This window comes from Neofelis nebulosa, chromosome 8 (assembly GCF_028018385.1).
Source record: "Neofelis nebulosa isolate mNeoNeb1 chromosome 8, mNeoNeb1.pri, whole genome shotgun sequence".
NCBI classification, from domain to species: Eukaryota; Metazoa; Chordata; class Mammalia; order Carnivora; family Felidae; genus Neofelis; species Neofelis nebulosa.
Window position 1 is genome coordinate 9,741,462 of NC_080789.1, and position 65,209 is coordinate 9,806,670.

The 65,209-nt window shown below is 56.0% G+C and overlaps 2 protein-coding genes across 3 annotated transcripts; both read left to right on the top strand.

Moving 5' to 3' along the window:
- Positions 1-11,824: 11,824 nt before the first annotated feature.
- Positions 11,825-22,829, top strand: CBX6 (chromobox 6). 2 transcript variants are annotated; one of them, XM_058741261.1, is made up of 6 exons: positions 11,825-12,007; positions 12,192-12,235; positions 12,385-12,450; positions 12,601-12,667; positions 16,956-17,897; positions 21,941-22,829. In XM_058741261.1, the coding sequence occupies exons 1-6, from the start codon at positions 11,939-11,941 to the stop codon at positions 21,962-21,964; spliced, it is 1,212 nt and encodes a 403-aa protein (XP_058597244.1). In that variant the 5' UTR covers positions 11,825-11,938; the 3' UTR covers positions 21,965-22,829. The 2 variants fall into 2 exon arrangements, with proteins under 2 accessions (XP_058597244.1, XP_058597243.1); XM_058741260.1 differs by lacking the exon at positions 21,941-22,829 and having other exon boundaries at positions 16,956-19,062.
- A 13,112-nt stretch (positions 22,830-35,941) lies between these two features.
- On the top strand, positions 35,942-59,679 carry NPTXR (neuronal pentraxin receptor). The gene is made up of 5 exons (XM_058741262.1): positions 35,942-36,872; positions 49,389-49,617; positions 52,130-52,377; positions 54,926-55,105; positions 55,446-59,679. The coding sequence occupies exons 1-5, from the start codon at positions 36,261-36,263 to the stop codon at positions 55,668-55,670; spliced, it is 1,494 nt and encodes a 497-aa protein (XP_058597245.1). The 5' UTR covers positions 35,942-36,260; the 3' UTR covers positions 55,671-59,679.
- Positions 59,680-65,209: the final 5,530 nt, after the last annotated feature.

Below are 65,209 nucleotides of genomic sequence, written 5' to 3' on the forward strand. Positions count from 1 at the left end.
TTAAAGTCAGCTGGAAGTTATGTCTGAGATTTGTTTTTGTTTTAATTTTGCTGCTTCCATTCCGGAAATTCTGAACAATTGTATCACACTGCAGTAGTTAAGGCCAGGCGCTGGAGTCAGACCATCTGAATTCGATTTGATTCGTGTCTGCACCAGCTCTGTGATCCTGGCTGGCTTATTTAACTACACTTTGACTCTTATTTATTTAATCAATCGCTTTATCTATCTATCTATCTATCTATCTATCTATTACTTTGACTCATATTTAAAAAAATTTTTTTTGACATTTATTTATTTTTTGAGAGACATAGAGCACAAGTTGGGGAGGGCAGAGAGAGGAGACACAGAATCCGAAGCAGGCTCCGGGCTCTGAGCTGTCAGCACAGAACCTGACGTGGGGCCCGAACCGGTGAGCTGTAAGCTCACGACCTGAGCCCAAATCAGACCCTTAACCAACTGAGCCACCCAGGCGCCCCTTAAAGTATTTTTAAAATTGAAGTATAGTTGACACACAATGTAACATTAGTTTCAGGCGTGCAACACAGAGATTTCACAACTCCATATGTTACACTATGCTCACCACTAATGTAGCTCCCATGAGTTACCCACAAAAACTACTTTTAAGGACATCAAAAACCAGTCACGTTAATGTTTATAGGCGTGTGGGGTTTGAGATTATTTGAGACAGTCTTGCCACATCTCATTTCTGTCTGTGTGGGGCCAAGAATAGGACGAATTCCCAGCAGGCCTCTGGGCTGCTGTAGGAACGAGTGAGGAACTTCACTGGTGACCAAGGTCAGGGGCAGCCTCCAGGAACAGGAGAAATGACTCCAGAGTGCTGGCTTCTACACTAACTACATAATCAGGCCAACATACCCTTGTCCTCTGGCTGTTCACCTGGGAAATCCACACCCCTGGAAAATCTCTCTCAGCGATGTCTGGGAGGCCCAGGTGTGTCCCCAAACCCTGGGGACCCACTCTCCTCCCACAGTATCTGGGATGCTTGGCGGGCACAGCACCTTCTAGGTGCTTTCTCAGCTGCATTTTGGAGGCAGAGCTCAATGCATCTATCAGAAGGATTCTTTGTAATTACCCCCCTGGAAGTTTATCTTTTCAGACAGTCCCCAAACTGCCATGTCACTGTAAGATTTTGATCGTTATCATCACTCACTCTAAGAGCTCCCTCAAGACCCCAGGGAAGGAGACAGAGGTGACGGGACCCAATGAGAGGCGCTCTTCCAGGCAGGACGTGACACAGGTCCTCGCTGTGAGCAGAAGCAGGGGACCAAGGCCAAGATCCGGGAGAGCAGGTGGTCAGCAGCCAGGCTTCTCTGGCCCCCGTGCTGGCCCACTGCCCCCAGGCAGAGACCACACTGCTTGACAGAGGCAGCAGGATGGAACCGAAGGAAACACCAGTCTCTTGCCTCCCCCTCTCTCAGAAGCAGCCTCCCAGCTCCCATGCGCATCAGGCTGCTCCGACCTCGCCTTGCAGGGAAAAAGAATCTGGGAAATTAACAATCCTCCCAATAACTGAAAAGTATTTGAAAAAGTTCTCCAGCATAACTGGAAGGGCAGGACGAGGACAAGTTTGCACAGAGCTGGCTGCAGTCTGCTGGGAGATGAAAGGGAACGTTCTTCTCATCTGTTTTGCATTCTCTGGAAGAGGGAGGGGTCATCAGGGCCCCCGGGGGCCCACAAGAGCCAGAGTCATCCCTGAATTTATTTGTCATTGCTTCGCAGTCCATTCCCCACAACGTGGCCTTGACCCCCAGTTGTGCTGACCTTGCTGGGGCCCACCAGCCTCAACAGGCCAGATGATTATCACACAGAGAAACAAATCATTGCATTTTGGGGTATCTTTGTACAGATGCTTGACATTTGCCCAACCTAACTAGCGGAACAGGGGAATGGCTTCCTCTCTCTTGTCCACCTTTCTGTTGGAGGTTGCCTCAGCTTGGAGATTCTGAAGACAGCTCTTTCCATGTTTATTTATAGCCTCTGCCTCCCTGGATATACACTGAGGAGGCTGGGCCGTGGCAGATCTGAGAAGCAGCAACCACTTGGCCCTCGGGACGTCTCCAACAACCCAAGGCTTTGCCTCTGCCTCGAGCTCACTGTGATGGGCCCTTTTTCCTGTTGCAGTGAGCTCTCTACTGGAGCTTTCCTTACTGCGCTCAGAACAAAGGCCAAGTTCTCCTTCGTGGCCTGTAAGGCCTGCATGTGGGGCCCCTGCCTTCCTCACAAACCTCAGTCTCCCGCCCCCTCCACTCCAGCCCCACTGCCTTCCTTCTACCCCTCAGATAGGCCAAGCGTGTCCCTGCCTCAGAGCCTTTGCACTTGCTGCTTCCTCTGCTTGGAAAGCACTTCTCCCAGATCTCTGCGGCTTCCTCCTTTCCCGCATCAGGTCTCATCTCAGATGTGGCTCCTCAAAAGGCCTGCCCTGACCACTCGAGCTGAGCACCCCATCCACACACACACACACGCGCACACACACACACGCACACATGCGCGCGGTTCCTCTCTATCACGTGACCCTATGCGGTCATTTTATAACACAACTCTGGCCTGAAAATCGTCTCCTTGTCTTGTGTGTTCATTGTCTGTTTGCTACCCTCATAAGAATCTAAGCTTCTTGAGGGCAAGGGTCTGTCTGTCTTTTCTCTGTCACATCCCCAGCACCTAGCTGCTAGGCTCCTGGTTTGTGCCCAGGAAATATCAGCTGATGGACTAGCCGGTGTCAGGAAACTGAGGGGTACAGGAGACCCTGCCCTCAGACAGCTCACGTTGATCAGAGATGACAAGGGACCCAACAGAACTCCCCTGTGTTTCTAGAACTCTGTAAACCCTCAAATGGGGGCAAAGGAGGACTGGCTAATTCTACCTTGGGGGGGGGCCACATATGGCCTCATATAGAAGGACTCCCCAGAACTGAGGGTTTTTTTTTTATTTTTAAAAAGTTTATTTATTTGTTTGTTTGTTTGTTTGTTTATTTTGGGAGAGAGAGCGCGAGTAGGGGAGGGACAGAGAGAGAGAGACACACACACAGAATCCCAAGCAGGCTTTGTGCTCCCAACGCGGAGCCCGACGCGGGGCTCAAACTCATGAAACCTCGAGATCATGACCTGAGCGGAAACCAGGAGTCCCACACTTAACCGACAGAGGCACCCAGGCACCCCTCCCCAGAACTGAGTTTTGAAAGCTTATGTAGGCGCTTCCCCGGTGAACCAAAGGTACAAATATATTAAAATAAAACAACCAGGGGCGCCTGGGTGGCTCAGTCGGTTAAGTGGCTGACTTCGGCTCAGGTCATGATCTCGCAGTCCGTGAGTTCGAGCCCCGCGTCGGGCTCTGTGCTGACAGCTCAGAGCCTGGAGCCTGTTTTGGATTCTGTGTCTCCCTCTCTCTGACCCTCCCCCGTTCATGCTCTGTCTCTCTCTGTCTCAAAAATAAATAAACGTTAAAAATAAAAAATAAAAAAAAAATAATAAAATAAAACAACCAAAAAAACCCAACCAGGGACCATTCAGGAAACGACAGGCAGTTCAATTAGACCAAGGGAAGGATTGTGCAGGATGTGGGGAAGGGAGCAGAGACCTTCAGGAAGGGCCCCTTCACCAAGAGAAAGAGTTCTGGCTTCCTTCTAGAGACAGCGATTAGCCACTGTAAGGGTTCTTTCCCTGGTGATATTTTGGCTCCTTCCAATGTCGAAGAGTCTTTTTTTTTTTTTTAATGTTTATTTATTTTTGAGAGAGAGACAAAGCACAAGCTGGGGAGGGGCAGAGAGAGACAGAAACAGAATCCGAAGCAGGCTCCAGGCTCTAAGCTGTCAGCACAGAGCCCAACATGGGGCTGGAACTCACGAACCATGAAATCATGACCAGAGCCGAAGTCGGATGCTTAACCAACTGAGCCACCCGGGGAACCCCAGTGCTGAAGAGTCTTAAACAGAGGGATGATTTGGTCAGGACTTCATTTCCAAAAGATCCTTCTGCCAAGATTGGAGTTCACTGTGTCCCTTGCCCAATTATGACCGGATTCAGGCATATTTCCAAAAGACTCTGCTGCCTTCTTTCTAAAAATAGTTCATCCTTCTTTGGGGGCACATAAGTTTGCCACACGATCTTCCAGGAGAAAGATGTATCGTCTCCACATGAAATGATACATGTTTCAGTTCTCTGAGACTCATGGTGTCACCTGTCTTCAGCTTTTTTGTCCAGTTTCCTAAGTCAAATTACATCACATGGCAGATCTCACGGGGTAGCAGGAGATGAAGGGCGTCTGATGCACTAGAACTCATGCTTCGTTCAGCTCAGTTTAGCATCTTTCATGTTTGGATGGAGACCCAGTATCCTCTGCAGTCAAGTGGAATAATAATGGTATCTGGTCACTGGATTGTTTTGAGGCTTAAATTAGTCAATGTCATATATCCAGCCCTTGGAAGAGTCCTTGAAACATGATGACTGCTATAGAAACTGTTTGTGTTGGGGCGCCTGGGTGGCTCAGTCGGTTGGGTGGCCGACTTCGGCTCAGGTCATGATCTTACAGTCTGTGAGTTCAAGCCCTGCATCGGGCTCCATGCTGACAGCTTGGAGCCTAGAGCCCGCTTCGAATTCTGTGTCTCCCTCTCTCTCTGCCCCTTCCCCATTCGCACTCTGTCTCTCTCTGTCTTTCAAAAATGAATAAACGTTAAAAAAAAAAATTTAAGAAGCTGTTGGGTGTCCTCTCTGACCAACACAGTTTCAATTTTTAGAGCTGATCAAATAAACGGAGTGTCAGTGGAAGAAAAACATGTTAAGTACATACAGTTACGTGTGTGTGTGTGTGTGTGTGTGTGTGTGTGTGTCCATTTCTCTTTACCTATAAGCCAGCCTGGGGCATAGACATACTTATACCTACATGATCCCAGACCTACTATGTGCCCAACAGTGTCCCAGGTGCCATACACGTGTTAGTATCCCCACAATAAACCTAAAAGATAGGAATGATTACTCCCATTTTACAGATGAAGCAAACTGAGGCTCAGAGAGGTTGACAACTAAAAACTGCATAGCTCAAACTGCTTCTGTTTGCTTAGTCATCCCTCCATGCACCTCAGTTCTTTGAGGACAAAAATCCCATCTTTTCTATCATTGCATTCCTCGAGCCCAATGCGGGGAGCGAAGGGGATACCCGGTGAGTGTTTGCTGGGTCTGAATCTCTATATCCGTTACGTGGTCAAAATAAGTTTCGAAAACTCTTTCAATGGTCCATTCATGCATCCAAAAAATATTTATTGAACACCTCCTATGTGCAGGGCCCTGACCTAGCACCAGAGATCAAGTGCACTGGCTGGGCAAAATCCCAGCCCCCACTGAGCTTGGCGTCTAATGAGGCATTAACTCAATACTTGATATAACATCAGGTAGTGCTAAGGACCAGGAAGAAACAACATGGTGACAAGGGAATAGAGAGGGACAGGTATTACTTTAGATAAGGAGGTCGGAGCACACCTTTCTGAAGAAGCGAAATTTGAGCAGAGTCAGAAAGAGGTGAGGGAACAAGCGACGTGACCATCAGGAGACCATGTGAGTGCTCCAGACAGAGGGAACAGCAAGTGTCAAGGCCCTGGGGTAGGAATAAGCTTGGAGTTTGCAGAGCCCATAAAGTGAGATATTCATGATGTCGTGGCTCAGTGGTATCTGCTATCTACCTAGGTCCCCTGGGGTAGGTCCCCTTTGTCATGTCCCCACCCCCGCCCCACTTGGGGTGCTTTTCCTGCCAACAGCCAGCACCTACGCCTCTCTTCCAGGGTACTGAAGCCGCTCTCATACTGAGCAGGAAGCAGGAAGTGCCTGGGGATCGACATCTGCCTTTCTGGCCCCCTCTCCTTGTAACCTTCAACCGGTGCCTGGAGGGTGGGGACAAGTATAGCCCCCTGCAGGATCGGGCTGGGCCAGCCAGGCAGGACTGCCCCTGAGATGACACCCCTGGTCTCTGCTTGGCTCCTCTCCTTTGCTGTCCTGCTTCGCCCCCCTCCCTTAGCATCCTCACGGGAGCATCTTTACTGCGTCGCTTGACCACCTGGAACAAACATACAACGAGTAGTGTTGCAGAACGTGGTCATACATACATCTGCAGACCATTTTCTATTTTTTATTTTTTTTAAGTTTATTTATTTTTGAGAGAGAGACAGAGTTCTAGTGGGGTGGGGGCAGAGAAAGAGAGAGACACAGGATCCGAAGCAGGCTCCAGGCTCCGAGCTGTCAGCACAGAGCCCGACGTGGGGCTCGAACTCATGAACCATGACATCATGACCTGAGCTGAAGTCGGACGCTTCACCGACAGAGCCGCCCAGGCGCCCCTAACATTTTCTATTTTTTAAACGATGGCAACAGATAGATAGAGGTGGCCGTGCTGAGTTAAATGAACATAGAATGCTACCCCCACCGTATTGTATCCCACAGTCCAGCCCTCTGGGACCCCAAACTGGGGGGCAGAATGAAGGCCTTTGGCCTGTGGATCAGAGCTCAAAAGCACTGCTGTTTGACATCAGGCGGGGGTGGGGGGGGGGGGGCGGGCAGGGGAATGGTCCACTCTGGAAAGTGAACTCAGATAGATCTTCAGGGAGACAGGAGCTAAAGATATTCTTTTCCAATTCTAAGGTTGCTCAAAGCCTCAAGAGAGTCTGAGCATGTCAGCCTCACCAAGCATGAGCTGTGTCCCAACTAGGAACCCACTTGCGATAAATTATTACAGTAATGGCCAGAATCCCCTTTCCAACGTGACTTTGTCACTTCTCCCATCCAGGCAGGGGCGGCGTCTATTTCCCCTGAATCTGGAATGGCCTATATGTTAGTTTTCCACGAACTTAGTGGCTTAAAACAACGCTTATGTGGGGCGCCTGGGTGGCTCAGTCGGTTAGGCACCTGACTCTTGATCTCTGCTCAGGTCATGATCTCACAACTCGTGAGTTTGAGCCCCCACCCCCCCACACACCACCCCCTGCCTGCCCCGCACCCCCTCCCCCTTCCCGCCTGCCCCCCTCTCCCCCATCTGCTGTCAGCATAGAGCTGGCTTCAGATCCTCTGTCCCTCTCTCTCTCTGCCCCTCCCTTGCACATGTGTGTGCGCTCTGTCTCTCTCTCAAAAATAGATAAACATATAAAAAACCCACTCATATATCACTTCAGTTTCTGCAGGTCAGAGAGGTCAAGGAAAAGCTTCATTGGATATCAGGCCACAGTCACGGTGTGGGCGGGGGCCCTGTTCTCATCTGGAAGCTGGGCTCCTCCTCGAGGCTCACTTGATAACAGAATTGAGATCCTACAGATTGTAGAACTGAGGCCCTCAGGGCCTACAGGCCAAGTGTGTTTCTTGCCTTCCTGCCCTGTGGCCCTCTCCACATCACGGCAAGTTTCTCCTAGTTGAGGAGATGATTTCCGATGCTTCAAATCTCTTCCATCAGCTAATGCCTGGGTCCTTTAAAAAAGGATCTTTTAAAGTGCTCTCCATGGAATGCCTGGGTGGTTCAGTCGGTTGAACCTTGGACTTCCGCCCAGGTCCTGATCTCGTGGTTCGTGGGTTCGAACCCTGCATGGGGCTCACTGCTATCAGTGTAGAATCCGCCTCGAATCCTCCTCCGTCCCGCTCCTCCCTCTGCCCCTCCCCCGCTCATGCTCGCTCTCTCTCTCTCTCTCTCTCTCTCAAAAATAAATAACACATTGAAAAAAAAATAAAGTGCTTTCCTGATTAGCTCAGGCCAGGATAAACTTTATGGGATATCGTGATATAATAAGAAATGTATATACTTGGTCTTCCTCCCGGTCTTCTGGCACAAAGCTCCTAAAACCTTTGTAATTTCTAAAGTGATGGGATGGAGAAGAAGGTCTTGTGTTACTCCTAGGTAGCCCCTTTCAACCACCCCTGAATTTATGCTAATGAAGTGACTCTCCGTGCACGCCCCTAGGTAGCCTCACGACTAGCCGGTCTCCAGAAAGACCAAACGATTCCAGGGTTGGAACGTGAAGCCTCCCCTCCAACCTCTGAGAAGCAGAGAGAAGGCTGCGGACTCAGGCCTGTTCACACGTGAAGGAGATCTGATGAGCTTCTGGGGTGGCGAACACACTGAGGTGCTGGGAAGGGAAGGTGGCGGGCCCAGAGAGGGCACGTTAGGTCTGCACCTGCTCTGGCCACTTTGTCCTCTGCCTCTTTTCCATCTGGCCATTCCTGAGTGGCATCCTTTAGAACAAATTGGTAAACGTAAGTGAAGTGTTTGCCCGAGTCCTGGGAGCTGTTGCGGCAACCTGAGGACAGGGTTGTGGGAACCCTCAATTTATAGCCACTTAGTCAGAAGTGTGAGTAACCCAGGCTTGCCTGAAGTGGGGCAGTCCCGTGGGATCTGGGCTAACTCTGGGTACTGGTGTCTGAATTGAACTGAAATCCTGGACCGCACCCCCACCCCCGCCGCCTCCATTGGTATCTAAAGAGCTGAAAAACGTGGTTGTTGGTGTGGGAAGCAGACCCACATGTTTGCTGTCAGAAGTGCTGCGAGAGGAGAAACAGATCAAGGCCTCCCTTTGATTAAGTCAAAGTCAACTGGTTAAGGACCTTAATCACGTTGCAAAAGCCCTTGCCTTTGCACTTAACCTAATCATGGGAGAAAATCCCGTTGTAAGTCCCATTCAGGGGAGGGAATTATACAGGACAAGCACAGGGGCAGGGGGGGAGTGGTGCACAGGGAGGCAGGAATCTTAACAGCCTTGAATTCTTGCTGCTTTGACCAACAGCATGCGGTGGGGATGATGTTGTGTAACTTCCAAGGCCAGGCCTTAAGAGACCTTGCAACGTTCTTCAGCTCCTTATGTGGCTCCTGCGGCCCGTAAGGAAGCCTGAGCTAAACTGCTGAATCGTGAGAGGCCCCGGGGGAGATCGAGGCCCAGCCAACACCCAGCACTAAGCTCCCAGACCTGTGGGTCAACTCTGGCCATGTCTCTGATTGCAGCCCCATGAGGGACCCGAAGCAAGACCAGGTCAAAGAAGTGTCAGGCCGAGCCCAGCCAACCCACAGGATCATGAAAAATAGATTCTGTGTATTAAACCACCAGCGGGTGGTATTTCGTAGGACAGGTTGTTTTCATAGCACAGCCTGACTAAAACGCCTTCTCCCTGGGCAGCAACTTGCATAATCCTGGAGATTAAACTTTTCCCTTGTGGTGTTGGACCAAATCTCAGAAGGACAGACTGTGGAAGAGGTAGGAGTGGGGGTGGTTAGGATGTTGAGATGTGGAGATAATCCTTGATGATTATTTGGGTGAGCTCAGTGTAATCACAAAGGCCCTCATTAGAAGGAGGCTGGAGGTAAGTCAGGGGAAGGCAAAAATAAAGATTAGAGGGATGCAGCCATGAGTCAAGGACTGCCAGCATCTTTCAGAGGCTGGAAGAGCCAAGGAATGGATTCTTTTCCAGAGCTTCCAGAAGGAACCAGCCCTGGGGATATCTGGACTTCAACTCAGCGACACCGATTTGGTACTTCTGACCTCCAGGGCTGTAAGATAATAAGTCTGTGTCGTTTTAAGCTATTGAGTTTGTGGTAATTTGTTAAGGCAGCCTTAGGAAATTCCACATTTATTCCAGCCCTAGTCACACTGTATGGCAGGTGCCTGTCCCACCTGACTGAGACTTCCCCCAACCCCGGGGCATCTTTGTTTAGCTGGTTTAACACCAAACCTTAAAAAGGGTCACAAAAGCTGCTGCATGAATGGATTTCATGTTCACCCACTTTATCCAGCTGCCTGTCTCGTTCAGCTTGAACACACACACACACACACACACACACACTCATATCCACACACTCACCTGCCCATTCACCCCCATCACCCCCAGGAAGGCAGCTCTATTCATATACCAAAGCTCACTTTGGGCTGGCTAGAAGATACCTATTTTTCAAGAGCATGTTGATTTCAAGGAAGGCGAGGGGGATTTCTCCCAAGATACTAATTAGACAAATCTCCATAGATGCAGGGATGAGAAGCAGAAATTTTGATGTGGTCGATTTGAAACCACAAGAATTTGTCTTGCAGTACAAAATGTAAAAATCCTCTTTTCTAATAAACAAGTCATGAAAGCAAGAGACAGTCCTGATCCTCACCACATCCCCATTGCTTTCCACCTCCACCTCAGCCCCTCCACTGCCACGAAAACGGTGGCAAAATTTCCATTTAATGACACCAAAAGAGGTTCACTTTATATCATTAAAGGAGAAAAGCAGATTCCAGGCAGCGTGAATCACCTGATCCCATTTTGTTAAAAAGAAATAATTCAGGGGTACCTGGGTGGCTCATTGGGTTAAACCTCCCACTCTTGGTTTCTTCTTCAGTCATGATCTCACTGTTTGTGAGATGGAGCCTACCTTGGGCTCTGCACTGACAGTGCAGAACCTGATTGGAATTCTCTCCACGCCTCCCCCCCCCCGCCCCGCCCCGCCCCCGCCCCTCCCCCACTCTGGGAAATTAAAAAACAATTTTTTTAATGAGCATTTTTTGAAAGAAGTCACTTAAATCTATGTACTACGTATACACAATGTATACACATGCGTGTATACCTGTGCTTATGTAAGTGTAGAACAGGCTGGAAGAGGATTCGTGAAGATATTAACAATGGTTTGATGGAGATTATGGACAGTTGGGGTTTTTTCTTTTTTCTTTAATTTACAAAGAACAAGGCTGTTGGTGAAAGAAAGAAAGAAAGAAAGAAAGAAAGAAAGGAAGGAAGGAAGGAAGGAAGAAAGAAAGAAAGAAAGAAAGAAAGAAAGAAAGAAAGAAAGGAAGAAAGAAAGAAAGAAAGAAAGAAAGAAATGAAGCGTTTTGTGTGGCAGGGCTACTTTGTGTCCATTTCCGGCCAGCCAGGTCTCCAGGTCCCTCCTCAAATAGGAAGCTGGGGTCTGGTCTCCCTGTGCGCAATGGCGGAGCCACGGAAGAAACTGCAGGCAGCCGGAGAGTGCGAGGCCAGGGGGCCTGGGAATCAGAAAACATATAGACCTGGCCCTGTGGGTGGCTTCTGCCAAATGACCCAAGGATGACCCACTTCAGGCCCAATCTGGGGTGTCGGGAACCGGATCTCACCCACAGCCTCTCTCTCCCTCCCCTCACCACCACAGTCCTCGCGGTGGTGATCTCCAGCCCGCCTCCCGGGTGAAGGCAGGTGCCGCCCAAGACCCCAGCCGGCCAAAGAACAGATGCACAGGATCATCCCGGCCTTCCTCCACCCCGTTCACTGCCCCCACCCCTCTTCCTGCGGTGGAGTTTTTGTTTTAATTCATCTGAACTGGTTACAAAACCACACTCCCACGAATACATAAATAATGGATTGGGGAGGAGGAGGGCAATGTTTTAAAGAAATTCCCGCAGGGCCTGGCAAGGCAACAGCAAATGCATTTCTGCTGTATCATATTTAACTGTTTGCAAACTTCTGCCGGGAAGATGCGCAGCAGCTGCACAGACTCTCACGTCCTTCCCCTGCAGGGGCCTAGCGAGCCTTTCCTGGCGGAGGTGTTGTTAAAGGGAGGGAGATGGTGTCAGCTCTCCAGGGCCGGGAAGACGGAGAGGGGAGTGAGTGGGTGTTTGTCGGGCTGCACTGCGCCCGACCAGGCTTCGCACAAGCCAAGCATCCACCGGGTTCCGGGCCCAGACTCCCGCCGCCAGGCGAGGCCCCTTTAAGAGTCAGCGCGCGCCCCCGCCCCGCGAGCGCACACTTTCCCTAGCAACCGCCCCGGGGGAGGGGGAGGTCCTGGCAACGGCGCGCCGGCCCCGAGCGGTCACGTGACGGCCCGCAGCTGGAACACGAGCGCGCGCCCCGCCGCGCGCCCGCCCGCCGGGGCCTGTGCGCTGCGGCGCGTGCGCGAGCGGTGCAGCACCGGCCGCGGGAGCAGGGAGTATTATGGGCTGTGGGTGCCGCTGAGCAAGATGGAGCTGTCTGCAGTGGGCGAGCGGGTCTTCGCGGCCGAATCCATCATCAAACGGCGGATCCGAAAGGTGAGCCGCCTCCCGAGGTGGGACGCCTTGCCCGGCAGCCGGTGTCCGGGGGTCCGCGGCTCACCGGGGCGAAGCGGTCCCGCTAACCCGGGCCCTCTCGCCCACCCCCGCGCCGCCGCCTCCTCGCGTCCCCGCATCCTCCCCACCCCCACTCCCCCCTTTTTTTTTCTTCTCTGTTTTTCAGGGACGCATCGAGTACCTGGTGAAATGGAAGGGGTGGGCCATCAAGTAAGTGCCGGCGGGATACAGGGGCGAGGGGGAAAGGGAGGCAACGGGGCCTTTTTTTTCCTGGTGGGGGGGTGCGCACGTTTGCTGCCTCGCATGTGCCTCTGCCCATTAGGTTTTCATTTTTATTTTGTGCATGTGTGACTCGGCAGGTACAGCACTTGGGAACCCGAGGAGAACATCCTCGACTCGCGGCTCATTGCAGCCTTCGAGCAGAAGTGAGTTTGGGGAGCTGGCAGGGGCGGCGGGGCCAAGGCTCGGCTGGGGCGCCGCGCGGGGAAGCGGGGGAAACGGGAGAGCGGGGAGGGCAGCGCGGAGTGGGGCCCGGGAAGGGGTTCTTTTTAACCTTTGGCGTTTCTCGGCCGCAGGGAGAGGGAGCGTGAGCTGTATGGGCCCAAGAAGAGGGGACCCAAACCCAAAACTTTCCTCCTGAAGGTAACCTGGCCCAGCCCCAGCAGCCCCCTCTCGGGCCCCTAGCCCTGGCGCAGCACGGGGCCTGCAAGGGAGGGACAGATCCGCGGCTGCCCAGGCAGGCGGACCTTTCCAGAGGGGCCCCAGCTGGGCAGGGGGTGGTTGTGAGCCCCCGAAGAGCCCCTGGCAGCCGGCCCTGGCCAGCTCCAGCTTCAGCAAGAGGGGCCTGGGAGTGGGAAGTGAGGGGGGAGGATAATCCTCGCTGAGAAAACAGAGTCTGGGCTGGCCAGCAGGGCTCCCGCATGGGGGGTGGATGAGGCAGGTGGGGGCTGTCCACCTGAGGGGGTGGCAGGGAGGTTACTTCTGCACACTAGATGAAGGAAACCTTCATCGCCCCCAGCCCTGCTAAGGCTCTGCCTGGAATTCAAACCCAGCGGGGGAGAGTAAATGTGGCTTCCTTCAGGGCTGGGAACAGAAGAGGCATTTGGGGGCCACCTGCCTCCCTGCCCCCAGCTTCTTTCGCTGTCAGGATTGGTTCTGCATGTCTCCTCTCCTCACTGGGGACTGCAGCTTGAATTTGACCTTAGATCACTTCGCTTTGAGTTTCTCACGGGCCAAGCCACTAGCTTACCCCCACCGCTGGCCGTTTCTGGAGATTGTAATGAAGACGGGGTGGGGGGAGTGAAAGCATAGCACATTAGCCTCAGCAGGGGAGGGAGACCTAGGAAGGAAGCCATCTTAGGGTTCAGTGGGGGGTGGGGGGTGGGATTTTATTTTTCTCAGAACAGAGTCGGAAAGGGAAGGTGAGATGACCCTAGGACGCAGGCGAGACTGCAGGCAGGCCTCCCTGGGAAACCACAGTTGACCCAGTAGTGCTGAAGTTGCCTGGGGGCCCCAGCCTACCCTGACAGCCTGTGACTTTGTGGCGATTGGCTGCGTAAGGGCAGGGAGCGCTCTGCAGAGAAGAGAGACTCTGCCGAATGCAGAACCTCGGAATCTCCCATTTGCCCAAAAGGCCCCATGAGGGTGGGGTGGGGCTGAAGAAGCCCAGGCCAAAAGGTCTGTGCACGTGCAAGGGTTTGGACTTAAAGCAGACATGAAAGACTCCTTAGCTTCCACCTGTTTCCACGATTCCTGTTCCCAACCTGCACACGCTCCGGGATCCATGGAGGAGCACACTTAACCCTTGATGTTTCTTAGGAGGAGGGCTGGGGCGGAGCAGCGGGAGGGCGGGTGGGCTGTGTGACAGGCTGTGAGCGCAGCTGGAGCACCCTCTAGCGGTGAAGTGAGTAATGACCGTGAGCTTGGATTCACAAAATGCCTTTTTTTTTTTTTTTTTTTTTTTCTTTGGTAGCCGTAGCTCCTGAGCTGGCTCTGGGCCTAACACAGTGCTGAGGCCCCTCATGGATTATCTCCTTTAATCCTCTCAACAGCCCTGTGAAGGAGTACCATTCCCATTATGCACATGAGCAAAATCAAGGCCCAGAGAGGGGAGGAGGCTTACATGAGATGCCATCACCCAGCTTCCTGGCCTCCATTCCTGCTCCTTTCCTTCACCCCCCGTCCCTCAGAGAGCACACGTCAGGTTAAGGGGACACGGTGGACACACAGGAAACCATGATGGTCGCAGAGTTGGTGGGGCAGGGGGTGGAGAGGCAGATGGCGGGACCTTGACCTGGACCTTTACGACAGTGACCATAGATATTTGCAAGGGGTGGTGGAGATCAGTTTGGTCCGGGCCTGGGGCTCTGTGAGTCCCTGACAGGCGGTGTATCTGGGAGACAAAGTATTCTCAGCACTTACTTTCTGCTCCGGAACTGTTCTGAAGGAAACAGGAGCCCGTGAGGTAGGTTGTCGTTGCCCCCATTTTACACATAGGAAAACTGAGGCCACGGCGGTTGTGTAACTTGCCCACGGTCACAGAGAGTCGGTGGTAGAGTCCAGGTCTTGAACCTTCTGTGCTGTCTGTAGTACCTGCCAACCCCTCAGAGCCGTGCCTGTCACCGGCCAGAGTGGAGTAAACACATTGGCCGTGGGTACCATTTTTCATTCACGGGCCAGACCCAGGTCCCACCTTCAGTGAATGCTCAACCACCTGGGGGAGGGGAGAGGAGGGGGAAAGGTTAAACCGGTCCCCTTCCAAACAAAAGATACATATATATGTTGAGAAGTTACAAAGTAAGAAACGTTTCTCCTAAAAAGTTTGGAAACCATACGTTAGTATTGCCGCTCCGCAGGGACCCTCGCCACTGGATTTGGGCAGAGCCATGATGACAGAGGTCTGGGAGCTCAGGCAGCATGCGGATGACATAAATGCTGACCCCCCCCACACAGGGCGGGGACAGAAAGAGTGGAGATTCCCCCCCGAGCTCCCTTGGGGATGAACTTGCAAAAGACCTTGCTTGCCAGGCCGAGGAAAAAGGCTAGCTTTCTCCTGCCTTTGTCTGAGGAGGGATAGGAGGAGACCAGTCCCTGGTTCCACTGGCTGGTGCACGGGAGGAGCTGGCCACCCTGGTCCCGGGCAGACTAGGCCATGTGTGCTGCCACCTAGTGCCCGGAGGGACTGTTGGCCAAGCAGCCCTCAGGAGACCCCCCCAGCGTGGCCAGGAGGGCCATGTGGCCTTGCTAATGCAGTGAAGAAGTCCGCAAACCCCGCTTCTGGGCGGTTGTGGTCAAATACGATGTAGTTTTGCCTGAGGGGCACACAGGCTACCTCGCAGGGACTGGCTAAGTGTCTAGTGCTGTGGGGTGGGATGTAGAGAGACCCCAAACTACAGGTGTCACTCTTGCGGAGCTCACGGGCCGACCGTGGGAATGTGTCCTCCCTCTCGGCCCATCCAGGTTGAAGGAGACACAGCCTAGCGAGTCTTCCCCCATCAGGAGCCAAGGTGTCTGTAGGTGACAGTTCTGTCATCGCTTCCACTCTCTCCAGCCATTGTTTTCAGTCCCTTGCCTGCTACATCCTCCCACTGCTGGGCTCTCTGCTCCCACTGTTTGTCTTAGTGGCATCCGTGTGGCAGGCCATGGGGCCTCAGCAGCAGCCTGGAGCGTGTCAGGCTCAGAAGGGACCACGGCTCCCTCCTGCTTAGGCTTCATCCTCCAAGACGGGCCCGTGCGCCTGATCTCTGCTCCTCTAGGCCCCGTACGTCCTTTCTTACATTGAGTCAGTCACCCAGTGTCACAACTGCCTGTGACCTGTCCTCTCCATGGAGGGCAGCCCCTAGGGGAGAGGCTGCGGTTATAGTTCCAACTCCAAGCAGCTGGCTTGTGACTGGTGTTTTGTTAGTGAAGGAAGGATTGGCCATGGAGGACGGTCTTGATGGCCTCGTGAGTCCCTTGCCCTGAACTTGACTCTGGGGGCCCTGCCACACCCCACATCTTCAGTGAGGTGAGCTCCTACAGAGCCCTGGGGCCTTACACGCCTCACACCTGGGAGTGCAGCTGAGCCCGGGAGCCAGGGACATTTTTCGCTGGCCCCACAGACTCACTCAGCCATCCACCCCTCAGGCCACCTTGGCACAGATTCGGAGCTGTTCCCACCTCTTGGTTCATCCCCACCAAACCTGTGTCTCGCTGGGGTGGGTTCCAACCGAGCCTTTGGGTGCCAGCTTTGGAATTCACTGGCACTGATTTGCTCGGACCCAGGCCCTGAGCCAGATCCTGGGCAGACATGAGTCAGACCCGGGAAGGGAAGGGCAGCTTACAGGAGGGCATACGCGAGCATACAGGAGGGGCTGAGAGCTAAGGATCTGTCCCAGGGGTGATGATCAGCTGGGGAGGCAAATCCAAACTGGAAGTGCAGCCCGTTCAGAGACGGCACAGAGCATTTGGGACCCTGCGAGTAGGTCAGTGGCGTTGGGGTGTGGAGTGAAGCAGGGAGGAGCCTCCCCCTTCTTTCTGTCCCCAAGTATCGGTCTGTGGAGGGGTGCCAGGCTAGGCTGGGATCCTTCACCGAGCAGAGTTGGTCCGGGGCTTCTGAGCAAAGGGTGTGCTTTCCGTGCCGTGTCCTGATCGAGGACACTCCTCTGTGTCAGCAAGGGCAGCCCCCACCCTATCTGTCCCAGGGCCCCACTGCCAAGCCGTGTCGGGCCCCGACGGGGGTGCGACCTGCTTTCAGGCCTCGTGCACTTTGCTTCACCTGTCCGAATGGGCTTCCTTTCATCTCTAAGCCGGGTCGGGAGCACAGCTGATTCTCTGAAGGGCTCGCAGGGTAGTGTAACGGGACTGTACTCGTGGGTGGCTGGCGCAGGAGCACCCGGAGGAGGTCAGCAGGAAGCCGAGCCCCCGCTCAGCCCTTCCCTCTGCCCCACAGGCGCGAGCCCAGGCTGAGGCCCTCCGCATCAGTGACGTGCATTTCTCTGTCAAGCCAAGTGCCAGCGCCTCCTCGCCCAAGCTGCACTCCAGTGCGGCCGTGCACCGGCTCAAGAAGGACATCCGCCGCTGCCACCGCATGTCCCGCCGCCCGCTGCCCCGCCCGGACCCCCAGGGAGGCAGCCCTGGCCTGCGCCCACCCATCTCCCCTTTCTCTGAGACGGTGCGCATCATCAATCGCAAGGTGAAGCCTCGGGAGCCCAAGCGAAACCGCATCATCCTGAACCTGAAGGTGATCGACAAGGGCACGGGTGGAGCGGGCACCGGGCAGGGGGCAGGAGCCCTCGCTCGCCCCAAAGTCCCCTCCAGGAACCGCGTCATTGGCAAGAGCAAGAAGTTCAGCGAGAGCATCCTGCGCACCCAGATCCGCCACATGAAGTTCGGCACCTTCGCGCTGTACAATAAGCCCCCGCCCGGCCCTCCGCCTCCCCCGCCAGCGGGCAAGGCCGACCCTGCCGCCTCCCCAGGCCCCGGGCTGCTGCTGGCGGCCCCCGCTGGCCCCTATGATGCCCGCAGCTCCAGCTCCTCTGGCTGCCCCTCACCGGCACCGCAGTCCTCCTCCGACCCCGATGACGCGCCCCCCAAGCTGCTCCCTGAGACCATTAGCCCATCTGCTCCCGACTGGCGTGAGCCTGAGGTGCTCGACCTGTCCATCCCTCCCGAGGTGGCCGCCACCAGCAAGAGGGTGCCTCCCGACGTCACGGCTGCCACGGGCCAGGCGCCTCCCGTGGCCCCTGAGCCTGCCGGCGCCTCCTCTGAGCCCGAAGCTGGGGACTGGCGCCCCGAGATGTCACCCTGCTCCAACGTGGTCGTCACCGATGTCACCAGCAATCTTCTGACAGTCACTATCAAGGAATTCTGCAACCCTGAGGATTTCGAGAAGGTGGCTACTGGGGTAGCAGGTGCCACTGGGGGTGGTGGCGGCAGCGGGGTGAGCAAGTGAAGGGGCTCCACCGAGGTGGGGGGGGGCTGGGGGGGCCCTCCTGCCCAGAGCCCTGCTCTTGCCCCCACCCCTGCCCTCAGACACCTCTGCCCGTGCTTTGCTTGTTTCAGATGGCTCGGTGTTGACCCCGGGAGGGGGCTGGGCGGTTGGAACCCCCCGAAGCCTGGGGGAGCGGCCGTCCCGGAACGGATTTGGGCCGGGGTGGGGCCAGGGCACTCAGAAGTCCTCCTCCTTGTCTCTTGGCACCCTCCCAGCCCATGCATGGTGGGGCCCGCTGGGGGGCTCCTGGGGAGCCCCGGAACCCAGAGTTGGCTGCCTCCTCCACATCCCGCTCTCTCTCCCCTGGCTTGCTTCCAGCTCGCGCACACAGCATCTGATTTCTCGGTGCTAACCCGGCAGCTGCGGGGCCCCTTAGGAGACCCCTTCCCCATATGGGCACTGCCTCTTTCCTTCCCCCAGATGCCTGGGCAGGAGGGGCAGGGATGGCAAAGCCCAGACAGAGGTTGGGGTGAGGCCAGCTTCGGCCCCTCCCTCCATATCAACAAATGCAGCAGGAGCTGGACCGGAGGCCTGGGTCTTCCTGCCCACTTTTGGTCAAGACCCAAGCAGGTCCCCTTAGCCTCCACCCCACCCAGTCTCTTTCCTAATCCCCATCTCAAAGGTGGGAGGGACTGGCAGGGACCTCCCCCTGCCACAGCCTCCTAGCATCTAAAGGCCCCTTCAGTTCTCCACCAAAGGTGCTACAAGAACCTGCTGTAGAAACTTCCGGCTGGCGCACTCATCTGCCGTCCCTTGGCGTGTCTGTGCGCCTACGCATATGTGCGCTGGGCCCGGGCTTTCACGCGGCCCCCTTGAGGGTTCCACGGAATCGGGTCGTCGAAGGCCTGGACCTTTCCTTGCCCAGACCTGGCCCGGGCCCGAGGAGTTTGCTGTGGGGCCACAGGCTGATCCCCCCAGCCCCCCAGTGCTGGTGTGTGGGCCCCCAAGCCCTCCTCCTCGGGGTGGTGGGCGCAACCAGCCGGGCCTCTGCTGCAGACACGGCATGGTGGGGACTGAGGTGGAAGGAAGGGGGAGACCCCTGCCCGGGCCATCCCCTTCTTCCCCCCCCCCCCCCCGCCGTCCCGGGGGGGGGGGGGGGGAGGGGCGGAGGAGGGGGAGAGGAAGCCTGGAAACCATTCTGGGGGTGGGGGTGGAGGGCCTCCGGCTTCGCCCGCCCCCTCCCTCTCTCTTGCGTCCGACTGCTGAGGCTTCCTCCCAGCCCAGCCTGCTCGAAGTTGCGGGTGGCTCCGGACCATGCCAATGGCCGTCCATGCCAATGGCAGAGACCCACCCCAGCTTTAGGCCGGGCACTGGGAGGGCAGGCAGGCCAAAGGGGGCGACCAAAGAGGGGGCCTGTGTTCTTTGGGAGGGGGAGGGTGGGCGAGACCAGGGCTCCCGTGCCCTGCGGGAGGCCACCCTGCCGGCCCCCGCTGTCAGTCTGGCCTGAATGGCCTGTCCCTGCGCGTCGCCCAGGGGAGCTTCGTGGTGTGTGCGGCCAGGGGTGTGTCAGCCCAGAAGCACGATGGCAAAAGGTGGTCGAAGGAGGCAGAAAGGGAATCCTGTTAGGTAGCAAATGCCTTTGCCCGAAGTACAGGAGGACTCGTTCTTCCGAATCTCCCTGCGGGGGACTGTGGCGTGGCCCCCGTCCCTCCCCACCCCAGGATGTAGAACAAGGGCCCTCACAGGGTTTGGGGGGCTGGCACTCCTAGACCCCTCCCCACCCTGCCCTTTGTGTTGGCTCTCTGGCCGTCCAAGTGCCAATTGGCTTCCCCCCTCCCCAAAGAAGGGCTGGTATCTCTCCTCTGTCCTTGGAGGGGATTTCCCTCCCCCCCACCTGACCCCTCACCCCAGGTGAACGACCACCTGGGTGCCAGTTACAGGTGTTTCCAGAGACCATAGAAATGTGTTTTCCTGAGAGTCCGTGTCATTCGTGACTTTTTTTTGTAAAGAAGTTGTGTTTTCAGAGGTGATTTTATGACAGGAAAGTGAAAGAGTTAGTTTTGCAAAAAAACAAAAAACAAAAAAAGAGGAAAAAAAAAAAGAAATAGAAAAAAATATCGTGGGATTCCTATGGGGCTGGGGCGGGAGTGGGGGGGAGAGAAAGAGATATTTAAAGAAAAACTAGTGAAGCAATGATTGCACAGGCGAGGTGGCAATGTTAGGAACCGGGGACGGAAACCCAGACCCGGCTGCCGGTCCCTGGGGTCCCTGCTCTCTCTCCTTGGCCCGAGGTGGGGAGGCCTCCCTCCTGTCCCGGGCCCACACTCCACACCTACCCTCCTTCAAAGGGAAGGAAGACAGCTGTCCCCAAGGGAACTAGCCAGAACTGCAGGGGCCCGGGGCATGGAGCCCACATTTGGGGAGGGTGGGGGTCAGCGGGAGCCCCACTGTTGTGTCATCGGTGACTTTCTCCAGGAAGGCTGGTGAGTGGATACAGTTGGGTTCCTTGCTCTCTTCCATTTGGTTGCCAGCGTGTCCCGTCCTCTGGTCCCTCCCTCCCCATCACCCCAAAGACCGTGACGCCCCTGAGTTTGCCTGGCCGGGTGGGGGTTGCAGGCTTCAGGAAGAAGGAGCTGTAGACTCCAGGAGAATCTTAGGCGGTGATCCAGAGGGACTGGGGGTGACCATGGGGGGAAGGGAATGCCTGCCCCTGCCCCTCCACCGCGTGGCCCCACCCCACCTCCGCACACGCGCACGCTGCTTCGAGGTGGGCACCTCCCCTGGGGGGGTCTAGGTGGGCACAGGGTCCAGAGCAAGCGGAGCCCTCCTACCTCCCCGAGGGTGGCTCTGAGCGGGAAACCCATAACCCCCCACACACACACACACTCTTGCACGAATCAGCCTTCTCCGGGCCCTCCCTCTCCCCTTGCTGCTTTTCCGTTTACCTAACTACCAAGCAGAAGTTGCATTCTGGTTCGCTTTATTTTTATATGTGAAATATCCCTTAAAGCCCGATCTCTTCCCATGTTCAGTAGCGGTTGGGGCATCGGTCATTCTCCCCTTAAGGCCACCTCCTCCTCCCCGCCCACGTGTCATAGGAAACAGGTGAGGTCCCGTGTCTCTGGTTTGAGATGGGAAATTGGGACACCTCCGTCTCCATTTCCCTCTCCGACCCTGAGCGTGCCCTCCTGTGAAATGGGTGTATTGGGCGGCAAGGCCTCTTCGTAAAGCACCGCTGGTGTCCAGGCAGCTGCTGAGGATCTGGTGGCGGTCGAGGTTGCTGGCGCTGGGGCCTCTAGCTTCCCACAGCCCCCTTTCACTCTTGCCCCCCGAAGGGGCCCGGGGCAAAATGAGCTGCATCCTGCCACTGCTCTGGAAAGAAGGGCTGATGAAGGCCCGAAGTCAGTGTGAGGTGGGCGGAGAGCGCCCCATTGAAGAGACCTGGAAAGTAGGGCCCCACGAGGCAAAGCTGCTTCGCGGGGTGAAGCGCCCAGCTGCCCTGGTATTTTGGGAAGAGCCCCTTCCAAAGGTGGGGGCCTGGGTGCCGAAGCTGCTAGAGAGCTGGCCGGCTCCCCGCTGCCGGGCGGTCTGGGTAAGAGGTCCGCCCCAAGGAGGAAGCGGTTAGGTCAGAGCGATTGGGTCATCACCAGCCTCTTCAGCCTCCGCGGGGACCCGAGTGGACATACCACCTTTTCTCACCTTTCTGGGTTTTGTTGGTTTTTTGGGTTGGGGTGGGTTTTGGGGGCTTTGTTTTGTTGTTGTTGTTGTTGTTGTTGGTTTGGGGGGGGGGGTTGGTTCTTTTTTTTTTTTTTTTTTTTTTTTTTTTTTGCACTTGGCCCACGCCAGACAGTGGAGCCCCACGTGGTCAGTTCCACTTTCCGGCTCCCATGCACTAGCCCAAGGCAGCCTCTTGGGGGCTTGTATGGTTTAAGGAATCACTTTGAAAAAGACAAGGAAAGTGTTTAAAAGGTTTCTGTTTTTTTTCTGTCTGCATCTCCTCTCAGATTCAGAAAGGAGGTTGGGGCTAAAACCAGGAGCCTGTCTCCCTCGCCTGCCTCCGTCTGGCTGACAGTCACCACCATGCCGAACTAGGGTGACGGGCCGAGCGGGGACAGAGGACCCCAGCTCCCAGGCCTGCGGGGTCTCCCTGCCCCACCTTGAAGGAGTCGGTACCCCACTCCGAGCGGCGAGTGAGCGCCAACTGTATGCAGAGCTTCAGTTGGGTAAAGGGAGGCTGGTGGTGTCACGGGGAGACCCCTTGCGAGAGGTCAAGGTAGAAAGAACGGGTTCTGGGGCCTTTCCCTGGCTGTTGGGTGGAGTGCAGATGGGCACTTTTTGTTTCTTTTAATTTAAAAACACAAAGGCCTAAAGAAACGTATCGTATGATTTTTTTTTTTTTTTTTTTTTTTTAGTTTTTGAAAAGCTCATTGAATGAACTGTGCACGAATGAATTCTATATATATATAAAAATATACATATATAGCTCTATATCTGGGGAGGGGCGCGGTCTCTTTTCTCTCTCATTTTAAAAATGAAGTGTTGTTGCCTTTGTCTGTGGTTCAACCATCCAGCTCCCAGCTGGCTAAACTTTGCCGCCAGTGGTGAAAGAGAGGGAACCAGAAATGGAGCCCCCACCCCCACGCGGGGGTGGGGCCCCCAGTCCACCTGCCCCCTCCCCGAGGTTGCGGGTGGAGAAGACGGCTCGTTTTGGGTGTGGGTTTCGGTTCTGTTCTGGATTCGGTTGTTTCTGGGCCGGGGGGAGGGGGGTCTGTGCCGATTACTCTCGTCTTGTACGTTTCGTTCTGCTGCTTTTTCAATGTTGTATCAATGCCAGGAAGGGGGAGTGAAAAGCCTCTTTTGCCCCCCAAATAAATTGTCACATTCCGAAGCAAAGGTCCGGCCCCTACAGCGGGCGTGTGTCTGTCTCATTTCTAACAGGCTGTGACTGTGGCCTTTAAAAGCATCAGGCCTGGAGCACCTGGGTGGCTCAGTCGTTGAGCATCTGACTTCTGCTCAGGTCACACGATCTCGCGGTTTGGGAGTTCGAGCCCGAGTCAGGCCCTGTGCTCAGAGCCTGGAGCCTGCCTTGGATTCTGTGTCTGTCTGCCTCCCTCCCTCCCTCTTTCTTTCTCTGTCCCTTCTCCTCCTGTGTGCCCTCTCACTCTCTCTCAGAAATAATAAATGAATAAACTTTAAAAAAATAAATAAAAGCATCAGGCCAAGGGTGCCTGGGCCACTCGGTCGGTTAAGTATCCGACTCTTGATCTCAGGGACACGAGGTCAAGCCCCGTATTGGGCTCCGTACTGGGCGTGAAGCCTACTTTTAAAAAAATCTCAAAAAAGTCCCACCAAAACATCGGGGCCTCTCCTGCTGCAGGGGAGGGGAGGGGCTGCTGCCCCTCCAGCTGTGGCCCGTTTCGGAGCTCGCCACCTCCCACCCTCCTTCCACCCCACCACCTGCCAGTGAACTGAGCTGGAGGGGAGGACCCTACACAGGTAAGGCTGGTAAGGCTGAGGTGTTGCCACTTTCCGAACCTGGAGAAGGCCAGGCAGGCGGGCACAAGGGAGGGGGAGGTCCCTCCACTGCCCGCTCCCCACTTGGAATCACAGTGGCTGCAGCGGAGGGGTCTGTAGGGCTGCGTCCCTAACAAGTTTCTTGCCACAGAGCTTGGGAGAGGAGCAGCCACGAGGAGCCCTCTCCCCACGGCCTCACGGGTTCAAAAGCAGCGGCCCCAGGCAAACCCAAACCTTCTTCAAGGGCCTGTCGTTCTGCTCCTGAGCCACACCTGTGTCCATCCATTGCCCCCCGTTTGCGGGGCCTTGAGCAGGTGTCACCCCCAATCCTCCCCTCCTACAGCACCCCCACCCCCTTATGAAACCCCCAGTGTCTCGCCTCTCAGATGTCTCCCCACCCTGCACAGCCCCCACCAGTCCCGCCTGGTCTTTGGCAAAGCCTCTCTGGTCTGCCAGTCTCCGTTCCTACCCGCGCTCCCCCTACTTCTTCCACACGAGTGCCACTGGGGGCTGGCGACCCCTGCCTCAGGCCTCTTGGGAGCCCACTGTCCTCAGGATCGTGTCCCGAGTCGTCCACCTGGCAGCCTGCCAAGGTGCTCTCCCCTCCCACCCTGGCGCCTCTCCAGGTGCCTCCCAGGCCCCCACCTGTGGGTTTGTCCCCCCAGGTCCCTAAGGGCGGGGCCGCGTCTCACAGCCCAGCGCCTGAGACACAGACACTAGGCCCTCCATTGGTCATTTCTCTAATTGTCACCAAGGGTCCACCTCCCACTGGGGTCAGTGAGGCTGGGGAGTGGCCGAGCAGCAGACCTGGGGCCCCAGTGCGACTCATCCAACTGGTCCCCGGCCGGCAGGGCAAATGGGAGTGTGTCCCTGGCAGGCACATGGGTGGGAAGGTGGGTGAGGGCTGGCCCTCCTCCGTGGCACCTCCTCCGTGGCACCTGCTCATCTGGCCAGCGCACCTGCTACCCGCGGAGCACCAGTGAGTGCTTTACTGGCTCCCTTCACCCCTTCCCCTCCCCTCTCCCGGCTTCCCCTCCCCCTGCCCCCTCCCCCTCCCCCTCAAATGAGGAGCTGTGTCATTTGCCTGAAGTCATACTGCCCTCAGTAGGAGAGGGGGCTTTGCTCCAGACTCCCGCCTTCAAGCCCCACACTCTCTGGGACCGGTAAGAAGAGTGTGCCCTCGTGAGTCCCTGCTGTCTCTCGTCGCAAGCCGTGCCATTGCTTAGCTTCAGTGTCTTAGTTGCCGGTGAGTGAGTGTGACCACAACGGCTTCTCAAGGAGGACTGGAGGGTTCGTTCTGGGGGCCGGGGGGTGGGGGGGGCACCACGCAAGTCCTCTCAGAGGGCAGGCTTTGCTGTTTGAAGTGCGTCAGGGTCACTGTTGGTGTCACAGAGTTCATCTGCCCGGTGATGCCTGACCTACCACCCCCCCCCCGCCCTTACCTACTATTCGTGCGCCTCTCCAGGGGTACGGGTCAGCCACGAGGTGCCGGGATGGGGCGAGAACAAGCATGCACAATTACTCTGTCATTTTTTCAAAACTGTAAGGGCAGCGGTTTTTCTGCCCTTGTCAAGCGCTGTCTGAAGTGAAGGGTGGAGGGGGGGGGCGGTCAGCGTGGTTGCATCCAGACGGCAAGAACCCCTCAGGCCAGATCACAGGCCTGGGTGCCCGTGGCACCCTCTTTGTTCGGGCTGCTGGCTTCTGAGAGTTCACACTTCAAAGAGGGCTCTGGCTCCGAGAGCTCAAGGCCGCCTGGTCCACGCAGGGGGTCTGCAAAAGAAGCCAGGGCTGAGGCACCTCCCCCTCCCCCCTCCCCCAGACATCCACAGGCTCTGGGCATCTCCAGTCACAGGAGGGATGAAGCAGGAAGGAAACCTGGTGAGCGAGAATGAGGCGGGGACACAGCTGAGGCTGTGGGGATGGTTGGAAGTGGCCAGAGTTGAGAGAGATTTGGAATATTGGATATTTTGTGACTGGCTTAGATACTTAGAGTTACTAGCTAAGGCAGAGCAAACATTCCTTTAAATGCCCAGCTGAGCTTCCAAAACACTGAAGAAATCCCCGGGGATCATAAACAAAGAAGAAGCCAAACTCAGAGTGCTAAGCAGATGCCAATCCTTAACCCTGCAGGGTGGGTCTGCGGATGACCCAGGGTCAGGTGTGGGGAGGCGTTGGCCTTTGCTGACCTTCGGTGACCAAGGAGCCTATTTTATATGTATACAGGGACGGGGAGACAAGGCCTTGAGCCCTTGCCAGAAGAAATTTCAAACCAAGACACCCAAATAAGGCATATCCTCAATGAAAAGGCAAATGGAGGAGAAAAATCACCCTTCCGCAAAACAAACAAACAAAAAAGTTGTCGGAGAAGTTGTTTCTGGCTCTGTTGGAAAAAATAAAACTGAAGTCTTCCCCGAGAAATTGTAACTCCAGAACTTCCCTAACGCACATTTGAGATTTGGATTTGTGTTATCCACACGCTCCCAGAACTCCCAAGTCTGGTAATTAGCACACAAAGCCAACCTGGCGTGGGTTATACCCACAGAGAGGCCGCAATAGCAGACGCAAGGCTGCCCCGGGGGGGACATTCCCACAGTGAAGGCCACATGGGAGGCTCCCGGATAAAACCCTTGTTAACAGGAGCTTGCCACCCAAAATTACAAGACCTACAGAGAAGCAACCCATGAAGACACACAGCAGAATGACAAACGGCCCGTACAGACTCCTACATCGAACACGTCATTTTCAAGCACACACCGAAGGTTTCCAGACATGGCCGTGTATGTCACGTGGTAATGAGAGAAAGCAACTCCCAATAAATTTCAAGAAATTGTCACCACAGCCCACGTTATCGTTAAATTACAAATCAATAGCCAAAAGAACTGAAAATCCAAGGCTCGTCTACTTGGGTAGTAACCCAGATCTCTCGTTCCCCTTCCCCTGGATCTTGCTCCCTGCCCAAACTTCTGAAATTTCTAGAAAAAAGAGACTCAGGATGAATGTGAAACTGTGAATAGAAGGCAGACACACACGGGAGGCGTGCGGCCAATCTGAGCTGGATGGGAACAGGCCCCCCCTGGTCCCTCTAGACGGAATATGACCTTCATTAGAGCAGAAGACCAAAGCGTTCTCTGTCTCTTCCAAAGGCTGAGCTCAGAGTGTGACAAAGACGGGAGCCTCTATTTAAGCGACAGCTGCTAGCAGTCAGCCTTTAGGAGCCAGAGGGAGCCATCTATGCAGAGCCGGGATGGGCTGGTGGAAATGGGACAAAGCAGGTGCCGTGACATAAAGACAGCCCCCCCCCCTTCAGCCTTCTGCCCACCTTGCCTCCTGATGGGAAATCCCAGCATGAGCAACACGCTCTTTTGGGGTGGATTTCGAGGTCCCTAGGGGTTCTCTGTTAAGGCTCCTGTAGTCTGTGAGCAAGGCATTAGGACACGCTTTGGAAAAGGCAAATGTAGACTCTGTCCCCCACAGGGACTCATTAAAGTGACCATCATCTCGCTGGCTCCCTTGGCAACCCCCGCAGGGACACAGGGCCCAGGGTCTGCCGGAATGTCCCCGGCTGAGGCTTTCTGTTCTCATCAGCCCTGACCTGCTCGCCTACACTCATCCCTCCTCCGCCTGCCTGCCTTTCACGCCTCAGTCACCATCAGGAGACCCTCGTCCAGGTTCAGGTGGTCGGGTCACTTCCCCTCTCCAGCCCCCAGTGCTCCTTAGCAGCATCAGAAGCCAGGAGCCCCTCCCTCGTAGGGTTCCTGGCAGGGGTGGGGGTGGGGTGGGGAAGGGGGTGGTCTGAGGGGAAGCGCGTGAAAGCGTTTTGTTCCAGCACGGCCTGGGTGAGAAGAGACATTTTGCAGATGGATGTATCTGGACTTGACCATCCCTCCGACTTCCGGTCTGGGTGTGCCAGCTGTCTGCTCACCAGATCTCAATACCTCCTCCCACTTAATGGCCTCAGGATACTTGAGAGACAGTGGATGAGTCCCCGCTCCCGCCGCTTGTGTGACCTCAAGCCTCTCGGTCACTCTCCCCGGGCCTCCGCATCCCCTTCTGCAAAGCGGGAGAGCTGCTGCCTCTAATTCTCCCTCCACCTCAGAATTGCTCTCAGAAGGACAACTAACACGTACAGGGTGGACTTTACGAGGCTTAACTTATCAACTCCTCACAACCCGGACAGTGCGGTAACCACGATATAGAAACGGTGGTGGGGGGGGGGGGGAGGGGGTGGGCAGGGGACTGTGGTCCAGAAAGGTGAAGTAACTCACAGATTCCTACATGGTAGAGGGGATTTGAACCCATGCGGCCATCCTTCCCACCGTGCCAACATCCTCCCGCACAGCACGGTGGGCGAGGGCACAGCCACTCGAGCCGGGCTGCCTGACTGCGTGCGCCTGCCGCGGCATATTGCTCAGCTCGACGGTGCCTCAGTTTCCCCAGCTGCAAAACAGGAGATGAAAGGAATACCCCCTTCCTCATGGGATTGCAGGGAACCCCGCTGAGGGCCCCAGGAGCCAGGCGCTGAGCTGGACACGCTCCCACGGTGCAGCCAAGGAAACTGGAGAGAGGGGCTGAGTCACCTGCCCAGGTGGCACCGTTAGTAAGTAGCGGACCAGGGATTAAAGCCCAAACGCCCTAACTTCAAAGCCCATGCTTTCAACCCCTCTGCCCCACCCCCATGTGACACCCTCAAACTCCGTTCAAAACAGGCCTCCAGACTGCAAATTGGCCCCCATGGGCTGCCTGACTCACCACCTTCCAGTGAGGGGGCCCGAACCCTGCGCCTTGTCTGTGACTCATCCCTTTCTGGCCCGTTACCAGCATCTGTGACTGAAGGACCCCTGAATGCAGACACCCATCCCCCCCTTCCTCCTCAGCCCTGCTGCCTGCTCCCATCCAGACCCCTAGAGCTGAGGACGATGGGGGCCATGTACCCCCATTCCAACGTGTAGACTTGTAAACGGGCTGGACCCAAAGTGCCCCTCATTTCTCATCCGTCCAAGGCTGCGGGGCTAAGTAGCTGGAGGGGGGATGCGGTTGGAGAGGGGGTCGCTCTCTTTAGAAACAGTCGGCAGGGCGCCCCCCACCTCAAGGCAAGTGAGGGGGCTTCGGAAAACCCAAGGGCATGGCATGTGTCCCCTGGAATTCTGAGGGTGAGGTGACCAAGGGGAGGGAGAGGCTGCCTAGGCTTCCTTGTTGCTATGAGACAAGGACCGAGCTGCTTTGGGAATGGCCTGCAGTCCCAGCATTTGGGGGCCAGGATGCGAGCGTGTCTCCCGGGGCCCCAGAGGGAACCACGCAGAATGTAGCTGGTTTGAGGTCATTTTGAATTAGGATCCTGTGCCAAGGGGACGGGTTGGGGGGAAGCAGGGAAGGGGCCTGAGATCCTATCAGAAAGAATCACGTTGGGTTGGACCCCCGGGAGACAGGTGCTGAAGGGGACTGTTAGCCCAGCCAGCCTGGGGACGCTTCGCCCAGGTAGCAACTGCAGGTGGGAGATCTCCAGCAATAGGGACGGGGGTTCTCTGAAGAACACCCCTAATGAGAAGGAGTGCCTCCTTCCTTGTTATACGGGTCTTTGAGTTTAGGGCAGACTTGAGGGGAAAGGAGAAGCTGAACGGAGCTTAAAGCTTTGCTACTAGACTAGACTCTTTTAGTATCTAAAAAAATAAGGTAAAACCTAAAAGTGACCGAAAGGTCAGGAGATGTGCCTGAGATTTCATCCAAGAGCGGGAAAGGTTGGGTCAACAGAACAGGTTCACAAGGCGGCCACTGGGAAAGACTAACATGATTTCTGGCGGCAGCCTGCCAAGCGCAGCTCATTCTGTGTCTGTTCACCGCTTCAGCCTCCAAACCCCCCTTTCCTCCTTTCTGCCACCCTACCCTTGAACCCTGTCCCAGCCCATCGGGCGCTCGGGTCTGCCAGAACAGCTTTTTCCCTGCACTGTGCTTCCTCCCAGAAAGTTGGTATAGCCTAGTGGTCGTGAGCTCGAACGTCTGGGTTTGAATCCCAGAGACCTGCCTTGGCAGCTGAGGGACCTAGAACACGTTGCTTGACCTCTCTGGGCTTCAGCATCACTGTCTGTATTCCACTGAGTATCCGTGAGGCTTCAAATGATTACAAATAATGCACTTAGGAACATAGCAAGAACCCGCTCAGCGTTAGGGATCATCATTACTGTCAAAGGCTTCCTCCTGGCTGTGAAATCTTGGGCAAGTCCCTTTCCCTCCCTGAATCTCAGTTTCTGTATCTGAAAAAATAAATTGGGTGTGGGTACAATTCGCTACTAGCGAATTGTACCAAACTTTAGAGGAGAGAGACCCCGAGCCCAGACCCGTCCCAAGGAGGGGCAAGAGGAAGGCTGGCAGGTCAGCGGGCAGGATCAGGGGTCCAGCCAGCAGGACGGTCCACCCTACCCCGTTCTCCTGCGTTGTCCCTCTGCCAGCCTCTGGGAGAGTCTCCCCAACCTGTCCCCGACTAGATCAGGAAACAGATGGTATTTGAGGAGTAGCTGCCCTTTGTTCCTTTGTACCCTCTGTTCCTCGCTGGATACACATGAACGGTCATCCAGGTGAGGTCCCGGGCCCCCACCCCCTTGCCTCTAACCCCATCACAAGCCTCTGCTCTGACTCTCTTCAGTGATCCTCCTTCATAGGGAGACCTTTTCTCTTTCACAGGCCTTCCATCATATACATAGACAGCAAGGTCTACACTCCTGGAGCCCTAAAACTCAGCTTCCCTGCCTTCAAGTGCCATGTCCACAGAATCCTGGGGCGGGGGGGGGGTCATCAGAAGTCTGCCTTTCCTTAGAGGTGCTGGAGAAATGGCCATCAGCCCTTAGGTTCCGCTGTGCACGAAGTAAATACACCCTGAGCACACATTAGGTGCCAGTGACCCAGATAGGAAACAGACACGGTGCCAGGCCTCAAGAAGTTCTCAGGCTTGTGAGGGAAACACAAGTCACAGACCCGTGCAACAGAAACAGATGCAGGGACTACTGGGGGAGGGCAGGGGCGGGCCACCTTGGCTAATGGGGTCGGGGAAGGGCCTGGAGGAGGGGGTGGACTGAGCCCAGGGCAGAGTGAGGCTCCCAGGATGTACTTGGCTGCTTCCTCATTGGTCGGGGTCCGATGGATGCTGAGAGACAGCAAGAACGAGCGATGTGGAGTCTGAAAACTTCTGGGTTCAAATCCCAGGTGCACATCCAGTGACCATGGGACCCCGGGCAAATTACAGAACCTCTCTGAGTTTCAAGTGTTACCTGTGAAATAAGGAAGATTATAATGTGGGGCTCCAGGGTGGCCAGGGCAAGTAACAGAGTACGAAGTGTGGGGAGGAGGGACGGACTGAACCCCGGGGGCTGTCAGGATGACGGGGTAAGATGCTGAGAGCCCTGACCGCTATGGAAAGAGGCCGCAGCCTTATTGGCTGGCCACTCCTTCTGGTCTCTCTTGGCTGGGCCTGGATGCAGGCACACACCTTCCAGCCAACTGCCGGGCCCCCCCGCAAGGAGGACACCCGTTTCCTCCTTGGTCCTCGGCCCCTCCTGAGCTGGGAACAGATGTCCTCGCTTCCTGCCCAAGCCTGAAATGTGGCTTGGCTTCCAGGGAAGCAGCAACCCTGGATGGAAATCTCTGGGCTTCCCCAGAGAGGAAAGCTCTCTCTTCCCTGGCTTCTGCCCCTCCTCTCTGGTTGGGCTCGAGTCCTGGAATCTACTGTTGCTATGCAAACATTTCTGGGCCCTACCTGAGCCTGCTTCCCCTCGGAAGGTCCCAGGCTGGGGTACTTTGGTTGAACATATATATGAGCCTTAGGCTGAATGATTCCCCACCCTGTTCAGAAAGGGGGTGGGAGCAGAAAGAAGAAAGAACAGAACACCTATGAAGGAAGGCACTATAGGCACCTGGGGAATAAAGGTAAAGAAATTAAAAAAGGAAATTAACATTTACTGGGCACCTAATATGTGCTAGGAATAAATAAGGAAGGGACAGCCTGCACTGGGCGTTTACTAAGTGCCTGGCAGTCTTGCGGGAGACAGGGGAAGTGGGAGATGCGGCACCTTCAGGAGCCGTCCCAGCTCTTGTTTGTTCGTTAGAGCCATTTTAGCAATATCGAGCAGAAGGTACAAACATTTCCCACACACCCCCTGCCCTACCCATGCGTGGCCTCCCCCACTGCCAATGTCCCCGCCTTAGTGGTACATCTGTTGCAATGAGCGAATCTACACTGGCATGTCATTGTCACCCCGAGTCCGTAATTCACATGGGGTTGGCTCTTGGCGGTGTACCTTCTATGGGTTTGGATAAATCTAGAATGATGCCTCTCCACCATTATGGTATCCTAGAGAGTCGTCTCCCTGCCCTAAAAATCCTGTGTTCCGCCTATTCATTCCTCCCTCCCCCATAAGCCCCGGCGACCACAGATCTTTTTACAGTCCTCACTGATTTTGCTTCTCCAGAATGTCACATAGGTGCTCATACAGCATGTAGCCGCCTCCGACCGGCTTCCTTCACTTAGTAATATGCATTTAAGTTTCCTCCATGTCTTTGCATGACTTGGTAGCTCATTTCTTTTTATTGCCAAATAATATTCCATTGTCTGGATGTACCGGTTTATTTACCCGATCACTTACCAAAGGACACCCTGGTTGCTTCCGAGTTGGGGCAATTATGAATAAAGTTCCTATAAACATCCGTGCGTAGGTTTTTGTGTGGACATGACCCCGGCTTCTGAGCTGAAGCCACCTTCTTGTGGGGCAACTCCCAACTAATGGCTGGGCATGAAAAGAGTGTTAGGGCCTGGGAATTTCTGCACAATGCAAAACCTCCCAAATGGGGCAGTCTTGACCCTGGAGCTCCCTGGTGGGTTGACCAAGACTTTGGCAGATCTGCACTGGGGTCTGAGGCTCTCCCAGCCCTTAGCCCCCCGATCAACCACTTGTACATCCCAGCCCATCTCAGTGTCTGCTTCCTGGAGGACCCAAGTGGCAAACTTCACCTCTAAAACCAAACCACAATCCATCCAATTCTCTTGGCCACCATGACCCCCAAGTTTCCATTCCTCTCACCTGGATGGTTGCATGGCCCCTACCCGGTCTCTCTGCTTCCTCTCCTACCCCGCTATGACCCAGTCTCCATACAACCATCAGAATGATCTTTTACAAACACAAACCATGTGATGCCGCTTCCCTGCTTCAAGTCTTCCAATTGGGCTTAGAATCAAACCCATTCCCTTCCCCTAGCCTGTAAAGTCCTACGTGACTTCACCCTGCCTTTCTCTCCAGATCTTTCTCCACTGAAGTTCACCCTGCTCCAGCCCCAGTGGCCTTCCTTCTGTTCCTGGAACATACCAAGCTCATTTCTGCCCCAGGGCCTTTGCGCTTGCTGTTGCCTCTGTCTAGAACACTCAGTCTTTCCCCCAGACTTCTGCATGGCTGGTCTCTCAGGTCATTCAAATCTCATATGCAGGACCTTTCTGACAATTTTATAAATAATGCCCATCTCCCAACTCCCCCGCACCGTACACACACACACACACACACACCCCACCTACAACTTTCTATAATATTTACTTTAAAATTTTTTTGGTAGTCCTCATTACTATTATAAACTAACTTGTTTATTTAACTATTCTTTTGTTTACTGTCTGCCTCCCCAACTAGATTATGAATTGTGAGCCTGTCTTATTTCCAGCTCTCCCCTGGGCCTGGTATTATGCCTGGCACAAAGTCGGTCTCAAAACATATATTTTGAATAAATAATTACATTTGTTTATTTAGGGCAGAATTCCCCTTAGCCTAAAGAATGGAATATAAGTGAAGAAATAAAAAGCCTCAGAGACGTGAGACTTTAGAGAGGAAATGTGGGGACAATTGAATTCTGAGGGAACTTCCCCCTTGAGACTCTGTCTCTGACCATCTCTGGAGAAATTCTGTGTTAGGACTGGAGGGAGGTGTCTCTCCCACAGCCCCGGAGAAACGGGTGTCGGGACCTCCCTGTCCTGGCCTCCCCTCCCCTCTGCCTCCAGCAGCAGCCAGTGTTGCCTATGGGGGAACTAGTTTTGCAAATATTTACCAAGAAGCCACCCTGGGAAGGGGCCCTGTGCTGAATGTTGAGGACAGAGACGAGCCAAGGAAGGGGAGCTGTTCCAGGCAGGAAGCAGAGAGAGGAGACACTCTGGTGAGTTTGGGGCATTATGCCTCGTTGGATACTGTTCCAAACAGGGTGGGGGAATAGAAGGTGAGGCCGGAGGGGTGAGCAGTGTCCAGATTGACAACAGTCTCACAAACCAAAAGAAGCTAGCTAGCATAAGGCCCGGCATTTATTGAGGCTTTCCGTGTATTACTGTTATTCCCCATTTTATAGATTGGAAAACTGAGGCACAGAGAGAGGGTGTCAAGAATTGGGAAAGGACTGAGACTTTACCCTCCTTGCAAAAACTATGTCACACAGCTGGTAATGGGGGCAGTCAGGGCCAGAATTAGGCCTTCTGGCTCCAGAACCCATGCCTTTGACCGCTAGGCAGTCCTGCCCCTCCCTAAGGGGTTTGGAATTTATTCCATAAGGGATGGGGAGCCACCTATGGATTTATAAGCAGGAGAGTGGCCTGTTCCTATCAAGAGGCTTCAAAAGCCAGCCTAGGGGATAAACAGACCAATCTTCAACAAGATGAGACTCCAGCCTCTGGGCCCATTTATCCAACAGTCCTCAAATCTCATGGGGCGGCTCATATAAAAGTGGCACCATTTGGCACCCAAGCCACAGTGGCTCTGCTGCCCTTGGTGGCAGCCCCCTCTCCCAGCCTTCCCTGGATTTTCTATGACGGTTTCTCCTCGGATGTTTTGTGTGTGTTTCTGTCTTCGCAGAACACGTGTAGAGGTAGCCAGCACTCCCGTGCCTCAATGCACCTTCAGGACCTCATGGGTCTCCTCCTGCCTGCCTTTGCCTTCAGAGAGCCTGGCTCACCTCTCCATCAGGGAGATGATGCTTCCTCGAAGCTGTGACGCCAGGCGGGGTTTCCAGGTCACGGCTCCAACGAGTACGAACTCACATCCACGCACATAAGGCTCTGGGGGGGTTCATGTACAGGGCTTGTGTTTTGCTCTGCTCCCACTTTACAGCTCGTGATCCTTGACTCCCAGAGATCCGGGGAGCAGAGCAGGCATCATCCTGGGGCTGGGGGCGGGGTGTGTGGAGCATGTGATCTCAGGATCCCAGTGGTCAAAGAGGGTCCCCAGTGCTGTGGCCTTCTGAGAAATGTTCCGGTCTCTCCCCCACCACCAGCTCGACGCAGAGACCACACGGTCGCCATGGTGGTTCAGAGCCCCAGTTTGTGCCTTTCCCCCTGAAGTCAAGAACGCAGGCTAGAAAGGGAGACAGGCCTGGGTGTGGCTTAGGTTCAGGATTGACCTGGGTGTGGCTTTGGCCCATGACTCCCAGGAGCCGCAGCCCCTCTCCTCCACCCTAGGCTGCAGCCATGAACATCCACAGCCTTCTGAATGCCCTTCCAGCCCTGGGAAGCCACGCTGGTCAGAAAACGCCTTGTGGAAAATTGGAGGGGACCTGAACTGTGAAGAATGGTATGACTTTCTTTGAAGTTTTTAATTGCAAAAGTTCATTTGCAACACAATATATATCTATAGACATTTTTGATAGGAGAAAGTAAAAGTCTCCTCAACCACCCCCACACCACAGCTCACTCCCATTCCTTCTGGTTCCTTCTAGTGCCTGGTCCACCTGCTCCCCGGGGTTTTGCCTTCCTAATATAGACTGCAGTGGGGAGAGGGGGTCTTCTCTGGCACCCCTGAGGATTCAGAAGAGGAAACTTCGGCTACCCTCTGAGATCACAGGAAGTTTTTGTTTCTTTGTTTTTCCACTGTGTGTGTGTGTGTGTGTGTGTGTGTGTGTGTGTTGTGTCCTGTCGTGTTTTGTTTGTTTGTTTTGTGGGAGTGGAGGGGAGTGAACACTACTCCTTCTTTAGCTTGGAGGTGGCAAGTGACAGGCAGGTGGCCACCGTATAGGAAGAAGGTGGCTCAAAATCTCCAGTCCCCTGTCCCCAACACTGACCTCTTTTCTTCTCCCCAGCCCACCCCACCGCCGTCACCCAGCCTGAGTCCGGTCAGAAGCGCCTGAACTCAAACACTGTTCCAGCGCATTCTAGCTGTGTGACCTTGGACGGCGACCTGACCCCAGTGGGCCTCGGTCCCCTCATTTCCACGGGGAGCACGTCCACCGTGAGGCTTAATTGTGCCCGAGCTTGTAGCTCGCTCGGCACTGGGCCCGGCACGAAGAAAAGCTCCCCGCGAGGTAGCTATCGGCATCACGGGTTCGGGGAGGGGGCCGGAGCACCGGAGCGGGGCGGGGGGTGGGGGGGTCTCCAGGGCGTCCCGCCGCGCGGCCATCGCGTCGCCGCCCCCGGCGCCGGGCGGGCGGCCGGCCGGCCGGCCGGGCTAAAGCTCTCGCCGGCGCCCCGGCCTCGGCGCCCGGCACGGAACGGGTGCGGGGCTGGGCCACGGCCGGGCCCCGGGGGAGCCGGCGGGGCGGGGCCGCCGCGCCCGCTCCCCCTCCCCGCCGCCCGCCGCCTTCTCCTCCTCGCGCCGCCCGGGCTCAGAGCGGCGGCAGCAGCGGCCGCGGCAACAGCTCCGGCTCCGGCTCCGGCTCCGGCTCCGGCTCCCGCTCCCGCTCCGGCTCCCGCTCGGCCCCGCGCGCCCGGGCCCCGCGCCCCGACCCCGCCGCCGCGCCTGCCGGGGGGCCTCGGGCGCCCCCGCCGCCCGCCTCACGCTGAAGTTCCTGGCCGTGCTGCTGGCCGCGGGCATGCTGGCGTTCCTCGGTGCCGTCATCTGCATCATCGCCAGCGTGCCCCTGGCGGCCAGCCCGGCGCGGGCGCTGCCCGGCGGCGCCGACAACGCCTCGGCCGCCTCGGCCAGCGCCGCCGCCGCCGCCGCCGCCGCCGCCGCCGCCGCGTCCCCGGGCCCGCAGCGCAGCCTGAGCGCGCTGCACGGCGCGGGCGGCTCGGCCGGGCCCCCCGCGCTCCCCGGGGCGCCGGCGGCCAGCGCGCACCCGCTGCCGCCCGCGCCCCTCTTCAGCCGCTTCCTGTGCACGCCGCTGGCGGCCGCCTGCCCGTCGGGGACCGAGCAGGGCGACGCGGCGGCCGGCGAGCGCGAGGAGCTGCTGCTGCTGCAGAGCACCGCCGAGCAGCTGCGCCAGACGGCGCTGCAGCAGGAGGCGCGCATCCGCGCCGACCAGGACACCATCCGCGAGCTCACCGGCAAGCTGGGCCGCTGCGAGAGCGGCCTGCCGCGCGGCCTCCAGGACGCCGGGCCCCGCCGCGACGCCATGGCCGACGGGCCCTGGGACTCGCCGGCCCTCATCCTCGAGCTGGAGGACGCCGTGCGAGCCCTCCGGGACCGCCTGGACCGCATCGAGGTGAGCGCCGCGCGCGCCGTCGGGGGCGGGACGGCGGGGGTGGGAGGGGCCGCTCGCGGGCGCCCCGGGGAGGCCGGCCGTGGCCGACGCCGTGACTGAGGCTCAGGGGGCGCGCGGGAAAGGCTCGTTCCGCTCCCCTTTTCCTCCAGGCACCCTCTGCCGTAAGCCTCGGTTTGGGCTTCTGCGAAATGGGCGTGAGTGCCCGCTTGTAGTGAGGATTTAGTAAAATGTAGCTATATGAAACTGCTTGGCCCGTCCTAGGGCCTCCTTAGATGCCCGTTTCATTTCTTTCTTCCAGACCCCCCCCCACCCCCACCCCAACGCGGGACCAGTCCCACTCACTTCCTGTGGTCAGGAGATAGGAAGCGCTGTCCAGGGGACTGGGGAACCTGCTGTCCTGCCGAAGAGCAGGGAAGGGAGTGTCCCCACAAGCCAAATCCGGCTGCCCCTCAGTGCTTCCCATCCCCGTACCCCGCCCCCCGCCGCCGCCCCGGGCTCAGACCGCGGGCCCAACCGCAGGAACTTAGATAGCGCTGGCCTAGCCTCTACCGCCCGGCAGCCAGCAGCTCTGGGGTGGGGACTGACCAGGGAACAGGCTCTCCCGCGGGCTCCTTCTCCACACACCCCTTTCAACGGTCCCTGGCTCAGGTCAGACACAAGGGATGTAACAAAGGGAGTCGGCTCTGGGCTGTGGTGTGATTCCGCCACCAGGGTTTTCTCATTTGAAGTCTCCAGACACCCCCCCCCCCCCACCACCTCCCTGTGAAAACCCATTTGGGGCCCCCTGGAGCCGGAGCTGGGCAGACTAGGAAGGACAGACAGCTGCAAGGCACTGACCACCCCCCAGCCATCCGTGATTTCCAGATGGCAGGGAAGGGGGTCAGCAACACAGAGGGAGGAGAGGCTGGAAGGAAGGGAAGGCAGAAGGAGGAGAGGCTGGAAGGAAGGGAAGGCAGAGGGAGGAGAGGCTGGAAAGAAGGGAAGGCAGAGGGAGGAGAGGCTGGAAGGAAGGGAAGGCAGAGGGAGGAGAGGCTGGAAGGAAGGGAAGGTAGGGACTCCCCCCTTCCTCTTGGCTCTCGCAGATCAACCTCCGGCCCAGCGGCACTAAATGATGCCTGTGTGGAAGGCTGGCCATTGCCGTGGCCCAGTGGCCCTCCAGGGAGTCTGTGCAGGTGTCAGCACCCGCCTCTGGTGGGGGTCGGGGGGGGGGGTTGTCACATGGCAGCCAGGCCATCACAGCCAGCCCTGTCATCTCACTGGTGAGACACTTGGGGCTCAGGGCCCTCCTAAGGTGAGTGACAGAGGAAGAAGGAGAGCCCAGGAGGCTTGTGTGCCGGGCCAACACCCCCTGTTCCTACGTCACCTCTGGGGCATTTCTAGGATGCCAGAGCTAAGAGCAGGGAGATAATCAGAGAAACACTGAAGCGCAACTGTGAAGGGGAGCCTCAGTTTCCCCACCTGTGCAATGGGGACAGTAATGTCACCTGCCTCGTCGGGGCGTTAGGAAGATGAAGTGAGTTCATCTTTGTGAACGGCCCAGAACGGCGTCGGGCAGAGATGTGCTCCATGAACTTGAGTGATGGCTATTTTTATCATTAAGCAATCATATTGCTAATTTTTCAAGTAGCCAAAGATCAAAATGGGAACAAACCCCCCCCCTTTTAGGAAACAGTTTATTAATGTCAAAAAAAGAAAAAAAAAAAGATTCGGTTTTCAATAAACTTCCTCTTGCCTGCCCCAGCCCCTGCCTCCACACCCAGATGGCACCGTGGTTCCTCCCACGTCTGGGGCTGGCAGGGCTGGGCTTGCCCTGGACCTGTTCCCCCAGCACCTGTGCATTTGGCAGGGTGGGCTCCCCTCCAGTTAGCCTGCTGAGGTTGGGGGGGTGGGGATCCTGGCGCCTGGGATTTGTCACCAGACCAGCCTGCCAGGTTGGGAGAGCCCTGGCTTCCCTACACACGCCCCTCCTGCTTTCTGAGCGCAGTGGACTTGGAGGCAGGAAGGCGGGGGTCTGCTTGCCCACCAGATCTGCCTTCTGGGCCTGGCAGCCCCAGAGCCAATCTCCCTGGGGTCTTTGGGAGGGACTGGGGTCTGGACCCTGACAGTTGTGGGGTCAGACTCCTGAGCTCAGCGGAACCGCGTGCTCTCTTTAGCTAGTGTCGTCTTCCTCCCCTCTCTTCATCCGATATCCTCAAAAGCTTGCCCCCAGATTCTCAGGGTCTGTTTTCTCGCCACTCACCTCTCTCCCCTTACAGCTCGCTGCATGTGCTCTGAGGCCGTCATCCAAGACGATCAATTGAATGGGAACGATTCTGTCCTTACCTTGATGAACGCCTCTCCAACATCTGACCCCAGTGATCATTCCCTCCTAAAGATCTCCGGGCCCTTGGCTTCTAGACACCTCTTACCTGCTCTTCCTCCCTCTCTGCTTCTGTGTCCCATTTCGGGGTCCTCCTCCTTTATCGGTCGCACCCCTCCTGGCTCTCTTCTCACTTTCCCTGGGTGAACTCAGCCACACCCGGAGGCTCCCAATGCCCAGTCCACTGTGGTGCCCCAGCCAACTTCGTCCAGCCCAGGTTTCTTTCCGGAGCTCCAGACCGGTAGATCCAACCGCTTCCTGAGCACCTCCCTCTGGACGTCACACTGGCCCCCTGCCCTCATGGTGCCCCAACCTGCACTCAGGTCCTCCGCCGACCCGCTTTTCAGGTGTGCTCTGATAAGCCATGGTTAGTTCCTGCCCTGCCCTCCTTCCAGTCGACCTCACCTCTCTTGCAGCAGACTCCTCAGTTGTCTCCCACTCCAGGCACACCCCTCCATCCATCTTCCTTAAGCCCCAAGGATCGTCCTTAAGCCCATCATGGGGCTTCCTCCTGGTGCAAACCCCTCAGCCTGCTCCCAGGCTCTCATTTCAGAGCTGGCCCGTCTCCCATTTCCTTCTTGCCTCTGCCCAGATTACCCCCAGAGTAGCCATACTCATCAGCCAAGAGTCTGCTCTGAGGACACCTCCTCCCAGAGGCCCTCCCTGATCGCACACTGACCTTTTCCTACCCGCATTCCTGCTCCCGCAGCCCCCTGCGCATCCCTGCCCGTCCCCACCTGGCACGCCTCTGTATCACCCCCTCCCTCACCCCACCAGCCCTCTACCAAAGGGGAGGGAAGGTCACACTGGCCCAGCCTCTCCTCGAGGCCTCAAGTGAGAACCATGTTTGTGAGCCTAGGAGAAATTACTTATCTTCTTGCCTGTGTTTTTGTTTTTGTTGTTATGGTCGTGGCTGTTAATGGAAAAAAAGTCAAAATGTGTTTTGGGGGGGAAAATCGCATTTAATTCCACCATTTCGTCCATTTTTTTCAGCCCCTGCTGGTCCTTTATCCAGATGTAGCCATTGTTCCAGAATTGCCGGTTGCTGGTAATTACCGTTTTAATGATGGCCATGATATGCTGGAATCTATCTCTGGCTCCATCATCCATCGCTGCTCTGACCATCTCTTCTCCTTTGCTGGAGATGTAGGTTGTTCCTAATTATGTTTCTTCTAGATGCTCATTGCAGGATCAATTTCATGCAGATAGTTTTTTGTTTTTTTTCTTTTGAAGTCGGTTGAAGTATTTCTTTAGGCTGAATTCCCAGGAGAGGTATTACTGGGTCAGAGGATATTGATTTTTTATGGCTGTGGCCAAGAACCACTTTCCAAAAGGGTTGAACCATTTACATGGCAACCAGCCACGCATACATGTTCCAGGGTTCCTTTTTTTTTTTTTTTTTTTTTTGCATTAATTTAATGTATGTGGAAAATGAAGCTTTCAGATTGATTCCATCAGCAGTGCTTTGTTTGACTAAACCACATCCTTCACCCGGCCTAGCAAGCTGGTCGCCTGCCTCCATGTTGGGGTGGAAAGATGGGGGTAAGGAACACCCTGACAATGGTCACAGGGGACCCTGGCCTTGATAACAATTATAGCTCATGCTTGCTGAGCACTTACTGTGTGTCAGGCACTGGGCATTATCTCATTTAATCCTCATCAAATCTCCATAAGGGAGGTAACCATTTCATCCCCCTTGTACGGGTGAGGAAACCAAGGTTCAGAGTGGTTAAGCAATTGGCCCAAGGTCGCACAGCGGGGGAGCCTGTCAGTGTCTGGTTCCACAGCCCTTGGTCGGCATCATTTTCTCTAGATCCATCTGGAGAGGTCAGACCTCACCTACCTTCAGGAAGAGTGGGAAAGGCCGGTGGGGGGCAGGGCCTCTTGCTAGACGGTGCCCCGGACGGTTTCGTGTCAGAGCCCCCAGAGCCAGAGTGATGAGGGCCAGTCCCCAAAGGCTTGTCCTGCTGGCCGGCAGGACCGGCAGAAGGCTCACGTGGAAGTTTTGCTAATAATAAATAACAGTATTAAGTAACACTGATTAGCTCATTCAGTCTTGGGCCCTGTGAAATGGGCTGTACACACTCCCCTCTTACAGATAAGGACGTGGAAGGACCAGAACCTGACAACCCGCCCCACCCCGGCCCCACCCCCACCCCCACCCCCACCCCACCGCCGGCTTCGGCTTCCGCTGGTGGCATAAAGTGGAGTTCTTTTTGCTTGTGACTCTAAGCTCTTTACTTCCCTCTCTGTTTTTTTTTCAGTTTTCTAATCTGTAAAGTGGGTGGAAGGGGGGGAGGCTGGATCTGGGCCCAGCCCTTTGGGCTCTACGTTGGGAGTTCTTGGGCGGATGCCTCCTGCTTAGGGATTGGCGGTGGCGGGGGAGGGGGGGGAGAGTTGAGGGGGGTTACATGTGTGTGCGGCCCTCACCGAGCCCCCACCCACCCACTCCCAGGCCTCCAGTTTCTGAGGGAAATCTGCAGAGAAACTCAGCGCCTTAGAGAATCTATCGGTGCCTTTTCTAAAGTCTGTTGCTTTTTTTTTTTTTTTTTTACACGTTGCTGCCCATTCTGGCAGCTTCTGCTCTGTGAGGGCTGGTTCCCTGACCCTACCTCTTTTGGCCGTGAAGGGGGCTGGCACGCTACAGCAAGAGGGGTTCTGCCCGTTGGCCTTCTGTTTGAGGATATGGATCCTCGGTGCCCACCAGCCGCCTGCAGCCCCGATGGCGCCTCTCCCTGTGGCTGGCCTCCCCCATCTCTAGGTGATACAGCCCCACTGCACAGCCCTTAACCCCCTACTCCTGCCTGTGCCACGCCTTTGTCTAGCAAGACACCAGGTGTTAAAAACCCCGGTTCCGACACCTGTTTGCTGTGACCTCAGAAAATTCCTTCTTCTCTCTGATCCTCAGATTCTCCATCTGTCAGATGTAAGGGGTGCGCACGGCGCTCCGAGGAGCCAGCTTGCCCCGTCGTGCGGTGCCCTGGTGGCCTCCCGTCCCTGGCAAGCCTTCCCCCAGGGGAGGAGGCCCTTCCTGCTGTTCCAAGCTCGGCAGGCGCTACATGAACAGAAGGCAGCACCTAACCTGGGGGATTTTTTTTTTTCTTTTGAAGTATATCTTCTATTCGAGATACGTAAGAGCTCACGTCTCTCACTTACAAAACACACAAATCTTAAATGTGCAGCTCAGTGCACACTTACGTCTGGACGAGAGCACCGCTCAGATCGAGAGCAGGACATTTCCAGTGTCCCTGAAGGCTCCTCTGGGACCCCTGGAGTCCCTACTTCCCCAGACTGCCGCATCCCTTTATGTCTGGTGTTTCTGTTGTACGCGATGGCTGACATTTGATCGTGGGGCAGGTGACGGTGGCTTGTGATTTTTTTCATGCCTTGTAGTGTTTTGGTGCATAGACACGCCTACGTTTACTTACCCTTCCCCTGTGGATGGACATCCGGGTGTTACAAATAAGGCTGCCGTGAACATTCTTGTGACATCTTTTGGTGGTGACAAGCCCTCATTTCTCCTGGATACATCCCCAGGAGTGGGTGTCTGGGTCCCGGGAGAGACATTTACGTAGCGTTTAGGAGGTGATGCCAAACACTTTGCCGAAGTGGCAGTAAGCGTTTACATGCCCACCTGTGTGTGAAGCTTGCCAGCCTTGGTGTGGTTATTTTTAAAACCCTCCCCGTTCTGGTGGGCGTGCAGTGAACTTACTGTGGTTTTAATTTGTGTATCTCTGATGACTCACGATGTTGAGCACCTTTTCTTCTGTTTATTGGCCATTTTGTGGAGTCCTTGCCTATGGGAGGCGGAAAAAGGTCAGGCAGGGGCTGGTGCTCCTCACCAGGTGACAGTGTGGTGGGGTTCCCCGAGGACAATCTCGGGTGCACGGTCCCCCCCATAGAACTCTAGCGGCAAGGCTGAGACAGCCAGCCCGGGGTGGAAACACTTATGTGCCCCCACATGCCCCTCATTTGACTCCAGGGGAAGCTGAGGCCCAGAGAGCCCGAGTGACTGAAGGCCACACAGCACGGCAGAAGCTGAGCTGAGCTCACAGCCAGGATTTTCTATTAAAATGGGCTGGGAGGGGGGAAGGGGGATCCCCAGTCTTTGCTGTAGATGTTTGGCCCCGGGCCTAGAAGTATGTGGACAAGCAGGGCCCGAGAGGGAATTCTGTGGCAATGCAGCCCTGGACAGGGAGCACTTGAAGGGAGAGGCAAGGGAGCCTGGGGTTGGGGGTGACCTATCACTTAACTCTGAGGCCTCAGAGCCCAGGACCGAAGACCAGTCCGGCCTCTGTGGCCTGCTTTCCTGCCCCTTCGCCGCTGGGTTCGTTGGAGACACAGGGCCTGCTGGGAGAGGCCTGCCCTGACTCACCTTGACTCCTGCCGCCCCGCAGAGCCCGTGCCTCCATGAGGGCTCTCGTGCTGTCACACCCACCCCCAGTCTGCCTCCCCCCCACACCCCCGCCCCAGCTGGGAGCACGGCCCATGCCCGGTGCAGGCCTCGTCCACCTCTGGAGCCATTGCACCTGTCACTCAGGAAGAGGCAGCAGGGCATAGGGCACCCTCTGTGCCAGCCTTTTCTAGGGGCCTTCCAACTGAGTCCCCATAAGCACCATGGGACTTTTAACTGCTCCCATTTCACAGGTGAGGACACGGAGGCTCAGAGGGGTTAACCTTGCCCAGGTCACACAGTGGGGATTTCCCTCTTGACAGCCGGCTCCAGGCCCCCCCCCCCCCCCCCCGCCCTGCACAGTCACTACTCACTGTGCTCTCCTGCCCCTCAGTAGCCGCAAATAATAATGGTTATAACCATTTATCAGCTACTCATCGTGTGCCAGTCTTCACGTACGTTCTTTCATTTTGTTGTTACTTATATTCCAGAAGGTAGAGACTATTATTATCCCATTTTATTTTATTTTTTTCATTTTTTTAAAGTTTATTTTTGAGAGAGAAAGACAGACCGTGAGCGGGGGAGGGGCAGAGAGACAGGGAGACACAGAATCCGAAGCGGGCTCCAGGCTCCAAGCTGTCAGCACAGAGCCCGGGGCGGGGGTTGAACTCACGAATCGCGAGATCATGACCTGAGCCGAAGCTGGACGCTTAACCAACGGAGCCACCCAGGCGCCCCATTATCTCCATTTTAGAGTTGAGGAAAGGAGCTGAGCAGCTTGTCCAGGGCCACAGATCTAGTAAGCAGGGAGCCTGGGAGTGACGCTGGCCTGTCTGATGTGAGTCGTGCCTGTGCTCGTGACACCGAGTCACCACAGCGTATGTGGATGGGTGGACGAATGAGTGAGGGAGGGACTGAGTGAATCGAGACCCTCAGTCTCTCCACAGAAGCCCTCTTTCTTCTCCCTTTGGAGCATCTTAGATCAGGTGTGGGGAAAGCTGCCATCTGGAGGGTGAGCAGGCTTTGGCGGGGGGAGGTGGGGTGGGAACAGGAAGTGTGTTCTTAGCAGAAGGAACAGAATGTACGGAGGCCCTGGGGTGAGAAAGGAGCTGGGGGCCGTTGGTGACTTTAGGTGGGAATGAAGTGTAGCCTGCAGGGGTGGGGAGCGAGGGCTGAGCGTAGAGGGGCTGGGACTTTATCAGTGGGGGAAGGGAGCTATTGAAGGATTTTCGGCAACATGGTTGGATTTGCAGTTAGGCAGCTGCCCCCGGCTGCGGTGTGGAGAAGGGCCAGTGTAGGAGCTGAGGTGACGGTGGCCCGGACTAGAGAGGGACAGAGGAGCCAAGTAAGGCTACCATTAAGATTCAGGGTTAGATTCTACGCTCAAAGACTGCTTTTGGACTTTTGCCTGTTTTTTTTTTATCTTGAGAGAGAGCGAGCGAGCAAGCAGGGGAGGTGCAGAGAGAAAGAGGGAGAGAGAGAATCCCAAGTAGGCCCCACACCATCAGCGTGGAGCCCGACGTGGGGCTCAAACCCACGAACTGTGAGATCATGACCTGAACTGAAACCAAGAGTTGGGCATTTAACCGACCGAGCCACCCAGGCGCCCCTTTCCTGCTTTCTTTTGTTTTTGTTTGTGTTTGAAAGAAAATCAATGCAGAGTATCTGAGACATACACCGAGGTATAAAGAACACCGTCCAGGTAGGGATCCAGGCTCAAGAAGAACCAAAACGTTTACAGCCAGCTCACGCCCCTGAGAGCCTCCCAACTCCCAGCTCCAGACCGCCCACCCCCGAGAGAGGGTCACCTCTGTCCCGAACTTGTATCCTTTTCGCCCCTGTGTTTCTTCCTGCTTTTACAAATCCATGATCCGGTTTCGAATCTTTGCAACTTTGTATAAACAGTATGTAGCTGTTTTCTGAGACTTGCTTCTTCTCTCATTGTAATGGTTAAACAAACAGATTTATGGCGGAGTTGGAGCAGGGTGGGTCCCTTCAAGAGATAATCAAGTAGTAATAATAATAATATCATCCACACTTGCAGAGCCCTTCGTAGGCCAGCTCTACCCTAAGGGCATTATGTAACTCAATTATCACTAATATGCTAGGAGGTATTATTGCTGTACCCTTTCGGCTGGGAAAACTGAGGCACAGCAGCTGTACATAAGGTCACCGGGCTGGTGGAACCGAGCTGAGCCCAGCAGAGTCACACGAGACTTGGGGGTGGTCAGGTGGGGAAGCGAGTGAAGCTGGTTCTTTTCCACCCGCCCGGCTGCCCCTGGAGCCGGGCCCTGCGTTGTCCGGGGGGCGGGGGGGTGGGGGGTGAGCTGTGCACTGAGGTCCAGCACCCTCCCTCTGCTCCCCACAGGAAAGGAACAGACCCCACGTGGGGACAAGGCGGCTGGGGTCTTCCCTGCATCCTCCCAGCCTCAGAGCCACCCGGCCTGGGCAGGTCCCTCCCATCCGGGCCCCCTCTGTGAGGCTGCCGCCCTCCCCCCCCCCCCCCCCCCGCCCCACGGTCTCACAGAGCCTTCCAGACCCTCCCAGCCTTTTCGTGGCCACTAGAACCACTTCCGCTGGCCCCCCTGGCAGGCAGGGCGGCTGGCATCGTGCCCTCTTGGCAGCCCGAGACCCACACTGCGAGGGAAGAATGGGAACAGCTTCTGGAATCAGAAGGGCCTGGGCTGGGGTTCTTGCACCTCACTGTCTCAGTTCCTCCATCTGTAGAGTGGGCCTCCTCACCTCCCCAGATCGCCGAGAGGGCTGTGAAGTGTTCGCGCGGTGCTTCCCTGGTGCGGGACCTGGCACGCGGTAGTGACAGCAGTGACGGCGGCGAGGACAACTCCTCTGCCCGCCTCCTCCCTGCCGAGCGCTAATGAGCCCAGCCCGTTAGCGCTGAGCTGGACCGGGACCCCGGCGCTGGCTCAGGGCCTGTGTGCTTACACCGAATCCCACGCAGACTCCCAGTGCAACAGCCTGTGGGCTCGGAGCCCCCCTTTTCCTGCCTCTTCGGGCCCTGAGTGGGGGGTGATGGCATCATCATCCCTCCCCCCCACCTTGGGCCAGGGGCCCGATTGGCATCAGCCGGGAGCCCACGCGGCACAGCCTGAGCCCGCAGCAGATGGGGAAAGTGGGGGGGAGTCGTGTTCTTCTGATTCAGACACTGGGGTGGGGAGGGGGCCGCACACGATCTGGAGAGCCCACCTCCTCCCTGGCCTTCCTGCCGGCGGCAGAGCTGGTGGCTCCGACAAAAGAACAGCTTGCACGCCCGCTCACCGCAGCGTCTGTGTAAATAGCAGTAGACGTCCTGTTCCCTCCTGCCAGGCCCCTTCTCCCTCTGCGGGAGGAGGACGCTTTGCTAGAGAGCGCCAGAGGTATCAGCTTTGCCCGGCCCCGCTGCTGTGGAAAATCCAGAAGGACCTCTGCCTCAGTTCCCCCATCGGTGAAATGGGGGCAGGAAGAGTACCAACCAAAAAGGGCGGCTGTGAGGACTGAGGAGTAAATACGCGTGCAGTGCCAAGGATGGGCCTGGCACGCGGTCTCACTCAGATGTGTGCCCTTCGTGCCAAGCTTGGCACTGTGGAAAGAGGGAAACTGAGGGTAGAGGGTGCCGGAGCCCAGAACACCCAGCCAGAGCCCCCCGACCCCCGCCCCGCCATTGAGATGCAATGCTCTCTATGCCCTGCACGCCTCAGCCCAACGTTTCCTGGAAGTTCAGCCTACCTCAAATGCAGCGGGTGGCTGGCCCTGTCACTCCATGGGCTGTCGGGGTCCAGGGAAGCTTCTGGAGGTAGTGAGCTCTTTGTTGGCCGATATATCCAAGGCTCACAGTTTGCGTTCTGCTCTTATAGTCCAGGAGGGCTTGTTACTTCACTCTGCCATTCTTACATCTGTCCTGGGGCTGGTTGTCCCCATGTTACAGAAGGGGAAACTGAGGCTTTGTTTTTAGTCACCCAGAGTCAGGATTCGTAGGCACCCAGGGAGTCAGCAGGAGCCCTCCAGATAGGACATGGGAGGTTAGTGTAACGGGTGGGGTCAGGTGCGCTGGAGCTGCTCATCCGCCTCCCGCCCACCTCCCTCGGCCTGCAGCCCAGCCCAGCCCGGCCGGCCAAGCAAGCGACTACACAGAGGACAGACGGATGGATGGCTGTGCCCTCTTATGTGGGACGTGGTGGGGGATAAAGGTGGCTTGGTCTGGGCCCTTCTCCTGCCCACCGTCATTTAATCCTGACCACAGCTCTGCAAGCTGGGCATTCCAAGTCCTTATTTTATAAATGAGGGAAAATGACCCCAGAGAAGTTAGCCCACCTGCTCCCATTCTCAAGGTGGAGTGACAGAACCATGCATCAGTCCCCCTCCCCCAGCTCCTCAGCGTAAGGTCCTGGCAGCTTCTCTCAGGCACCGCCCTCCCCCCCCCCCAGCACTTTGAGGCGGGGGACACATTTACCCCCTCATCACGTGGCCAGAAAACAAGGCTCAGAGAGGCGAAGGGATCCACCCAGTCTCACCCAGCAAGTGGGCTGGGCCAGTGGCGGGCCAGGGAGGGGTGCTTGCCCCAAGCCGAGGGGCCGTCCCTGCGAGGCACAGGGCACCTTGGTTGTCCATTCGACCCTCAGCTGTCTCTCCAGCACCCCGTGCCCTGCCCGCGGTAGGCGCTCACCATTTACTCGCTCACTTACAGATTCGTGAGAACTCACTGAGCTCGGGACTGGGGCTAAGCCTGCGGACAAGGCCCGGGGCTGACTGAGCGGGAACTGCCTGGGCCTCTGGGGATGTGGAGGAAGCCAAGGGGACAGAGAAGGTCTAATTTGGCTCCTAGAAGCTCGCTGAATTATTAATTTTCTACTGATGCTCCCGGTGCCTGCCAGAGACTACCCCCTCCCAGAGTCTGGACGTGTGGCCTTGCCTGCCTTCTTCCACCCCAGAAGGGGCTTCCTCCAGCAGGAGAGGGGGAGGAGAGCCGCCCCCCCCCCCGCTGGCTCCTGTCCCAATTCTCCTGCCCACTGGGGTCTTAAGACAGGAAGAGGGGGGCTCTAAACACTTCGTCCTCACCCCAGGCAGCATGAGGGTGTCAGAGACCAGCTTAGAACACTCTGCCCTAGACAGTAACTGCAATAACCAGGCTCTGTTCATTGGCGTTAACTGCCCAATCATCCCCCAACCCTTCTAAATAGATACGCTTGTCCCCTGTTGCATGTGAGGAAACAGGGGTTCAGAGAGGTGGAGGCATTTGCCTAGGGTCACACAGCAGATTGGTTCTTGAGCTGGATTTGGGCCCCGGGTTGTCCGACTCCAGAGCCTGTGACTTTAACCACATGCTAGTCTGGAATGGGTGCACCATTGCAGCTCTATTCCAGAAGCCCCTGGTTTGTGCCCCTGCATCTATCTGCCCAGTGCCCACGCAAAGCCTCTCACCGTCTTAGAGAAGCTTGCCGAGTGAATGAGTGAAGACTGTCCATTCCTTTAAAGACCCATCAGTGTCCAGTCTTTCAGTTAAGAAGGACTCAGCAGTGGCTCTCAGCCCCGATGGCAACATCAGACCCACCCAGGGGAGCTTTCAGAGCTCTCCACTGCCGGCCCCCGACCCCACCATAGGCTGACATGTTCTTGAGGTCAGCTCACCATCACTTTGCATATGGAGACACTGAGGCTCACCTGGGGTCAATCACCAGGGGTGGGTGGTAGGCATCTCTGAGCCCCGTGTCTCTTTCCTTCCTCCCTGCAAGTGACCTCACATGCCCCCCTTTTTTTTCTGCCCCGTAAGCAGCAGGAGCTCCCGGCCCGTGTGAACTTCTCAGCCGCCCCAGCCCCTGCGCCCGCGGTGCCCACCGCCCTGCACTCCAAGATGGATGAACTGGAGGGCCAGCTGCTGGCCAAGGTGCTGACCCTGGAGAAGGAGCGCATGGCTTTGAGTCACAGCAGCCACCGGCAGCGGCAGGAAGTGGAGAAGGAGCTGGATGCGCTACAGGACCGCGTAGCCGAACTGGAGCACGGTGGGTCCTGGGCCCCGCAGAGGGCATAGCAGGCGAGGCCTTGGTTCTCAGATGGGTCCTCAAAGTGGCAGATTCACTCGAAAACGTTTTTATGCTCTCCAGAGGCTGAAGCTAGATGGGATGGCGGGGGAGGAGGCTGCAGAACCCAAGAGGGTGAGAATAATTGGGGAGTGTCATCGTGATTATTATTTTTTTTTAATTTTTTTTTCAACGTTTTTTATTTATTTTTGGGACAGAGAGAGACAGAGCATGAATGGGGGAGGTGCAGAGAGAGGGAGACACAGAATCGGAAACAGGCTCCAGGCTCTGAGCCATCAGCCCAGAGCCTGACGCGGGGCTCGAACTCACGGACCGCGAGATCGTGACCTGGCTGAAGTCGGACGCTTAACCGACTGCGCCACCCAGGCGCCCCGTGATTATTATTTTTAACGGTTAGCATTTTCTGGCACTTACGTTCTGGGAGTGGGCTAAGTACGTGACACGTCAGCTGGGTTAACCTTCACAAACCACACAGGGATGGTGTGTTATTATCCCCATTTCACAGAAAAGGAAACCGAGGCTCAGAGAGGTCAAGTGACTTGTCCAACGTCACACAGCCAGTGAATGGTGGATCTGAACCTCAAAGTGGGTCTCATGCCAAAGTCCATGCATTTAACCCACAAAATAGCACCTTCAGTGAATCCAGATTTTGTCACTTGTTAAACACCTGGGCCTGGCGCTTCCAGGGGTCAGGGTAGTGGGTAGTCCACGGGTATGAGCATCAAGGGGACCTGGCTCCGGGCTCCACAGCTGTCACTGGCTTGCGCTGAGACTTTTGAATTTTGCTTCCTTTCCGCAGGCCTCGTTTTTCTCATCTGAAATACGGGGACTTAGGACTCAGGAGGTCTCAGGGAACTCTCATCTTTGAAACCTTGGGAGGAGCATCCTGTAAGAGGCTTACAGACAAGTTAGGGGGAATCCTGAGTAATTATCTGGGACTGGCTTAGATGGGGACAGAAGTTTCAGAGAAGGAAATCCAAGAGGCTGAAGGAGGTGAGCCTCAAGCTAGTCCTTGCAGGCAGAGGTGGAGTCAGTTGTGGAGTGGAGGGGCCGTAGCAGGGGCACAGCTGAAGGCAAGGCTTGGCCTGGTGGGTTTCCGGCTGGAGCACAGAGACAAGAAAGACAAACTCATCCCTCCTCAGTCCTGCCACTGGCCCCCCTATACTGCATCTTCTAAGGGATTGGGGGAAATGCCCCCTCCAGCGGCTGTCGGGCAGAGAAGAGGGAGGCAACTAGGCTGGATGTCTGTATGCCTTTGGGCAAGTCCCTTCTTGGGACTCGACTTCCTCATCTATGAAACAGGCTTCAAGGAAGGGACTGTCACCGAGCGCCTTCCTCTCTTACCATGATGCATCACCACATCAGCCTTCACCCCAAGCCCCAACCGAACCTGGGAACCTGGGTCCACCATTCCCAGACCTAACCCCCTAACCCCAGCCCTCAACAACCAGCTGGAGGAGGGGAACTCCTATCCCAGAGGTGGGTGTGGTGGGTGTCACCCCCTGCCCATAGAGATGGCGACTCCCCAGTCTGCCCCTGCAGAAAGCCCTCTAATACTTAAGGCATAGAATCCCTGAAACTCTGTGCTGCCCTGGATATCAAGGAATCCCAGGATGATCCTGTTCAGATCCCAGCTTTGCCACTTACTAGCTGTGTAGCCTTGAGATTACCTAATCCCTCTGAGCCAAGGTTGCCTCATCTGTAAACTGAGGATTACAACAGTGTCCATCTCATAGGGCTGTCATAAGAATGAAGGAGGTCATGTATGTAAAGGCTCTTAGGACAGTGCCTGCCATGCAGAAGGCACTGTAGAGCGCTTGTTAAATAAACAGGCAAAGAGGGGCACCTGTGTGGCTCAGTTGGTTAAGCGTCCAACTTTGGCTCAAGTCCCGATCTCACAGTCTGTGAGTTCAAGCCTCGCATTGGGCTCTGTGCTGACGGCACAGAGCCTGCTTTGGATTCTCTGTCTCCCTCTCTCTCTCTCTGCTCCTCCCCTGCTCATGCTCACTCCCTCTCTCTCTCTCTCTAAAATAAATATTTAAAAAAGTAAATAATAGGCAAAGAACCCCAAACAATGATCATTGGAATAGTTAACATTTGTCGAGCATTTACTCTGGGCCAGGCCCTTTACATAGTTTGTCCCACTCAACCCTCACACAAGCCTGAGAGGGAGGAATTCTTATTTATGCCATTTTACTGAGCAAACTAGGGCCGAGAGAGGTGAAGTTGAATTGTGGAAGGTCATGTGGCTGGGAAGTGTGGAGCCCGGATTTGAACTCAGGACGTCTCAGGTCCAGAGCCCTTGGACTTTAACCACACCCGTCAACACAATGGTAGGGTAGAAAAGGCTGAAAATGCACCTGGTACATGGCAGCTGTTCAGGGACTAGTAGCCCTCATTCTACAGTCCGCGCTGCCCATCCCCATCAGTGGCCACTGATCCCCACCATGACCACCTCGCCCACTCCCCTCAGGGTCCTCAGCCTACAGCCCCCCAGATGCCTTCAAGATCAGCATCCCCATCCGCAACAACTACATGTACGCCCGCGTGCGGAAGGCGCTGCCTGAGCTCTACGCCTTCACCGTCTGCATGTGGCTGCGGTCCAGGTCGGGTGGCAATGGCCAGGGCACACCCTTCTCCTACTCCGTGCCCGGGCAGGCCAATGAGATTGTGCTGCTGGAGGCAGGCCACGACCCCATGGAACTGCTGATCAATGACAAGGTGAGTGGAGGCTGGGAAGAATGGGAGGAAAGTGGGGGGCCGGGTGACCCTTCCAGGAGCACCTGCACTGTGCTGGGTCCCAAGCCTGCGGGCCCTTTGAGTTCTCCTGCTCAGCAGCTTCAGCATATATGAAATGCCTACTGTGTGCTAGGCTGGGTTCTAGGAGTACAAAGACAAGCCAGACCTGGGGCTGGCTGCAGAGGGGCCTGGATCCGAGAGCTGTAAGTGATGGCATGTCCATTTACAGAGGAGACCTGTGGGGCTTCCCCAGTGACCCAGCTGTAGGAACATGGCTACAGATGTCTGTCCCAGGGTGCTGTCTCTCTCATGGGCAAAGAGAGAAGCCAATGAGGCCCAAGGACCTACTTGGGGAGGGAGCGCTGGTGGACTCCTTGCCCCCGTCCTCCTCTGCAGCTCCCCCTCTGCCGCCCTCCTCATAGGGAGAGTAGAATGGGCCATGGTCAGGCCTGAATGCCGGATTTGAATTCTGGTTCTGCTGCTTACCCTCTGTGTGACATTAGACCGGTCACTTACATGCCCCGTGCCTCAGTTTCCTCATCCGCCAAGGAGGACTGGCAGTAGTCTCTACCGTGGGGTTGTGGTGAGAAATGAGTGGCTTACATACATGTAAAGGGGTGTGAGCAAGCCTAACATTTAACAAGCTTTGAGCCACGTGAGCTGTTGTTATTCCAGGCCCAGTGCTCATAAGCACTTTACTCACATTATCACCCTTGACCCGCCCAACAGCACTGGGAGGTAGGCACCCTTATCATTACCATTTTGCACATGGAGAAGCTGAGGCTCAGAGAGGGCAAAGAATGCACACAGGCCCACACAGCTGGTGAAGGGGTGCTGATATGATTCACGGTTTTGGGCTGCAGAAACCCCCCGTGAACCCCTCCACCGTTCTATCCTTGGGCCACCCATCTTCCCCATGCCTGGACCCCCAGCCCCACAGCCCTCCCTGCGCCTATCTGCAGGGCAGGACAAGGACATGGGGGAGTGGTGTGGCAGGGGCACGGTGATTGAGCAGAAGAGGGAGTGTCTTATCACCCTCATTCCCCTCAAATATCCTCCTTCGCCTGCCATATTGCTTTGGGATTTGCAGCCACGGTGGTCTTTTAAGACCCCCCCGGAAATGTAGGCACCACCTACCACACCCACTCGTGACCAGCCCACAGCCACATAGATCTGCTAGGAGTGGTTGTCACCCATCAGAACCCAGCTCAGCAGGAGGTGTCTTTCATGGGTGTCCTGGAGGAGGATGAAGAAGAAGGAGATGGGCCCAGGGGACAGGAGTTTCTCTTGTAGCCCAGTAGGTCTTAAGAAGCCTAGGGTAGCTGGACAACATCTAGATCCTGCTGCCATGTCCCCTTCATACACCCCCTGGCTGCTATCCTTGGCCCTGCGCAAGCTCAGCACTCAGGTCTCTGCGGAAAGGATTCAGCACCCTGGACAGGGCAGTGAACAGCGCTATTCCAGGAACTTCAAGAGTCCTTTTGAGGGTCAACTTCAGGGATTACTCCGTTCTCCTTTGATTCCAGCCTCTTAGCCTTTGATGCTACTGCGCCCCCAACTTGCTGGGATGGTCAGATGCATTGTCCTTCCAGATGTGTTTGAATACCGCGTCTGCTGTTCCCACACCTGCCTCTTCCTATGGGCCTTCACAGCCTCTGTACCTCCCAAATGGCCCCCGGTATTTTGTCTTGTAATGTTGCCCTGAAGCTCTTCCCTCCCGTGCAGACTCAGACTCATTTATAGCTGGGACCGGATCCATATCCCCAGTGTCCAGAACAAGGCCTGGCCCCAAGCAGGCCTCAGATAGTGTTGTATTCAAGTGTGATCTCAGAACTAGGTGATGAAAGAGCCCCTCAGGAGTCCCAAATCCACAGGCAGCAAGTACCTTTCATCTCACGGGCCAATTTGAATCAATCACCAGCAGCTTTCCCAGTGCCCTGTGGTAGGAAAGATCCCGAGGCTGAGCCTAGGTTCGTAATTGATTAGCCATGTCTGCCTTGGGTGGAGGAGCCAGAGGTGGCCACACATTTGCCACCCTTTGCCTGACCTCCTTACTTCACAGATGAAGAACTGAGGCCCAGGGAGGAAAGAGCAGCCTCCCCAAGGTGTCCCATGGGAGGTTGGTGGGGAGAGCCAGGGCTGGGTGCCAGTGCCCAGCCTCAGAGTCCAAGGCTCATTCCGCCACTGCCAGTGTGAGCCCAGCTGCGTGCCAGGCACTGTGTGAGGTGTTCAGAGATGGTGAGATGTGGCTCCCGCCCCGAACCCTGTAAGAGGGTGAATAAACTAGCTGGAAACACCTGAAAACCAGTACTGAAGAGTCCCTTGTGATCTGAGAGAAGCTGCCTGGTTAAGTTGTGGGGAAAGAAGAAAAAGCGATCCGAAAGATGCTGGGCTGGGAGGAGTGGGAGGGTCAAGCGTTGGATCAGTCCCGGGAGAGAAGAACACGGGTCTCCTGGTCCCCCTGCCTCCTCACTGGTCCAGCCTTGGGACTGTGGCACCTCTGACCTGGGGTCGCGGGACCTATGTCCAGGTGGCCCAGCTGCCTCTGAGCCTGAAGGACAATGGCTGGCACCACATCTGCATCTCCTGGACCACGAGGGACGGCCTGTGGTCTGCCTACCAGGATGGGGAGCTGCAGGGCTCCGGTGAGAACCTGGCTGCCTGGCACCCCATCAAGCCACATGGAATCCTTATCCTGGGTCAGGAGCAGGTAAGGCTCAGGGTGGTATGGGGGCATGAGGCCTAAGTAGATATCTCACTCACCCAGGGCCCCTGAGAAGGAGGGGTTAGGTAGCGGGACCCTAAGAGCACAGCAGTGATCACTCAGTCTGACCCAGCCATTCTGCAGGTGGGCAAACTGAGACCCAGAGAGACTAGAGACCTGCCCAAGGGGCTGGAACCTTGGGGACAGGGATGGAACTTGGGGACGGGGCTAGAACTTTGGGGACGGGGCTTCAGCAGGACCTAGGCCCTGATTGAGTCAGCCTGCCTGTCTTTCCCCCTGCCTCACTCCATGTCTCTCTCCTATCTCTGCTTCTCTCTTGGCCCAGGATGCCCTGGGTGGCCGGTTTGATGCCACTCAGGCCTTCGTGGGTGACATCGCCCAGTTTAACCTGTGGGACCATGCCCTGACACCTGCCCAGGTCCTGGGCATTGCCAACTGTACCGGGCCACTGCTGGGCAACGTCCTTCCCTGGGAAGACAAGCTGGTGGAGGCCTTCGGGGGTGCAAAAAAGGCTAACTTTGATGTCTGCAAGGGGAGGGCCAAGGCATGAGGGGCCACCTCATCCAGGGTCCCTCCCTTGCCTGCCATTTTGGGGACCTTATTTTGGGGGCACACATTCCCTCCTCAGCCTACCCACACACTGCCCCCCCTCCTGCCCTGCTCCTGGCCGTGCCTCCTGTTTCCCCCACCTATACCTACACCTCCAGAATGCCCTGCCCTGCTATGGCTGTCCCCTAACCCCACTTGGACGGGGACAAGCAGCTCAAGCCAACAGGTCAAGCCTGGGGTGAGTCCAGGACCTTGTGGAGGGTGGTAACAGTGCCCACAGCTCTGTCCACTCTCTTGGCATTAGACTAGAGCTGTCTCTTACCCCCACCCACCCTGGCCCATCAGCCATGTCTGATTCCACTGATCTCAACAGCACATCCCACCGGGTTGAGGTGGGGGGCGGGAAGGGCCTGCTATCTCAGTGCTCCTGTCCCCCATGCAACAGGCCTGGCCCCATCCCCTTCAGGGCCACAACAAGCTCTAGAGCTGTCCCCTCAGCCTAGAAGGGCATGACAGAGACATAGGAGACTCAGACTCACCCCTCCTCCATCTTTCCACCAGTTGCCCCTGAAGGGGCCATGGGATCTTGATGGAGCCTCCCGAACCCTCTCTTCTTCCTCTTTCCTTGTTTCTTTGTGTGCAGTGGTTTGAATGTTGGTTCCACACCTGGCCCACCCTCACCTTAATTTCCAGGACATTCCCTTCCCGGCTCCAGCCTGAGGGATCAAGACCCTAGGAGGCCAAAAGGCCATAGTCACCCCTTGTGCTCGCCCACATGTGTGCTAAGTGGCAGGTCCCCTCTCCTCCTCCGTGCCCAGGACAGGACCTGGGCCACTTCAGCCTGGCCTAGGAGCAGCTTGAGGCAGAGGCACTGCGCCCTGGGCCCCAGGCTATGGCAGAGTCGCATTACCTAGCCCTTCTGCATGGCCCTGCAGCCTCTGGGGGAAGGAAGGCAGGAAGGAACTGAGCAGGCAAAGAGGGGAGAAGGGTGGAGTGGTGTGCAGAGCGCTGGATGAGAAGGAGGAACCCATGGTTACTAGCCAGCCCCGCTGCTAACCTGCTGTGTGGCCTTCTGTAAGTCCCTGCTCTCTCTGGGCTCGTCTTCCTCATTTGTGAGCTGAGGCCCTTGCTGTGGTCATTGCTGAGAGCTCTCCAGATCAAACGTGAGATTGTCTGTGATTCCACGTGGACAGGGTGGGGCCAGCCTGAAGTTGCCTAACAACCAGGGGACGTAGCAGGGGTAGATTCTGAGAGTTGGCAGCAGATGGGATCTGGCTGGGCATGGGTCAGGGTCAGCAGCTGGCTCCAGAGAGTCAGGGGCAAGGGCAAGGGACTAGGCAGGCCAACTTCATGCACAGATTGTAAAAACCAGCTTTTCTGGATTCCAACGCCCCCCCGCCCCTCGCCCCGCCAGCCTGGCACCCTTGCCTGTTTGAGAGTGTCTCACCCTGAGTCCTCACCGATTCCCCCAAGAGAGTAGAAGGATGTAAAAGCTGAGTTAAAGCCACCCAGTCTGACCTCTTGCTTGTATAGCTGGGGAAGAGCTCAGAGAGGTCAAGTGACTTGCACAGGATCACAGAGCCCAATGGGGCAGAGCCAGGACTAGAACCCAGGGCTTCTGAATCCCTCTTCATGGCTCTTCCCCTCCTATGCCATCCTGCCTGTCCACGAGTGTCTTCGAGTCCAGCCTTCGCCTGAGAGGATGGACGTTTGGGAGGTCAGAATGCTTTCCAACACGAACATCTTCCCTGATGACGCACAGAAACATCTTGGCATCTGGCCCCGCCAGGAAGTAGGGGGGAGGACAGGTGTGATCTCCAGGCACTCTGGCAGGAATGGAAAGCTGAAAAGGCAGGTGTCCCTTCTGCCAGTCACCTACCAGGTGTCTGGGCAGCTGCAGGCTACCGGGCTCGAGCAGGTACAGGTGCCTTTTGCCCCGCTTTCTGTTCCCCGTCTCTGCTCCCCGCCAGCATGTAACCTGAGGCATGAGCTGTAGGCTGTGGGGCCGTTGCTGTGGAGGCTTCTCCGAAACTTGCCGCCACCTCCCAGATCCTTGTTTCCATTTCAAGAGCACAAATAGACCGTTGGGCACGTCCAGCCCAGCTCGCCCTAGAAGAAGCGGCGATGGCGCGCTTCTGCCAGACTGCTGAGACCTAGGTTGCCCCGGTAACAGCAGATGACATCAGCCCAAGTGCTGGGTCAAGCGTCTCTTAATGACATATGCTGTTGCTGGGGCGACAGCGGAATTCAGAACTCAGATTTCGGGGACACTGGGCCTTACTGGGTTTCTGTTATTGTTTTTAAGGAAGCAGCTTTTGTGGAGGCCTGGGGGGAAAGAAAGGGTCTTAGGAGGAAAGTGACAGAACTTGTTTGATGGCTGAGCCCACCCAGAGGCGTCCTCCCAAGTCCTTTATGCTTTGTCACGGTCATAATGAGACATCTGACCTCGGTCCTGTGCTGAGTCACCCTGGTCAGCCCTCCAGAGGGAACAGGAACAAACCCGAGGCGTCAAGGTGCAGGCCGTGAGTCCGGGCCATCGGCGAGTGGCCTGGGTGACCATTTCCATTCCAGGAAGATGCAAGCCTGCTGTCCCCACCCCTCCTTCATCCATGGACCGCCCTTCACCTCTGCCCAACGCCTGCCGTTTGGACTCTAGTTTTGGTCTTGTTCAGCTGCTCCTGGGCACAGCCGAGAAGACGGGGAAGGAGGAGCTAGAAATGTCGCTCGGTTGTGTCCCTGAGCTGCTGCGGCTAACGACGGTGCCAGGCCCATGTTCCTTACAACCTTGTCAGGCGCTGTGCTGAGCACCTCGCATCATCTCATTTATCCTCCCAACACAGTTACGAGGTTGGAACGGTTTGGGGCCCCATTATACAAGGGAGGGAACTGGGGCACAGAGAGGTTAAGTAACTTGCCCAGTGTCAATCAGGTGGCAGAAGATGGAGTCCAGCATTCAAACCAAACAGGTTGCAAAGGCACGGGCACCCCTGCTCTCTGTAGGGAGTGACACTTAGCATTCGTTGCTCCGGGTGGATTTTGGCCTGAAGAGATGCTTGACCCCATTCACTACCTTCACAGGGTTTGTGATGGAGGCAGAGGCCCGGGATGGGCTGGCCCCAGGGCCAGGGTCCCCTTGGGTGGAGCCATGGGAGGGGTCTCAGCCCCTTCAGGGAACATGTGCCTCTGAAGTGTGCCCGCCACCTCAGCCCTCCTGGCTTGAGTTTCCAGGAGAAATGAAAGGGAAGAGGAAGCTGGATAGTCTCCCAAGTGTCCCAGGCAGGGAAGGGGGAAAATGATGTTTCTCAAACTCCTGCTTTGGGCCAAGCCCTGCGCCAGGTGCTTCACAGCTCTTATCTGCCAGATCTCCCCACCTTTGTGGCACGTTGTACCCCCAATCAACCTCCCAAGGGGGCCGATCACCTTGCCATAATTGTGCATGACCTTGGACCACAGCTTTGGGCAGGAAGGATTCTTCAAGAGGCCCACGCCTCGTTTTACAGATGAGGGAAGGTGAGCGCCCCTCGGAGCCACCCAGCCGGGACCCCTGGAGACCTGATCTCAGCTTTCTGACTCCCCACAACGCAGTGGCCCCTACCCCCGACCCCCAAAATTGGGTCCCTGCTCCTCTACATTTCCCAGCACCTTGCCCTGAGTGGACTGGAGAAGGGGTCCCCTCCCAGAGATGGGATAATTCTCTTCCCCTCTGTCACAGCTGCCTGCCACCCCGAATCCCACCTCACCCCTGCTGGGTGGGGAAGGGGCTCGTGTGGGCCCAGGCTGAGCAGGGAGTGAGCGCATCCAGCTGTCCGACACTGTGAAACTGTTGTACTCTCCTGGTGACCTACCGCCCCCTTCTCCTTGCCCAATTTTGTACATAAAGTGACATGAGATGCAACGTATGTGTGTGTGTGTGTGTGTGTGTGTGTATGTGTATGAGCTATGTCATGGGTTTTTGTTACTTTTTTGTTTTTGTAAATTTGAATGTTCAAAATAAACGATGTTTACTCTGAGGCTCTTCTTCCAAGGGCGAGCTAGCCTGGGGTGCCGGGCGGGACAGAGCACGTGGTACGTTGATGTCCCATAGCCGCACCCAACACCACTTTTGCCTCTCAAACGAAGAGTCCTGCCAGCTCCCAGGTGCAGACACACCCCGTTTCCCAGGATTTATGCAGGAAGGATGTAAGTCCCACATGGAAAGTGTCCCAGTTCTGATAACTGGGCTTTGGCCTCATTCCCGACATCCCATCCCCACCTCGTGCCCCAGTTTTGGGAACCAGGTCCCTGACTTGTTCCCTGAGACCCAGTCTGCCTGAATCACTTGCCTGGAACCCCAGAGCCTTGCCTCCCTTGGGTCCTAGAGAGATGGGGTAGGAGAGAGGGAGGGACTCGGTTGTATTTCAGCCTGCCCCTGCTCCACAGTCTACCTGGATCCCTGTGACTCGTTCGGCCTCTAGGCTGGACTCTTAGTGTCAGGGTCTGCTGCCCCCATGCCCCCTTCCAGCACCCACGCTACCCCCGAGAGGCCTTGATCTGGTCCCCAGCCCTCCCTGTCCACCCCATCTTAGGGGTGTGGCTTCCATTCTCCTGCTCTGTCAATGTTGTCACTGCTCGTAGCTGGACCATGTCCTCAGACAGCCCCTGTGAAACGCCCAGGGCCCAATCGGGTCAGGGGGGGGGGGGGTGGTGACTCCAGTAGGACATGCCTTCCCAGACTTTTCCAAAGTTTCCCAGATTTCCCACGTCAGTGACCTCACCCCGTGAGGACCGGAGGGTATATAGCCGGAAGCAGCACTTGAGACAGGAAAAACGTATCTGAGGCTTGTCTGAAGAGCTCATGTGCTTCCTTCATTCTCCGAAATGAATCCAGATTTGTTTGAAAATATTGCTTTTAATTACTTTCCACTGAACAGAACGAAGCTGCCGGCAGATACTTTGTTTATCCTCTCTTGTCCTGATTTACTTACAAACACCCTCTCTCCCTCTGTCCCGCTCAGCAGGCCGTGCCCAACCCCGGTGTCATCCCTCTGCCCACCTGCTTCATGCCAGCACCTGCCCAGCTGAACCCCGAGGCAGAAAAGCACGGGGCTCTCTGACCCGCGCTGACGCTCATTTTAAACCCATGGCCGGAGATCTCCAAGAGGCGTTTCTGCCCGCCCCGCGATCTTAGCACCTGCCTTGTGTGAGGGGCTTGCTCGCCAAAATGGCTAAAAAAATCACGCCCTCCCTCTCTCCTCGGACCGCCTGGAGCCCTGCCCCCTCAAGGGTGGCCTTACCCCATAGCCCACTGACGAAACCAAGCGATCGTCACCTCCCCAAGGGTGTCCACAAAGCTGCACATTCTCTGACTGCCCTCCTGCCACTCGGAGTGATCTGTCCCTGCCCTTATTAGGGGTCCTTGTGTACCCCTTCGCCCTCTCAAGAACGTCTCTCCTGAATCACCGACTTCGCCTTGTCTGTTTCATCATTCCAACAGGCTTGTGAATATGCCCTTGTATCTCAAGCAAAATTCCCCCACCCCAAGCCAACACCCTCCTTCGGCTCTTGGTCTCTCTTTGCTGCTTTCACTGCAAGCCTTCTTGAAAAAGCTGGTGTGTCAGGGTCCCCAAGACCACCCACCCTCAGGTTGGATGATTCCCTGGAAGGACTCGCGGGACTCAGAAAGGCTGTTCTCATGGTTATGGTTTGTTACAGCGAACAGAGACAGAGGAAAAAGGCACATAGGGCAGAGTCTGGGAGGGGCCAGGAGCAAGCCTCCAGGTGTTCCCTTCTGGTGTGTGTGTGTGGGGGGAGGGGGTGGTGTGTCATGGACGATGCTTCATTCCCCCACCCCCAGCAACGATGTGTGACACCTGTACAGAAAATCATCATCCAGGGAAACTCACCTGAGCCTTGGTGTCCAGCGTTTGTACTCGGGGTCAGTCACGGAGGCACGAGGACCCGTGTGAGCCTCAACTACTCAGTCTCCACCCCACCCCACCGCCCGCCGCCGGGGGGGTTAAAACCGATACAGGGCCCCAGGCAAATAAAAACGTGCTTCCCATAAATCAGTTGAGTATCCTACATTCTCTGATAGGACCCTTATCGGGCAAGATATTCCAAGGGCTCACATAGCAGCCACTAGTCAAGGCGCAGGCCTTTGGGGGGGTGGGGGGGATGTGCAGGGTTTGAGCACCCTAAGGTGGCCGGGGTAACCCTTTATTGCACACGGGGTCCACAGTCTTCCTACCACTCACTCCTCGCGTTCACTCCTTCGCCGGTTCCCACTCCGCCATCGCCCCCACAGCTCACCGAGATCACTGCTGTCAAGGCCAACGGTGACCTCCACGTTATGAAACTTCATGGCCAGGCCTCTGTATTCATCTGCGTTGAGCTCCCAGCTGCACGGACACACAGTTAACCCTTCCTTCCTGCTCCAAAGATTTCCTTCTCTTGCCTTTCAAACCACACCTTTCTGGGCCACCTGGGTGGGCTCAGTCAGTGAAGCGGCCACCTCTTGATTTCGGCCCAGGTCAAGCCCTCACTGTTAGTGGGTTTGAGCCCCGCGTCGGGCTCTTCGCTGACAGTGCATAGCCTGCTTGGGATTCTCCCTCTCTCTCCCCCCCCACCCCACCTCTGCCCCTCTCCCCAGCTCATGCTCTGTCTCTCTTACAATAAACAAAACAAAACACACCCTTCCTTGGTTTGCCTTCCAGCTCACTGGTTTAGCCTGCAGTGCAGTGAAAGCATTGATGATGTCTGGGCCTCCCCCCTGGTTGGGCCTGAGGCAGCAGGGCTGGGGCGCGGCCTGATCCTCAGCATTTCTAACAAGTGCTAGGTGATGCTGTGGCTGCTGGTCCCTGGCCCGTACTTTAAGAAGCACTGTTTTCCTTCACTGCCTCTTCCTTCTCAGGCTCCTTCTGATTCTTTCTTATCTCCCCATCCTCTAAATCTGCAGTACCCCAGGGCACAGCCCTGCCTCTCTTTATTCTTTCTATTTAGATTGTTTTTAATGTTGATTTATTTTTGAGAGAGAGAGAGAGAGAGAGAGGATGAGTGGGAGAGGGGGCAGAGAGAGGGAGACACAGAATCTGAAGCAAGCTGCAGGCTCTGAGCTGTCAGCACAGAGCCGGACGCGGGGCTTGAACTCACCGACCACGAGATCGTGACCTGAGCCAAAGTCAGACGCTTAACCGACTGAGCCCCCAGGCACCCCTATTCTTTCTATTCACTCTGCCTAGGCAATCTCATCCAGGCTCATGGCTCTGGCTATCATCTGATGACTTTCAGACCAATGACTCCTTCCGAGACCTTTCCCTCGACTCCTCGTGTATATATATTCAGGTTGCCTAATAGGAGTCTCGGAATGAATATATCCCACGCTCCTGATCCCCCTCGACTTCTGCCCCAAGCCTTCCCCTTACCGAATAGGCTCACCATCTGCCAGTTGTTCAAATCAGAAATGCAAGTGTTATCATCCATTCTCGGGGCGCCTGGGGGGCCCAGTCGGTTAAGTGTCCAACTTCGGCTCAGGTCACGATCTCGCGGTCCGTGAGTTCGAGCCCCGCGTTGGGCTCTGGGCTGACGGCTCAGAGCCTGGAGCCTGCTTCGGATTCTGTGTCTCCCTCTCTCTCTGCCCCTCCCCGCTCATGCTCTGTCTCTCTGTCTTAAAAATAAATAAAACATTAAAAAATTTAAAAAAAAATCCATTCTCTGTACAATGCCCAGAATGATCACGTTGCAATCAAAATACTATCGTGCTGCTTCATAAAACTCTCCGAAGCTTGTTGATACGCTTAGAATGAGATACATACCCTCACCCTGACTTACAAAGCCCTGTGTGATCTGACCCCTGCCCACCTCTCGGGCCTGGTGCAGTAACCCTCCTTCTTTCTCCCATCACGCTGCGGGACATGCAGGCCTCCGTCTGTCCCCCAAGCATGTCAGATCCAGGGATCTTGCACATGTTGCCTCCGCCTGGAAGGCACCTTCCCCTATCCTCAGAGGACTTGGTCCCCCTTGTCATTTGGGTCTCAGTTTGTCACGCAACAATCGCAGATGTTTCGCCGACCCCTCAGCCTTCGGTCGCTGCCTGGTCACCCTCTGCAACCCACTCGGTCTCGTCTGTGACCCCAGAATTGGGAACGGAGCCTTACCTCCTCATCCTGGACACAAACCTCTATCATCGGGGTGATGTGCTCTTTATCATCCTCTTTCTTTCCATAGCATGAACCTCTCTTTGACAATGATCTTGTTTATTTACTTTTTTTTTTACTTTTTTTTTTAACGTTTATTTATTTATTTATTTATTTAATTTTTTTTTAATTTTTTATTTTTTAAAAAAAAATTTTTTTTTTCAACGTTTTTTTTATTTATTTTTGGACAGAGAGAGACAGAGCATGAACGGGGGAGGGGCAGAGAGAGAGAGGGAGACACAGAATCGGAAACAGGCTCCAGGCTCCGAGCCATCAGCCCAGAGCCTGACGCGGGGCTCGAACTCACGGACCGCGAGATCGTGACCTGGCTGAAGTCGGACGCTTAACCGACTGCGCCACCCAGGCGCCCCTATTTAATTTTTTTTTAACGTTTATTTATTTTTGAGACAGAGAGAGACAGAGCATGAACGGGGGAGGGGCAGAGAGAGAGGGAGACACAGAATCGGAAACAGGCTCCAGGCTCTGAGCGGTCGGCCCAGAGACCGACGCGGGGCTCGAACTCACGGACCCTGAGATCGTGACCTGAGCCGAAGTCGGACGCCCAACCGACTGAGCCACCCAGGCGCCCCTGTTTATTTACTTTTAAATGTAGGTCACCCAGAGGGGCTCCTGGGTGGCTCAGTTGGTTAAGTGACTTCAGCTCAGGTCATGATCTCGTGGGTCCGTGGGTTCGAGCCCCGCTTCGGGCTCTGTGCTAACAGCTCGGAGCCCGGAGCCCGCTTCGGATTCTGCGTCTCCCTCTTTCTCTGCCCCTTCCTGATCACGCTCTTTCTCCCTCTCTCAAAAATAAACAGACATTAGAAAAAAAAAAAAATCGTAGGTCGCCCAGAGTGTCGGCCCCACCAGAGAAAGGACTGTATTTGTCTTTTCCACCACAGTGTGCATCCAGCATCTGGCAGACTAGGGCTTACTATGTATTCACTGAATACTAATAACTGATCTATATGAAGTGCTTACTGTATGCCAGGCATTCACTGCTCTGAGCACTCGACACACATTCGTTTGTTCAACCCTGGGAGGGAAGTGCTGCTAGCAAACAGGCCCGGAAAGGTGAAGGCACTTGTCCAAGGTCATCCAGTTGGGAAGCGGCAACACTGGGATTTTAATCCTTCCTGACTCCAGAGCAAGCCCTCAAATGTTGCACTGTATGCTCTGTGATTTTGGCTCCCCCTTAGCCCCTCCGGGTTGTCAAATACTGGTTTGAGAAACAAAGGCTGATGTAGATTTCTGATGCAGATTACTTCTCCCACTGAGAAAAGCTAGAAACACCAAACACCACACCTGAAACCTCCAAGAAGAGGCATCAGAGAGGCATCAAGAGAGGTGAGAGTTAAGTGCCAAAGATCCC

Bases quoted from the DNA above. Each gene is read 5' to 3' on its own strand.
- CBX6 (XM_058741260.1), top strand. From the start codon at position 11,939: ATGGAGCTGTCTGCAGTGGGCGAGCGGGTCTTCGCGGCCGAATCCATC. The intron at 12,008-12,191 runs GTGAGCCGCCTC...TCTGTTTTTCAG, and splicing joins TCAAACGGCGGATCCGAAAG to GGACGCATCGAGTACCTGGT. The intron at 12,451-12,600 runs GTGAGTTTGGGG...TCTCGGCCGCAG, and splicing joins ATTGCAGCCTTCGAGCAGAA to GGAGAGGGAGCGTGAGCTGT.
- NPTXR (XM_058741262.1), top strand. From the start codon at position 36,261: ATGCTGGCGTTCCTCGGTGCCGTCATCTGCATCATCGCCAGCGTGCCC. The intron at 36,873-49,388 runs GTGAGCGCCGCG...CTGCCCCGTAAG, and splicing joins ACCGCCTGGACCGCATCGAG to CAGCAGGAGCTCCCGGCCCG. The intron at 49,618-52,129 runs GTGGGTCCTGGG...CACTCCCCTCAG, and splicing joins CGTAGCCGAACTGGAGCACG to GGTCCTCAGCCTACAGCCCC.